The following is a 60,000-nucleotide window of genomic DNA, read 5'->3' on the forward strand; positions in this document are numbered from 1 at the left end:
GGGCTTTCATGCAGGAGCTCTTCCCGCCTACTCCCCCATTTACCAATCACAAGCCTGTTTTTGTGAACACACACACACAGGCACGCATGCACACGCGCACGCGCACACGCACACGCGCACACACACACACACACACACACACACACACACACACACACACACACACACACACACACACACACACACACACACACACACACACACACACACACACACACACACACACACACACACACATGGTAACCATGGTAACTGCATCCTCTCATATAGCAGGAGAGCAAGGTTGTTGCCTCTCTCTCCCCCACACACACACGCACTAACAAACACACACACACACACACACACACACACACACACACACACACACACACACACACACACACACACACACACACACACACACACACACACGCACACACGCACGCACGCACGCACACACACACACACACACACACACACACACACGCACGCATGCACGCGTGCGCGCAGACACACACACACACACACACACACACACACACACACACACACACACACACACACACACACACACACACACACACACGCACTAACAAACCCACACACACACACACACATACACACACACACACACACACACACACACACACACACACACACACACACACACACACACACACACACACACACACACACACACTGTAATATACTCTCTGAATATACTGTAAATCTGATAGAGAACCACATACCAAGAAATGTATTATCATATTAGTTCAATGATTTTAGGATTAGTAAGTATTTTTCAATAAGAAGGGAAGGCTAATTGCTGCCACTACTATGGTAACTGCTTCTAATTCTATTCCCATCTTTATTGTTGGTACCAGCAGAGCAACGAGGCCATCAAGGCAGGCTACTAGACCAGAGAGATGGATTGCTGAGGTGGAGTGGCACACCTGTCATCAGCTCCCAGTATAAACGCACATAGTTACCGGTTACTGTGCTGCTCATGCACTGAGTTGGCGGTGGCGGTGTTGGATTGAACCCGGTGGTAGACAATTACTCTATGACTGCGCTACCTGGAGTGGACACAAGCAAAGAGCTGATTGGCCAAAAGTTAATTCTTTGAGAGATGGAGCGTTTAATTCTCAAAAGGTTCCATAAAGAAATACTTGTGTTTTAAATACAACTTCAGGGTTGTTGGTGTTTGAGGAATACTGCCTTTTATATCATTTTGTATTACTTAAAAAAAAAATCCTCTCCTCTCCTCTCCTCTCCTCTCCTCTCCTCTCCTGTTCTCTTCTATTTTTTGTCATGGTCTATAGCCCTAGGGCTGGACATATGTGTGTGTGTGTGTGTGTGTGTGTGTGTGTGTGTGTGTGTGTGTGTGTGTGCACGTGCGTGCGTGCATGTGCGTGTGCGTGTGCCGCGCACTCGTGTGCATGCATGTGTGTGACACACGTGCGACACAGTGTGTGTGCTCCCTTCTCTCGGTCTTTCTCTCAAGCTCTATTTAGTTCAGAAGCCTATTGACACACAGGACTCGCTCTCTCTCTCACTCTCTCTCACACACACACACACACACACACACACACACACACACACACACACACACACACACACACACACACACACACACACACACTCTCTCTCTCTCTCTCTCTCTCTCTCTCTCTCTCTCTCTCTCTCTCTCTCTCTCCCTCTCTCTCGATATCTCTGTTCTTTGGTTTGTTTGTGCTCCAGGGAGGAACTTCTTTCTTCATCTCTGTTGCTTCTGTTTTCTGCTTGACTTCCTCTCCTTCAGACCATCCATCCATGACCCCCCCCCCCCCCCTCCTCTCAGTCACTCAACCTCTGCTGCTCTGTCCTCTCTTTCTCCAGGGAGTGAGAGAAGGAGACAGAGAGACAGAGAGAGAAATACTGTAGAAAGACAGAGGAGAGAGAGGGGAGGGGAGGGGAGCGAGAGAGAGTGAGAGAGAGAGAGAGAGAGAGAGAGAGAGAGAGAGAGAGAGAATGAAAGAGGGGAGAAGCTGTTTTATCTGTAAATCATGTTCAGATTTTATAGAATTTATGGTCCAATAATGGTCCAATCCAATATACATTCTTTTTGTAGGGAGTTATCATTTTATCTAAATATTATATTTACATTTTAATCATAAAAACACTCTTTCTCTCTTTCTTGCACTTCCGTGGTAGTTATTGGCAGACTGTTGGTTGGACGGTCTGCCCAGTATAACTGGAGAGTCATATAAGTTTGTTTTCAGCAAAAACCTAGTTTTGTCCATCATTAGCCATGTGTCCTGTTGACGCACCCTCGAGCAAGTAACTGAATCCCAAAGAATTCCTGTTCAGTCATTCTAAATTAACCTCAGTAAGAGTGAACAAATGCTTCAGTATCAATAGTACCTCAATGTTGAGGTAATACAAATGTAATATTGATGCATGGATAGACAAATCCACAGTATATAATACTATCGACCAGATAATGGTAGATGATAAATGGACAAAACATTGATTGAAACATACTGTCCTCTGCTGCCATCTGCTGGCCAGGACTCAGAAGTGCAGTCAAATGTAATGGGTGCTGAAACCATAGACAGTAAAAAAGTATGGACAAAGTTACGCCCATAGACTCTACAGACCGTAAATGAAGCCTATTTTTCAACGATTTCAAATCTGCCATATTTCTATATCCTATACACTCGGAAATGAATGCTATTGGTTGGGACCCGAGCGGGGGTGGGGAATGAATGCTATTGGTTGTGTAGCTTGTCAATCAAATCATCACAAGGTGGCCACGCCTGTCCTACAGCATACCCTACTTTATCATCAATTTTAAAATAAATGGGACCATAATTTACCAAACGTTTTTTTTTTGTTGTACAAGTAGCAATGCCACAATGTAGAAATACTGTTACAAGTAAAACTCCTGTATTTCTTGAGTAAAAGTACATTTGTAAATCTCATATGGAAGATGGCTGTTCGTGCAGGCTACAGTGAGTGGAGACAGAACTGCTGTAGGTGGCCGAGACATGGACGCTCATATATTTGATGTAACATGGGCGGACCACCACATCAGAAACGCTGATCTCGACGGAGGGCCTCCCACGGGTCACGGACAAGGTCAGAGAGAGAGAAGGATGAGGTTGGCAGGGCACTGTGTGAGGCACCCGTAACTGGGTGGGTGAGTCTATGGAGCCAACCAAAGACGTAGCTAGGTTAAGATTAATAAACTAAAATGTGCAAAGTAACTATAGTAAGTCAAGTTGTCAAATAATTGTAGTACAATATTTGCCCCAGTCTGAGATATAGCATAGATGTTCATTTTTATAGTTAATCGTAGTTTCTGCTTTGTGCAGAGTTAAGCTACGGTTACTAGGCCCAATGAAAGGGTAGGTCAGAGTGTGGAGGGTTTAAGCAAATTACTCAAACTGGTGTCTTTTAAGGTATTTTATTACTAATCACAATTACAAACATATAACTCTATTCTAATACTTAGGTTGTTAGTTAGTTAGACCTTTAGGTCAGTTAGTAGCCTTTAGATCAGTTAGGTAATTAAACCTTAGAGAGAAAACAAGCACAGAACATTTACAGTATTAAGGATATGACATTACACAATCATGAACCCATCAAACATACAATCATTACAATGTTCAATACTCACTATTAATCTCACACTCTTTCCAAATGATTCAGTGAGTCACTCCAGAACCCATATCCTAGAACGACCCACGGTTCAGTCACTTATCCGAATCTGAATGCTTGCCCCAAGGCAGCCTTATTTATCAGCTTCCAGCTTAAGGCCCTCCTCCAGAGTGTTCCAGCAAACCCGGAAGTTGTTATTACCCACAAAGCCCAGCGATTTCTCCCATTTCCTGCCACAGTAGGCCAGACTGCATCTTTGCTATCTGTCCAGTCAACCATTTGGCTTTGTTCTCACACAAAGCCCTTGTCCCTTATCTACAACCCTACCCCCGCCGGAATGTAGGGCTTCCTTTGAAGCACGTAGCTCAGCAGGGAGTCTACTGTGGGCTTTTGGTCAGCTATTGACTTTTACAGTTGCCTAGTGTCCCACTAGCTTAACTTAATTAGAATATTTTGGTATATCCTAAAGAATGATAAAAGCACATTACTATGAACAATAATAATTCACTTTTCTCTAGCCCTATGGCTTGGATAATTGAACACCTCCCACCTGAGATAACTGAACCATGTTCAGTTCTCTCACAACCAACCTCTACTCACCATTTTTCGGTGAGCTTTTTTGGCTTCTTAAATCATGGCTTTGGGAAGTTCGATTTCATCTATGTAAACTGCTCTGATCCCACACTCATACAGGTTACATTCTCAACACAGTTTTCACTCATTGTCATTAAGTGGCTCTAAACCCATATTTTGGAATAATTTACAGTTCAACTTAACTTTCTCAATTTGTAATTTTTAAACTTTTTTAATAATCCAAATTGATTTTGGAAACCTTTCCTCCTCCCACTGTTTCCCTAGTAAGTCAATGTCCTATTTAGGGCATGTTGCCATGGCAATTGACATAGTAACTTGGGTAAAGGGTTTAAAAGATTTTAAAATGGCTGATCTACAATCTTACCTTTAAGAAACTTCACTCTGCATTTAAACCCATATCCCAAAATGCTTTTTATACAATCAACAAATAATAATTCAAAAGGGCCTGATTGCTCAGATCATGAGTCCACATCAGTACTGAATAATTTTGTTGTTATGGAAGAACCTTCCAAATTATTGTTGCATTTTGACTTAGTGGCATATTGTCGGCAGTAAATTAATACATTTCATTATGCAAGTTATTTCTTCTGGTAATATCGTAAACACTACAAATGATACATTCATTTACACAATATCTCTCGAAATTCCTAAGTAAACAGTCGCTCAAATAAGACATTTCGATTTTTTAGACACCATGCTGGTATCTTTTTCGCTTATCATCCGCACTGCTCCCTTACTCTGAGGGTGGCAGTGCAAATGTCAGTTCGTTCGCCAGCGTCACTTTGCTGGCTCTTTCGGCCTCCACTGGGACTGCAATCCCACCACCAGCCCGCGCTGATGACTGTGGTTGGACAGTGACTTTCTGCTTCACCTTTTTCTTCTTCCCTTGCAATTTCCCTATGACCCACCGGACTGGTGCGAAGGGTTTACGTGGCTTGCAGGTTTCACATTTGCATTTTTTCAGGAGGTCAGGAGGCTTGCAGTTTTCACAATTGCATTTTTTCAGGAGGTCAGGAGGCTTGCAGTTTTCACAATTACATTTTTTCACCTCGACTGGTCTGGGTCTTGTCGCTACTGACCTCCCACCTTGGCCCAACAGGGCTTCAGGCTCGGGACGGCCACCTTTCTTAGGTGGTGCCACGACGCTCTGCACTGGTGTGATGTCGGTGTGTGAATTGGTGTCGGTCTTCCCCTCGGCTGTCTCTACTTCGACCGTCACGTCCCCCGCGGCGCCCTCTGGATGGATATCCCCTGCAGCTGTCTCCGCAGCAGCAGCAATACCGTCTGATGGCACTCTTCTGGCCGCCAGTGGGACTGCAATCCCACCAACCCCCTTCTGGGGGCTTCTCTCAGCCGCCGCCGAGAAAGAGCGTGGAGCTCTGCTCCACCCAGCCCCCCCCGCAGGGGGGTGGAGAAGGGATAGTTTATCTTTAATCTTCACCTTCTTTTTTCTAGTTACAGCCCCACCAGGACGACGCATTCTCTTTGCCTGGTTTCTGGTGGTAAGAACTGAAATGACCTGACGTAGCACCCCGCCCCTCTCTTTCCGAGCGGGCGCACGGATGCCAGTATTTACCCACTCAGACTTCTTTCTGAGGGGTTCTGGGGGAGCTGGTTTGGCGCCCAGTCCCCGTTTTCGGACAGACCCGACTGGTCTGTCTTCGGCGGCTCCCTTCTTGAACGCCACCGGTCCGCTGGTAGCTGGTCCCCTGCCACCTTTCTTAGACAGGCACTTGGAGCGAACGCCACCCTTGCCAGGCGACCCGGATCCCTTCTTTTTGAACGCCACCGGTCCGCTGGTAGCTGGTCCCCTGCCACCTTTCTTAGACAGGCGCTTGGATGGACCCCCCGGCTGGCTGGCCCTCCGCCCTGGTGTGGTAGCGTCGGCGTGCTTCTCCTCCGTGTTGAGTGGGCTGGCGGCGACGTCCGTCGCAGCAGCGGCGTCTACTGACGCCCTCGCCGGCTTCTCTCCTGGTTCAGCGACTGCGTCGAGTGGATTGGTGAAGACTTTCACCGCCGTGGCGACGTCCATTGAAGCTGCCTTCCTGGCAGTCTGCTCATCTGCGACGTTGGCTCCCTCTGGTCGATCCCCCTCGGCTTCCTCCGCAGGCGTCTCGTCCCCAGGTCCAGCTCCATCGATCACCAGTGGCACCTTTGCAGCTGCTCTCTCGATCGCAGCGTGGAATGGGGTCTCTCCTGGTTCAGTGACCTCCAGTCGCTGGCACCCCTCTGTGTTGAGTGGGCTGGCGGCGACGTCCGTCGCAGCAGTGGCGTCCTCTGACACCCTCGTGAAGAGTGGGTTGGTAGCGACGTCCTCTGGTCGACCCCCCTGGGCCACCGCGTCCCCCGCGGCCTCCGACGGCGTTTCGTCTCCCGGTCCAGCTCCATCGATCACAAGTGGCACCTTTGCAGCTTCTCTCTCGATTCCAGCTCGGTCTGCAGCATCAGCAAAGCCGTCTGATGGCACTCTCCTGGCCGCCAGTTCTGCGACCTTGGCTCCCTCTGGAACCTCCGCAGCGTGGTCTCCTCCCTCTGCAGCGTGGAATGGGGTCTCTCCGTTGGCCGTCACGACTTCCTCGGCGCTTTCCCAGCGTGTCGTGATGAGGAGATATCCCTCCGCCGCGTTGTCCATTGAAGCTGCTCTCCTGATCTCCAGTGACTGGCTCTCCGCAGTTACTACCTCTGGATGGACCTCCTTCTCCGCGTGGTCCCTCGGAGCAGCGTGGAAAGGGGTCTCTCCGTTGACCCCTCCCTCTGGATCAGTAGTGATGTCATCTAGGTTGACTCTGAGGTCTGCTGGCCCATCTGATCCATCTGTAGGTGTGACATTCCTGCCCCCCTCTGCAGCGTCCGGCTTATCTGTATCTCCTACAGCTGCTGGAGGATTGGTCTCTTCAACCCCCTCTCCAGTTACGATTGGCTCTGCTGCTATCTCTGTGGGGTTAGACAATGGCTCTTCCCTCACAGCAGGGGAATGTGGATTCACTGGGGGGTTTAACCATTTGGTCAACTGGGCTTCCTTTCTTTCCCTCAGCTGCTGATATTTATCGCACATCTCTGTTTCCTTAAGCCTAGAGACATGGCCTTCCCACCCCAGCATTGCTTCCTCAAGATAACCGAGTCTCCTAGATAACTCACGCCCTTTCTTATTTTGCGCCATGCTGGACGCGGCCTGTGAGCTGATCTTCTCAGCCTCCTCTAAAGCCTGCACTAATTCCTGGACTAGATTGTGCATTTGCACTTCCACATACCAGGACCAAAAGTAGGTCACAAATTTCTGGTCTGTCTCTACAAACCTCTGTTCACAAGCTTCTATCATCTTGTAAACCTCAGATGCGTCGCTGCCACTTTCTATCAGCTTGGTGATATAATCACCTGTAATCTCATAGAGTCTAGTAAAAACTGTCCTCAGATGCTCTTTCTTTGTGGCTAGCTCTTTGGGCTGCCACTGAAAAGACATATCATCTTCAGCCAACACTATTTCCCACTCAAAGACTCTCTTTGCTGCTCTCACTCTTTCAGCTAACTCTGCCATTTCCCCTGTTTGGGTATAAGGTCTCTTAGTTAGTCTTAATTCAATGGGCTGTGACAGCAATCGTCAGTTATTTTTAGCAAGGAGTAGTATTGTTCAGCCTTTAGCTATATAACAACAATAATTAATTAACACTGTGTTTAACCTGTAATAGCACCCACCCTGTTTAGCATTCCACGCAAGAAGCCTTTTAATGGTCTACTCACATTAGTTAATTTTGTTAATTAATACTGGATAGGATATATTTTGCTCTACCAATGTACATTCTAGTATTTAACCCACAATGATTACCATTGATCCCCTGTTCTTGTACACTAATCATCTAGTTACTCACAGTATCAGTCTATCATAAAGTCTGGTTAAACATTGAATTACTGGTAGCCAATTCCCACCCCCTCTCAGTGGCTGTTAGCTTAGCACTGTGCTAGACAATGGAAAGTTAGCTGGTAGCAACCCCCACCCCCTCTGGTACGCTAATCAAACTTTTAACGGTAGCCTAAAGCTACATAACCTGTGGTTAGCTTCTAGCTTCTCCCTCAGCTCCTTATCCTTAGCTCAGACAATAGAATCTGTTAGCACGCAGCATCCTCAAATCTACAGTCTTTTCTCCACAGTTTTCGCAAACTGTAGGGCTTTGTTCATAGCACCTGGTTGAGTCTCTCCCCGGTAGGCTTCTCGTAGGCCTGTACAGTATTCAATGCCTCGGTCCTTGCGTCACGCTGTAGGCCGCCGGCTCTGTGTCCTCTTCGCCTCCGTTCGACCCTCTGCAGGCTGTGTGAGTTCCTTTGTCCCCACACCGATTCTTCGGCGCTGATTGTTCACACTAGCACTGGTTCATTACTCCGGTGATAATTCTGTGAACCTATATTAAAAACCTGTCCCATAACCAGGCCTAATATTTTGTTACAACTCACTTCTCATCTTAAAGAGACAGTGTGTTTTCATTCCTATGGCTATAGGAGTTTTTATACTGTTATTTCTTTATATAACACGCATAATTCAATTACTTTTAGTGTGTCATATCTTTACAACAACACAAAAATCACACAATTATACCATCCGCTTCAAGGGCCTAATACCTATCTAGCTATTACATAGGCTACCACGGTTTTATAATTGTTTAATTACTCTGTCACACTTAAACTCGAAAGATAATCTAGTAGTTTAATTACTTGGTAATTTGACTTCAATTATTATGTGAACCTCTTCTAGGACCACCTAAAACTCATCTAGTTTCACATAGGCTCCCTCGGTTTTATAATTGTTTAATTACCCTGTAACACTTCAACTCGAAAGATAACCTAGTAGTTCAATGACTTGGTAATTTATACTTAAACTCTGAAGGCCTTATTAAAAGCCAGTAAAGTTTAATAACTGTTATACCACATATAACACGGTTAATCAATTTAAACTCCTAGATGTCTCTCTTAAGAGACACTACAGTTTAATTACTACGTAATTTAACGCTTAAACCCTAAAGAAATCCCCTCCGGGGATTACAGTAGTTTAATTACTGTTCATTTTTATAGTTAATCGTAGTTTCTGCTTTGTGCAGAGTTAAGCTACGGTTACTAGGCCCAATGAAAGGGTAGGTCAGAGTGTGGAGGGTTTAAGCAAATTACTCAAACTGGTGTCTTTTAAGGTATTTTATTACTAATCACAATTACAAACATATAACTCTATTCTAATACTTAGGCTACTAACTGACCTAAAGGTCTAACTAACTAACAACCTAAGTATTAGAATAGAGTTATATGTTTGTAATTGTGATTAGTAATAAAATACCTTAAAAGACACCAGTTTGAGTAATTTGCTTAAACCCTCCACACTCTGACCTACCCTTTCATTGGGCCTAGTAACCGTAGCTTAACTCTGCACAAAGCAGAAACTACGATTAACTATAAAAATGAACAATAGAATATTGAAACATGGAAATAGTAAAGTCAAGTAAAAGTACCACAAAATTGTACTTAAAGGGATAGTTCACCCCCAAAATGACTTTTTTTCCTATCGATTATTCACCCCATGGAGAGTTGATATCTTGGATTTTTTTATTCCTAAGCCAATAATTTGATGACGGCAGCGTTTCCGGTAGGAGACACAAAGAGTCTCCTTTGTGTCTCCTACCGGAACCGCTGCCTACCGGTCCGCTGGTCAAATTATTGGCTTAGGAATGCGACAAAAACAAAAAAATATCCATTAATTGAAGTCTCCATGGGGTGACTAATTGATAGAAAAAAAGAACTATCCCTTTAAGTACAGCACTTGAGTAAATATACTTGGTTACTTTCCACCACAAACATATGACTATTCAGCTCAGACTGGCTTAGATTACCACAATTTAAGATGAATAAAAACACCTAGTAAGATTTTTTTGACTCAGGTTATCATAATTCATGCAACATTTTCACAATGTAATCTGGTGAACTGGAGGAAGGTAGGATTTTGCTGCCATGTATCAAGTTCACAAGACAGATGAAGGGGATGCAAAAAAAAAAGTAAAATGTTCCATCTCTCCCATCTTACTCTCATCTTCTTTTCACAACAAAAATAAGAATAAGACATAGAGAAATAAAGGATGTTTTAGCTATTTATTATCAGCATTGTCATCCACAGCATAGGAGCTCTAAGTAGATTCAACTGGGTCAAAGAATCACAACAGATAAAAAAAAGACAGCATTGTTTATTTCTTCTCTATACATGACATCCAGTTTTTCGTTTGTGCTAAAGTATATACTTCAAATATAGATATAGATAAAAATGTACAGCAAACACTGATGTGTGTGTGTGCGTGCGTGCGTGCGTGCGTGCGTGCGTGCGTGTGTGTGTGTGTACAGGAAAAAGAGGGTTTATATAAAATAAAGAATAACAAGAATATATTTTGCTTTTTATCAAGGTGCTACATCTGGGAGTCTTGTTCGGGCCTGAGACTCAAATAGGTTGACTTCAATCTCTCCAAGCTTATTAAAGCATGCTAGTACACTATGGCCTTGGGGATACAAACCGGGGGTAAATTTCATCACCCAGGGTGCCAGGACCAATATAACTGTACCCATGTCCACCTGTGTGCCTGTGCTACATGATTGACCATTGACCCCACACGTGACATGACATGGCTCTACAGCAACAGTTCTCAAACTTTTTAAATTTCAAGGGCCCCCATAAACTCTGAGAGGGTACCATCTCAGAGTTAAAGACCTGTAAGGGTCCATTCAGAACCATGCTATACACATACATATGCTGCATCTGTGATCGTGAGAAAACTGAAGGACTCAAAAGATTTACTCATTTTAAGATTTAGAGCATCACTCAGGGACTGAGTAGCCTACGTTCCATGACTCAACAACCAATACTTTTTTCAAATTTCAAAGACTCAACTTCAACTTCTCTTAATTTTTAAGCTGTTGCTCAGTATGAGACCATTCCACTAGTGTTTTGTCTGGCCATTGGTGTAGCAAAGGTTCTTAAACTTTTTCTAAACTGAGTAACACTCTCTTTAAAATGTGAGGACCCATGAGAAGAAAGTTGTTAGTTAGCCAGTTTGGGTCCTGAAATTTCGAAAGGATTAGTGTGCCTATATAGTCAGGGTGGTGATGGTGGTCGGGGTAGGGTGGCCTCCATCCCGTACGACACATGCTTGCATGCATTCACCTCGTTTAAATAGGAATTGCATAGGGTTAATGTCAGAATTAAGGTCACAGTAAAAGTTAGATAATGTGACAAATGTCGGACAAGGAAACCCCCCCCAAAGGTACCCCTTAATAGATAATCCCAAGGGCCGATTGTGCAATCACCCAGTTAATTCAGAGAGTCTTAGCATGCATTAAAATCCTGGTTATTTTCATTCAGCCAGTCTTGTTTGGTTACACGCTTGCTAGTGTAATATTAATCCATTGCTTTGTTAGGATTCATTCAGTGTAGCAGTGCAAACAAACTTGTTTAGTAAGTCTGTGCAACCATATGTCACCATGCTACAGGGCGGATTTCAGCCCGCCGCCTGCTAGCTCCTTTAGCACCAAAGTTGTGGCAGCAATAGATGGACCAATAATTGATTTCCTTACCAACAAGCAAGATATTAGTTGTCCAACATTTCACTGGTTGAAGAAAATGTGTGGACTTCTAGTGAATAAAATGTATACTATGTAACTTTTTTTAATCAGCTAGCGGCATCGCCATGCAACTTTAAATAAATTAGGCTATCATTTCTGAGTTGCTGTGGTGTGAGCACACTTACTAAAAACAACCAGTAAGTACAGTAGGTTACCAGTAGGTTTCTTAATACAACTTCACCAGTTGATCATTAGGTCAGGAGTCAGGACCAACAAGAAGTATTCTGTACCCAGCTTGCAAAAGGTCCACATTATTTTCTTGTGAATAAGATAGTATTCCCATTGTTTTTGAGACCTGAATAATGTCTGGGGAGAGTTTGGAGTACAGGGATTGTTCAAAAACATTATATGGCAATTATTCTTTTATATTTTTGTATGAGCATGCCAGGTAAGTGTTTACATTATTAATCTATTCCCTTTATAGCATATTAGCATGACAATTACTTTGTCATCCTACACGTTTTATTTATTCTGAGAGGCTATTCAGCATCTTCCAAGAGTACCTGGTTGCAGACAAGATGGCGGACCTCCACAAAAGGCACCTCTGCAGTTGACAGTAAATCCAGAGATGACCTCAGCAGCTGAGGTTGGCCACATGCTACTTTGTTGTAGGTTTAAGTTGTCTTTAGGGAGCAACTTGGAGGCTAGTCAGCCTGCCAGCAATAGTAACCCAATCAGGGTGTCTCTGAGGCAGATGTCAGCCCAAAACATGCCATCAGCTCTATGTTCCCTCAGCTTAGAGTTGGGGGCTTGGGGATAGGGTTGGGGTTAACTTGGGGTTGGGGTTGGGACTGGTGTTATGGTTGGGGGAACATAGGGCTGAGGGAACGTACTGTAGGTAGTGGTACATACTCATTTGAGCCTGGTGGCCTTAGTTAGTACACAGACCATTATGCTCCTTTGTGAGCTGCATGGACCCGAGGGGCACCGGCCTACTCGGGAATAACGCAAATAGGGAATGCATGCCATTTTGAATGCTTTCTTCATTCATGTCCATTGCAATTATAAATTATGGGGACTTCTGGGGCTTGTTTGATGGACAACACTCAAATTATATGACTCTGGATATGTTGGAGTTGGAGTTGGAGTAGATGAAACGCATTTCTTTCCACTCTTGGACTTTTTGTATGCTAGATTAAGAGTAAAAGATAGATACTATTATGAAGGCCTTTCCTTTAAGTTTAGATATAATGTTAAAATTAGTTGTGTTAGTCATTAGGATAGATGGTTAAGTTCAATTAGCTAATGTTAAGAATAGTTAGGAATTAGGTTAGAGATGGTTAATTTAAAGGACAACTTCACCCATTTTCAACCTATCTTCATATAATAGGTCCTCACTAATGCTCATGATATAATGATACAATTTTTTTCTAATCAGTCTGTGTCTCAGAGGAGCGCTGTAGACAGTTCAGAAACCGGTCTACCAGTGACATCATCGATGGGGAATCCAAGCTAATAGAAACTGCAGGCTTTGTATTCCTGGAAAGTTGCAATGCAATGATAGATCCCATTGTTCTCGCCTTAATAAAAATCTGAATCAAAAAATGATAATATTTTTGGAGAAAAAAAATCCTGCCTAACGATGATGTCACTGGTAGACAGGTTTCTGGACTGTCCACAGCCCTCCTATGAGACACAGACCAAGTACATTTTAAAAAAAATCATTTGATCATGAGCATTAGTGAGGACCTATTATATGAAGATAGGATGAAAATGGGTGAAGTCGTCCTTTAAGGTATTAGGTTAAAAATGGTTAAAGGCATTAGGCTAGAGACAGTTACGTTTATACGTGGGTTTGTGGTTAAGATCAGGGGAAGGATCTGGGTTATTGGTTATGGGAATGTGTTGGAACTTGGGAGGATGAATGCGTTTGTTGTTTATTTTATATAATTTATTGTGTATGTGTAGATTGATTGGCCACCATGGAGGATGGGTGCAACTACAGGGAGCACCCCTCTCCCTGCTGTGCTGTGAGGTGATTTGGTTTGGTTTGGTGTTTGGTGTGCAGCGTCACAAAACATTGTTCCTATAAAAAGTAACTGTCATCGCTACTCCTTCCAATTTGAAACAAAGCTGTCATTACAATATTCATTGTTTTTATTTCAGTATTTATGCTTAATTTACAGGAAGGGTAGGAGGAGACAGAGAGAGAGATGGGGTGACTTGCAGCAAGGAGGCTGGGAAAGGAACCCCGAGCCAGCTGCGGGAAGGACTATAGCCTTATTTATATGGGGTATGCACTCTTACCAGGTGAGCCACCAGGGAACCCTTCATCTTGTTATTTTGACCCATTTTGTAATATTTACCACCACCCTATCTCCACCCTTTTCTCTCATATTCTAGCCTAGGCTATAAGTATTAGTTATATAGCACCAGAATACCTTGTGAAGCAATCAGATAAAGCTTGCCTTAGTAACTGCATCCATTGAAATGATCGGGAAATTGCGGTAGTCAAAATGTACTTTATTGTTCATGCATATCCATATTTCTGTTTGGACATAATTTGTCATCATTATCAATCTGGTGTTGACTAATTTCTCATTTAACAATTAATAAAATGAAATGGGGATGAGTTAAAGACCAGCTGAAATGAAAAATATGTTTTTCACACTTTTAGTCAATCCATGACCATAACGGAGACACAATAGATGCCAAAAGAATGTAAAGAAATATTTTTTTTGTGTATTTTTTATATCAAATGTCCCTAAAAGTCCAATCTTAATTACTTCCTGTCAAACAAAAACGTAATGCGTGATTACATCAGCAGGTCCAGACCAATTTCAACCAGTAATATTGATGGCTATAGCCCATGTCAATTCCTCTTCCACACTAAGCTGATGGTAGACACTAGAGGGCAGTGCAACTCTGTGTAGAATGTCAAACAAAGATGAAGGACCAACACAACCAACACCCTTTGCAAACATAAACATAGAAGTAGTGCAACCCAGAGTAACATAAACTTGATTCAGCACTGCCTGGTTGCAGTGCACAACCTACCATACAACGCAGCATGTAGGAGTTTAAATCCCATAGCCCGAGGGGACGATATAGACCCTTCCCCAGCCATCGCTGTGATTGGCGAGGGAGCACCCAGCCCGTTTCACTATAGGAAATAAATCACAAAATGGTTGCGAAAAGCCATTCCAGCTGGTCTTTAATGCTTATAATGAGGATGATCTATCTAAGTCTGAATGGGTTTATTATGGGGAGTCTGAGGGCTCTAGCTAGCGTTCCATCTTTGAACTGACTTTGAACAGCACACAAAGTAAAAGCTTAGTAGGCAGTGATGTTACACCCATGTCACATGCTATAAGCATAGGCCAATATTCTGACCGTCCACTGTGATCTTGACCTTTGACTGGTTTGAAAAAAAACCAATCAAATTAAATCAAATCAATAGCACAGGTCCTATACTCTACCCCATCTCCTCTGCCAGGTTTGATCCAAATCGGGTTAAACCTGTCCTAGCAATGGCTATGCTGTGACAGGCCAACAGACAGACGCCAGTAATTAAAATGTAGCCGCTCCATTGGGCATGGGTGTTGAAACCCTAGTCAGTATCAGTGAATATCACAAAAGGATGCATTCTGTTATCTCTGCTCCTGTTTAACAGGATGTTTCACACAGGTACAACAGAGGAGGAAACCTGAGCCACTGGCTGTCTCTTTATTGTATCTCTCTCTCTCCGGCTCTCTCCTCTCTCTCTCCCCCCCCAACACGGCCAAGGCAGATGGCTGCCCACCCTAGAGCCCGGTTATGGTTGGGGGGGGGGGTTATTTAATTGAATTACGTCATTTACTGCTATGAGTATGATAGTGAACATAGTGAATCGATACCACAGTATTGACTATTCTTATGATTCTTGGGGAATTGTAAGGATGCGTGAAGGAGCTTCGAGCTTGTGATGGAAATTGCCTTGAGGGAGTGCTACAGTAAAAGTGAACATTAGAGGCCTGTTCCATATATATTAGATTCTATGAGTGTAGCTGCTGGTTCAGACAACTAAAGAGGGATCTTCTTTTCCGGATGTACTTTAGTCTGTCATCAGTAAAGACACAGTTAGATTTGTCTGCCTTAATTTATATCATTTAAAGGTGAAGTAATGGGACAGCAAACTAAAGTTGGCCTTTTTGAAGCCCAAACATACAGTAAGTCAAATCTGTCTTTTTTTTTTCAACTAATAATAACTTAAGTGTTAAGACAGTGAAGAACTCATGTTAAGCCTAACATTAGCTAGCCTAAACATTTGCTGTTAATGTACCTCATCTGTTATACCAAAGTGAAATACCACTTTCACAGCAGATATAAATCTATATCATCATTATTGCACCATGGTACAGGAGTTACTCTAAGCTGATCTAGAGCAGAGTAACCTAGTCTCTAACATCACAGAATACTGCCACAGAACGACAAGCTCACTGCTATTACTGACTACCTCTTAAATACTTGTCTATAAAGGATGCTCGGGACAACAAATACTTCACATCGTTGTGTTTGTGATTTTTAAACCCATTCTCTTTGGTAACTTTAGGGACCACAGAGAATTTAGGGACCTTTCAGTCATTTATGGACTTGTTGGTTAAGGTCAAGGAGCTGCTAAAGATTACAGTATAAGGTTTGTTAAGATTAAGGAGTTTGAGTATGAAAGTTTGAAAAGAAATGTAATGCTATGTTATACATATGTACAATATTTTAAAAAGTAAAATGTACCATATTGGCTAATGGATAATCCTCTCACTTTTTATTATCTGTAATGGTGAAAATTGACATTATTCGTTTGATGCATTTTCATAGTTGTCCTACTCTGGTATACATTCATTTCTGGAGTCTGCATCTATAGGAAGCTTATTTATGTTTACAGATCTTTAACTGCCTTGATAGGCATGCGTACTATCAAAGACATGCTGTTTTTTTAGCAGGGCTAGCCACAGACTGATATGTTTAGAAGCCCATTTCCATGATAACGTTTAAAATGCCAGTATTGTTTTTTTCCCTTGTTATTGTGACTTTATATCTTATATATATATTATGTGTTTTATTTATTTCCCTGCTATGTCGACTATATGACCTATAATCTCTTTCTCACAAATGTGATGTCAGCAATTGTGAGAAAAACAGGCCTGGAAATGGGCTACCTTCCATAGTTATGCTTTGTCACCACACTTTTGCTGTTTCACCATTTCAGATTGATAGAAATCATGCTCGCTGGAACACGAATGGTGTTGTAGTGATAGGCAGGATTGCATGATAGCATATAATGTCCTGCGAATGCAGAGGAAATTACCAAAGACAGGCATAACTAGCATACCAGCCTGCTCCCATACAGCTTAGCCTATAGGTTAGCCCCCATAACGGTACTTCTGAGTAACCAAACATGCATTTATCTTGACACGGCTGTGCCGCTCCTACCTGTCCAGCAGATGTCACTCTCCCTGAGAGTGACATCCGATCCCCCCCCATCATCTTTGCCTTATGGTTACACCTGTGTTGATTGTCCAATGAGTTCACCTGTATCCGGTTAGCTTAGTAAGCCCTGTCCTGTCTGATCTGTTAATTATACTGTTACTAAGCCTATTGAACTCTAGTGGCTGTTATTCAATGGTTCCTATCTTCCCGGTGTATCCTGCCTGTAGGCTATTATTGTTTCCATAGGAGGCGTAAGGGAGCGCTTATCTTTGGTGGAGGCGACGGAGGTGCGCCGTCTGAAGAGGACTTGAGCCACGAGAGGCACCACCGAGCGAGCTTAGGCGAGTGAGTCGCCATGCTGAAAGTTGCGAAGTCCGTTTCGGCCGATTCAGCGCCGTCCGAGTTATGCCAGAATCGTAAATCATCGTTTCGGTACCTCCGACACGTCTACACCGCCTCGCGCGCGGTCCAAGTGAACACAGCCGAGCGCTCCCTACCCCCGTTTCAGCCATGCAATCACAAGCCGCGTCTCGCATCCTACGAAAACAATACTCGCTGCCTGTACCCATGTCTGAATGTCCTGTTCCTGAATTCAGACGGAATTCTGCTGCTAGTGAGTGTAGAGACCATCACATTGCACAGGTGATGCTGGGCACACAAACGCCAAAGCAGTGATGGATAATATCGCTTGTTTCGGCTGTAAACAGAGATGGGCTTTCTATGTTGTGTGGATTATAAAGGTCTCTGATCATGTTTAAAGACCTCCATTTCTTATAGCGTGAATTGTTTTTGCAAGAAAAATGCATGTGCAGACACAGGACTGGGAAGGAGAGCAGATGTGGTCACTCGGAGGTACTATTACAGGGCTTAGACATAGATAGTTTGGTCATGGACATGCCATGGACGTACTGTCATGGCTAAAATGGTGACTCTGTGCCAGCAGATCTTTTAAATGTTGGGCATCTCATCTTGATGTTAGGGAGGACATTATTACATAATTTATTGCCAGTGCATTCTAGAGTTAAAACCTGTACTCACTCACTCAATCTATTTATGGCTCTGGCTGTTTGTCATACTGTAAGTCATCACCATAATTATTGCTATCATTCATCTCCACCATCACCATAAGCGTTAATTACCCCGCCTCCACCCACACAATCATTAAGAACTGGCTGCCTGCTTATTCCGGAAGGTTTCGAAGAACGCCAGCATTCCTTTTCTGTTGTTGCTGCTGCCGCCGCCACCACCGTTGCCCTTTGAAACTCTAGTCGTTGCCGTGGCAGCCCCATTGCCATGGTAATGGCTGGTGGACGGGAAGGCATCCATGGAATTAGCCCGTTTGACCTTAGACGGGGCCACGCGCCACGTCTTGGACCTCGGAGGAGGGGTCTGAGCCACTAAACACTTCTGGTATTGGACCTGAAGGAAATTTAATAAATTTTCGTATAATAATAATAATAATAATAATACTAACTTTTTCAGCATTTCCCCCCATTTCCAGGCCTATAGCACTCATATTGTGCAATAATGAGGCTCTTACTCTTACGAAGGTGACACGTGAAAAAACATTTTTTTTTTTTTATAATACAAACTCACAACATATCACAGTGCAACTTGTTGTTAGCTTGTTTTTATCACGTGACGTCCTGGATACATTAGGCCGCTCAGAAAATGAATAGCCAAAACTATGTAAATCCAAAAGAATTCCAAAACATTTGATTAATTCCAAACCTTTTCCAGGCCTGGAAAACAGTTTTTCCAGGAATTGACCGTGGGAATCCTGTTATAATTATGTAAAACCAAGTGACAGTGAGAACACTCACCATGCATGCAGCCTGGACTGCCTCTGAAATCAGCCCAGCGTTGGGCTCACACCAGAACACATGGCTCTCAAAGCGCTGAGTTCCTCCATCTACAATCACTGCAAAGGTGCGACAATCATGGCCGACACCCAGGAAGGTCAAATAACGAACCTGACACTCCCAAAATGGCTCCTCTCTTTCCTGAGAAAGACAAACGGATACATATTCAGAAAGAGACACACATGACTCCGGTCAACAAAGCACTGTATTTAGGGTTCAAGTGGTTAACCATTAATGCAGTGGTTTTCAAACTTTCTGTGCCCAAGGCTCACCAAAGTTCTTATCACTTGCTTATTTTTGTTGTTTTGTACTAGCGCCAAATAATGCTATGTGAGCTTGTAGATCTGTTGTCTAAAAATAAAAACTTCTAACTTCTAATGACATGCCCAAAACAGCAACAGGTAGAAAGTAGTTCCAATATAGTTTTTTGGGTATAGAATTTGCCTCTATATTTACTGTATCAGTTCATTCTGTCTTCTCACAATGTACTGATAGGCCTATAGTAAATTAAAGTTACTTTTTGTATTGTTGTATATATTTCTATAATGTGTGGTTGTCACAAAATCCCAAGGCAAACCTGGTCTCATGGCACAGCAGTGTGCCTCGGCACGCCGTTTGACAGCCACTGCTTTAACGTATGTTACATTTAACAATACATTGATATCTAAAAACGCTTGAGGTATAGCAATAAGGCAGGAATGTACATGACGTACATAGAAGATATAGAAAATATTAAAACAGAATGAAACTTGAACGTCCATTGTGACAACAGTGATTACTACATCTATAGTATTACCAAGAATCAAGAAGCCACTACCGCTAGTGAGGTTAACCACTTGAACCCCAACATCCTTATTCTGGGAAAACCTTCGCAGAAAATAGCAGATCAACAAGCTCACAGCAACTATATCTAATGTAGAGAAAAAACTGAAAAGACACTAGTATAAGCGCCCTGAGGGACTCCTCTCAATAATGTATGGGGTTTAAGTGGTTAATGACAATACCTCTCCTTTCCAAAGTGACAAGATCTTGTCAGAGACTTGAATGACGATTGGTTCCCAGTCATCTTTGTCTGTGGCATTCATGATGCTTTCAATGGCTCTGTTCAGTACTTCCATGCCTACAGTATACAATCATGCACACACCACAAACAATACAAAGACAGTGGACATTCAAGAGATTCAAGAGTGGTCTGAGTCTGACCATCTCTCCATAAGAAAAACATTACACAAAGTAGCACCCTTCTCTAGGTTTCTTGCTTTGTGTGTAAAGATTTGCAGGCCTGACCTCACCAGGACGTAAATTCCTGACTAGACCTGTAAGAAGTCCTCCGATTTTACTAATCAATTAGCCACTGATTAGGTGATGATGTAATACTTAGGCTACCATGGGATTAAGATGTATGATATCCCTTTAAATCTCCTTTCTAATTCAGATTTTCCGTTTCTCTCCTAAAAATACACTTTTCCCTTAAGTTTTGAACCAGTTCAAAACCAGTATTTTTACTGAGTAGGGCCCAAAAGTATTTTAACCACACAAACCCTATTGATCGGAGTCGTCCAGGAGTCTATACTAGCCCCCCCCCCCCCCCCCCCCCCAGAAACAGATGCTTTATCAGCAGATGACTAATCATGGTGAGAATACACTGGACTCATTGAACTTCATGAGAATTAATGGCATGGAAATATTGTTTGCAGTCAGATTGCTTATTTGAAGCATCATTCAGTACAGTATGTGGAGGTTAGGTGTCTTACCCATTGCCCTGGACACTGGCAGGTTACCAATGTACTGGACCTCAAACTTCTGAACTCTCTGCCTGACAGCTTCCAGGAAATCCACTGCCATGGAGAAAAACACAACACAGCATGTGAATTGTGAAAAGCAAAATATGTCTGAAAGCAGATGTCTGTGATGTCTGTTCATCGCATTTCCAAAAGAGTCATCCATGAAGGCAACACAGTATTCAATCATCGCTATCACATAATAATAATAATAATAATAATAATAATAATAATAATAATAATAATAATAATAATAATAATAATAATAATACACTATAATAAATCATACTTTTCTTTATTTATTTGTAACGCACTTTACATTTGAAACAAATCTCAAAGAACTAGATTACTTCTAACTAGAGAAGAAGACTTAGTAAATTGAAATAAAAATAAACTTATATTCCATTACCTTGCATTGGGAGATCTTCAGGTGAAATACTTTCCATTGTCAGAGACCGTGCTAGTGATCGATTCGTGGATGCTTTTTCTGACAGTATCTGGAAGGCAGGCAGACAGGCGTGCACACACACACACACACACACACACACACACACACACACACACACACACACACACACACACACACACACACACACACACACACACACACACACACACACACACACACACACACACACGTAGTCAGTTGGAGAACACAGTCAGACTAACAAACAAACACAGTCCATGTATTTGTAAAATATACCCAATATCCTTCAGGATGTGATGTTTGGGGTGGAAAAAGACAAGACATGAATTAAAAAGTATAAAGGCCAATACATGCTCCTTCCGACGTCAGAAAATCTTCTGGTTCGGACAGGCTTTCCGAACTATAGTTCGGAGAATATGGGTTCTGAGAAACAAATCTGAAAAAGCCCCCAAAATCATAAGTTCGGAATTAAGTCAATTTGTAGTTACAGTATATCACCTTTCCAAAGAATAGTTCCCCCATCCCCCCTAGTAAATCAAACCCTGGTCACAGAGCAGCTTCACCTTCCAGGGCTATAGAGGGTCATGTGATGTGATTTGACTTATGGGCAACTCAACCATAATTGTTGTGTCATTGCCTTTGGAAATTACCCAGCTGGTCTGGGATGTCAAGTTGCCGACCTTCTGTTCCTGCATCTCTGCGTTTTAACCTCTAGGCAACTGCCAGTCCTGTGACGGCTGTGTAGCTTAAACAAGCTTCAAACATGACATACAAACCTTGGAGCACATTTCATGTAGCGCCGTGGCGATAGCTTTGGCCGGGGCGTCGCACCGAAATACATGACACTTTAGCATTAAGGTGTCTTTATCACTGGCCACAAACGCAAAGTCCCTGGATAAAACACAAAACACATGGTTGGCATCAGGGACAACACGATGAGAACATAATATGTTCAGCAGCTCTTGAATGAATAGTTTTGGATGTGGTCTCATCAAAGAATAGAATAATATTCTATTCTTTGATGAGACCACAACCAAAACTATTCATTCAAGAGCTGCTTTTAACTACATACCAGCTTGCTGCAAAATTATCTTGTTTGCACTATGGTGCTGCAGCATCCTAAAATGGATATCATTATTTTCACCTCTATATCTTTGTTGCAGAATTAAACACTAATTGACTGCCTCAGGGGTCTATACCAGGCCCCCTCCCTTTTCTACACCAAATCTTTTTGCATAAAATAGTCATCTACAAATCATCTACAATTGATGTGTTGTGACATGTTGTGAGCTTTCAGATGATATTTTCACCAAATCTTTGCCCCAGAATAGGGGCACACAGGTTCATGTGGTTGAAGGAAATGGCTTATTGTTGCCAAATCAAAGTCCATATTATGCACATATGGTATTAGATGCACATTCCTGATAAAACTCAGAAAGACTCAGACTTTTTAGCCATTATGCAAACTTTCTCTAAGTCTGCATTGCTGCAGACTTGCTGCATTGCTGCAAACTTTGCTTGAGGCAATAGCACTCAATTCAGTGTGATTTTACAGTAAAATCGGGGGATCTGGCAAGAAGTAGTTTACATGCAAGTAATGTAGCTCACATGGTGATTGATAGCACTGTGTCTGTGTTTGTAGTTGTTTGTCCTACTGTATAACTGCATGATGCCAATTTCCATAAATGTTTGATCTAATCTTATCCAACATTACTAATTTGCTTACAGACAGGGAGTGAACTATGGACTGGATTATAATGACTTTATATATGGTCGATAGCAACAGCTGCTGTGAGTTAGTGTGATGTCACAAAGTGCAGGCTTGTTCCTCATATTCATTATATTTCGAGCCCTTGGACCCTCTTCACTCATGCATTTACGCTGAACAAGAACGTTCATAAAGGTCTCTAAGGGTTCAGTGCTCAGGGTGTAGCGTAGACATTGATTGGGCTTGTAAGTACCTGAAGGTAGTTCCCCCACTTAATGCCATCCCTTAAAAGGCAGCACACACACACACACACACACGCATGCACGCGCACACACACGCACGTGCACACACGCATTATCTCTCTTTGCTGCGTTGCAACCTAAACTGCTGATGAACTAGAACAGGAACCCCCTGCTGCATTATTCACACTAAAAAGAGAACGACAGACCGACCGACAGACCGACCGACAGACCGACAGACCGACAGACAGACAGACAGACAGACAGACAGACAGACAGACAGACAGACAGACAGACAGACAGACAGAGAATGTGTGTGTGTGTGTGTGTGTGTGTGTGTGTGTGTGTGTGTGTGTGTGTGTGTGTGTGTGTGTGTGTGTGTGTGTGTGTGTGTGTGTGTGTGTGTGTGTGTATTGCAGTCAAAGAGAGCGTATGAATGACTGCGACATTTGCCAGTTAATCAGTTCTGATAAAAGAGATCCATATCACACAATGTTTTCTGATCAATTGGTTTTAATGTGGTGGATGCAGAGAAAATATTCTCTCCCAGGTGTGTGGAGAAATGGGGAATTAGCCATGCTACGTAATATTGGGCAGCACATCAAAAAGTACAATTTTATTTTAAATAGCCAGACCAAAACAACTGAGTGTTCAAATATATTTTCTTTTTTCATTTCTTTTTTTGGAGATGGCACGCCGCAGAACCCCAAACATATGAAAAAGTGAAATTTGATGTTATGGCTCCAAGGCTGATATGAAAGAATTACCTCCAATTTCCTTGGAGGAATAACATGAGGTTACTGTGGTTAATGGATGCCTCCAAGGCTAATGTACGTACAACTTGCAATGGGCCTGGTCTTCTGATGTTTGCTGTACATATTTGCCAGACCCAAGGGGTCGGGCTTACATGAGGCTGACATCATTATTATGTCACAAGTATGTAATTAAGTAAAGCTCATCATACTAGAACTTCATTCTGGGTCTGGCAGAACCAGGTCTCCTGGTCTTGTTTTATTTCCGTTTATATGATGTTTTTGCAAAGTAGTGTATAATTTGTCGATGCATTTTCACATTGTTTATTCCAGTGATTCTCAACCCTCTCTGGACCCCCTTGAAAATCTCAAAAGCGGCCCACCCATCTGTGAGCTGCATGCATTTTCAGAGCATGTTTATTTTCACTTAGCGCCTCCATATCGGTTGCAGGAAATACCACGACACAATTTTATCTGATCGATTATGAAAACTTGGACAACATCATACAGCATCTGAAATCCTATTCCTGCTGCCTTGATATTCTGCCAACAGGCCTTAGAAAAATGTTTCAAATTGCATGGCCTCAGATCTTCTACAAATTGAACATATTCCTTATCTCAGGTTTCTTCCCACAGGCACTGAAAACAGCAGTCATCACCACTGAGACTGCTCTTGTTAAAGTCAATGACATCCACCTTAAGCACAGACAGTGGCAAAATGTCAGTATTAGTATTACAAGACCTCAGTGCTGCATTTGACGACCACAACATATTACTAGACAGCTAGACATATTCAAAAATTGGGTGGGACTTTCCGGCATAGTACTAAACTGGTCTGACTACTTTGTGTATATACGTAGCTTGTAGCTACTGTAATTTCACATCTTAGCGGACAGAAATGACATGCAGAGTTCCGCAAGGATCCATTCTGGGGCCTCTACTATTATCTACATGCTCTCTCTGGCTCAGATTAAGGAAAACAACTAAATATGTTACCATAGTTATGTAGATGACACACACATTTACATAACCGTATCACCAGAGTACTATGGTCCAATTCACTGACTAAATGCATTGAACAAATCAACAATAGGATGTGCCATCATTTTCTTCAATTAAACAAAGACCAAACTGAAGCAATCATATTTTGAGGTAATGAAGACTAAAAAATTAAAATGCAGTGCCCAGCTTCAATCGGTAATGTTAAAAACCGCAAGCCAATCCAAAATCCTTGGTGCAATCTGGGAACCCAGATCCAACTGAAAATGAAAAACAGCGACCTCTGCTGTTTGTTCTATGTCTGTTGGCTCTGGGCGGAAGAAAACGTAACACCAGTGCGCAAGGAAACCGGGGTTTAGGTCTGCCTTCAGCTTTCACTTCCGGTGGGTGCCACTATGTTTTCATTCCCACTAACAATATTTCTACACGGAACACTAACACCACTTCTCCCAGAGAACATGGATCGTTTTGGTTATAAGCCCACTTGTTTCTATGATGAAAGAGTAAGTTAAAATGTGAATATCTTTCCGTGGTTTTGTCTGCTCCGCGGACGCTATTGTTAAATTAGTTTGGTTTTTTTTCGAGGGGGAAAGATCGACGGACATGTGAATCCCGCCCACTACATTTGATTGGGTAAAGCGCGGCCTGCTTCCTGATCTGAAGGCACGCCCACTTGTAGCCAATGCGCACACGTTATGACGAACCTCCCCGACAGATTCCAACGCAGTGCAGAATCTGTTCTTGAGAGATTATCCTTGGTGTAATCATGGACTCCGATCAGAATTTTAACACCTTAACACAATGACAAAATCAGCCTTATATCACCCTAAGAATATATAACGGAGTTAAGGACTTATGTCTCAACAGGATTTAGAAAAACGTGTTCATACATTCATCTTCAGACTTAACTACTGTAATGGTGTCTTTACAGGTCTCCTTAAAATATTGATCTCACGACCGACTGCAGTTGATTTAGAATGCTGCTGCCCGAGTCCTTAATAATCCAAGAAAGTGGAGCATATCAATCTCGATCTTTACACTTGCTCCCTGTATGTCAAAGAATTTATTTCAAAATACTATTGCTCATTTATAAAACATTGCATGGTTTAGCGCCAAAATACATTTCTGATTTATGTGATATCATGAATCATCCAGACCTCTCAGGTCAGCTGGGCCAGGTCTTCTTTATGTCCATAGAATCAGAAGTAAACGTGGAGAAGCAGCGTTCAGTTTTTATACACCACATATCTGTAACAAACTCCCAGAAAACTGCAGGTCTGCTGCAACTCTTTTAGATCACAGATAAAAAAAAATCTGTTTGCCGCTGACTTTTATTGAGATTGTTTTATTATTATTCTGAACTGTAATTTTGTACACTACAACATTAAATGTTGCTGTATGGTTCAGAACCATGGACAGAGCTCACCTGTCCAGCACTACTCAGCACCATGGACAGCTCCACTCTGCTCAAACCTAGCACCAAACCCACAGCTTATTGTATTATTGTGAAAAAAGCTCCTTCCTCTGCCAAGTGTCAAGTCACAAGTCCGGATTTTCATGACTTAAGTCTGACTTGTCTCAAGGTGAATCCAAATATTTAAAGAAAAACTTTCCACCTTTCCTTGACTTTGATGGAAATGAAGTCAATGAAAGAAATAAAGAATTCACAAGGACAACTTGTGTAAGGTTGGCTAATAGGATGGGTACTGTAAATACTACAGTAATAGGATTTTATGATAGGATGGGTAAATGCAGAGGACGAATTTCACATTATGTGCAAATGTACTGTGACAAATACCACAACAACAACAACAACAACTACATAATCTACATAATCATGTGATGTTGTCAGTAACTGACGTGGGTCTTATAGTGAAACCATAATTTCACTCTAATGCATTGCACTGCGGGCATGGGCATTATACAATGTCTGTCCCTCATACTCCATATCCACAACTGAAATGAAAGTTAATGCAAAAATACATGCGTGAGTGGGGAAAATGAAACATTTGGCTTGACGGCGTCAGTGAGAATGAATATGAAGTGAACTACAAGGTATGTTGCCGATCTTTTTGTGTGGCGCATCACACATGGTGACTTGTCAGACATCAAACAGCATGTCTCAGCAGAGCAACATTGCCGTAACGTCAGAACACAGGATATCCAAGCATATAATACCCCAAAAAGTAAAGTGTATATGTGTGTGTAAAATATGTCAGTGTGTAGTTATGGTTTATGGTGAAAAAATGTGAACAGAGCCATGTACAGTATAGCCAGAATTTGGCTGCCATGTTAGTTCCACAACCCTGCATCATGGTCATTTCTTAACAAATAGCCATTATATCCCAGCTCTTTAGTATGATGGTCATTTCACAACAATACAAGTGAATCTTTACAATCAACTGTTCTAGTTCTAGAGAGGTGAAAGCAAGGTGGTGACCATAGTGCAACCTGGACAGATTCTGTATAAGGCTCTGGGTGTGAAAGTAAGTAAATAAGAGTTTACCTGTCCCTGTGGTGTGGGGAGGGGCATTTCAAAACAAAAGAGAAAGTGATACATGTTACTATCATGCAGCATAGGGTCAAACACAAACAGTGGTGTCTTTTGATTCAGGAAAATGAAAATCGTCATGCAATACCAATATAAGATATCAAACACCCACCCTCACCCCTTTTCTGTTTTGTTGAGTAACAATGTTGTTCGAAGCACTTAGCTTTGACAGCAAACCTGTGTTAGTGTAAAGCTTGAGTTATACTTGGTTGCGCGCCGTGTCCTTCAGCGAAAATAGCACATCTACAAGCTAACAACACGTGTCGTGAGCTTGTAGACTGGCTATTTGCGGCGAGCGACAACTAAGTACAAATCACCCTTAAAAGCAAGCAGGCCTTTTTAGTATAACAGACAGCCATCAGTTGTGACTATGGATGAGAGGTCGAAGTGTAACCTGTTACATTGTATTATGGGATGGTACTGAGGATATTAGTATTTAGTCATATGGTGTCATCCAGTAAGCTCCCGCTGATTGTTCTCTCTGCTGATTGGCTCACCTGCCATTGTTGCAGCCAACCCCCCAGACTCGGATGTTGATGATTGGCTGACTGTGGAGAAGGGAGTGGTCTAGTGGATCCATCAGACTGAGAGTGTCCTTCTTCAGAACCAACATCATATCCTGACCCTGGATCACAGAGCGACAGAACCAGCATTGTAAATGCCGAGAGAGAGAGAGAGAGAGAGAGAGAGAGAGAGAGAGAGAGAGAGAGAGAGAGAGAGAGAGAGAGGGGGGACGGACGGACGGACGGACGGACGGACGGACGGATAGACGGGACGGATGGAAGGACTGACTGACTGACTGACTGACTGCTGACTATGAGATTCAATTCAAAGAGGCCTCACAGGTAGTTTGTGGTACTATCTGTGTAGGCCCTATAAAGAGAAGGTGCATTCGCCATCTGTTTTGAATAAGGGGTGTCATGTTTTGCAATTAATTAAACTTACATAAACTATTTAGTTTATTAAGGCTTTGTGAGTTCTATTTAAAATAAAGTATAGTTTTGGACCATGACCGAGGCGCGCCGACTCAGCAGACCTTGAGGCCAAGGAGTCGCGCCCGAGCGCCTCCAGGCGCGAGTGCCCGCGGCGACTGGCCGATGGTCTGCTAGTCGACTCAGCGCCGTCCGAGTTATGTACCGATAGGCACAGAATCGTAAATAATATTGGTGGGGACTGCGTTTGCCCCACTGACTGTGTAATTAACCTACATAGACTATTTCTGTTTTAAAGGTTTGTGATTTCTATTTGACTGTGCAGGGCAGAGGCGTCAATTCTCTGAGTCATGTTAACCGCATACCCTCGGATTTAAAATTATTTCCACTATTTCTTAATTCCATTTAAAGATGTGTTTACATTATATTTTATAACTAAGGGATAGGTACTATAAGGTTACAGGCTTGGAACCCAGTTAGCATATCTACAGTTCTGCTGTTCACACCTCCATTTTGGAAGACAATGAGCTCCCTGTTGATGGCCCAATTGCTGATGGCTCTTGGTATCAATGTGTCTTCATTAATCTTCTCACTAACTCAACAATGAGATCTCCCACTCAACTCTGTGGTTTGATGTAGGTGATCAACTCCATTGTTTAGTTTAGTGAGAATGTGTGAAGGGTTTCAGTTCTGTTGGGCAGTTTAAAAGTTTAAACCTCCTGGATATTTTGTGCTAAGTCTTGTGATCCATTCTTTTTCATGGAATCTTCTCTGTCCAATTGTCCAGCGGTCATTGTATTCCAAGCCACATACCTTTATAGCCTCAATTCCATGTGTCATAAAGTGTTGAACAATTAACAAATGGGTATCCTTTTCATTATTAATGGTATATTTATGTTGGCTTATTCTAATTGCTATGGAGTTGCTCGTCTCTCCTACATATTGTAATCCACATACTTGGCAAGTAATCAGATAAACACAATTTCTGGTGTTGTATGTGATGTTCTGTCTTAGGTTGATTATATTTTTGTTTGTCCTGTTTTTAACAGTTTGTTTTGGGCTAAAGTAGTTAGGCCTTGTCCTAATTATCTGGTTCCGTGGTTTCAATTTGCTGTGGACCAAGTGGTCTTTTAAGTTTTTGTTTCTCCTGTAGGCCGAGATTATGTTGAAGTTCTGTAAGAGGTCCCCTCCCCTGTTTTCAAAATTTCTTTTGAAAACTGACTGACTGACTGACTGACTGACTGACTGACTGACTGACTGACGGACTGACTGACTGACAGACAGACAGACAGAAACTTGGACAGATAGTGAAGGCCATACAGGTAGATGGTCTTACCTCTCCCCAGGCCCCCTGTGAGTCTCTCTCCTCTGTGTTCTTACAGTGAGACAGCTGCTGGATAACGTTGTTGACGGCCAGGCTGCTCTTCCCAGGGGTCAGTTCTTCCTCTGGGACCTCCAGCCAGCCCAGGGACCGCACTGCAAAACACTGACATTGATAGAGAGAGAAAGAGAGAAGTTTGGGGAGGACAAGTGTGTATAATGTCATTTATATGTGTTGCCACGTCCTGCCCTTGACATCTCTGGTCTGCACCTGTGCTTACCTGTCCTCCAAGTGTACCCATGTGTGAACGTGCTCTGGCTCCATTTGTCCGCATTTGGCTCCAACTCTCCACACACATTGTAACATTTGTAAAATCGTTGCGGGCAGAAACCATCTCCATATTTTTTTGTTTGTTTTTTTGTGCCCTACCTCATTCTCATCGTACAAGAGTGTCGTGCAAAAGTAGCAAAAATTGTGCTTTGCATCGCAAACACTGAAACATTTTGAAAGTGGAAGCGAGAGTCTTTGGGTTTTATAAATACTTAACCAATGACTAGTCTTAAAAAGATCTTCCTGAACTCATTCCTGAACATTGGGTCCACTCCAATGGAACACAGGTTTCATGAACAGTAACAGTTACCTAGCACCTGACAGCAACGATATGAAAATGAACAGTCGAACTGTCAGTATAGTGTTTTGTAACTGACCTAATCCTAACAGCTAACTATTCTCTCTCTGGCTCGCTCTGTTCCCCGTTGAGAACAGAGGGGTTGATAATAGAGCACCGAAGTCTGACGTAATTTACGCATCCTACGTGGGTCGCGCTTTTTTCCCCCAATCAGAATTCCCATAGACGTGTTCAATATCGTGTCAAATAAGACGACGATCAACTGACGGCGAGAAAACGCTAATGTTACCGACACCGAATTAGTTACATTTTCGCCAGAAACAGACTGTATCAAATATGAGTGACTGACTATCGTAAACGATACAGAGCCACCACCTTGACAATAGCGCCGGGACAGTTTGTTTATTTTTGGACCACAATGCTTATATGAAATGATTCTAAGATGACCCAATGTTATTCTCCATAGAGAAATTACTTCCGCGACCCAGGGGATGAACGAGTGACATCAGGACTTCGGTGCTCTATAGATCAATGAATAATAGTAGTAGCAGTGGTTGGGTTGGTACCTTGGAATCAGGGTCAAGGCCGCTGGTGAAGTAATCGTCATGCCAGGAGGACCTGTAATGAGCAGGAAGAGGAGATGACATGTACACAGTCAAGGATAATTCATGTGGTGTCATTCATGCATTGCGGGTATCAGAGCTCCATTAAATCCTAGGCTCCAATGCTCCGATCCCGACGACCTTTGATGCGTGTCACTCCTCGTCTCTCTCTCCCCATTTTCTGTCTTATCTACTGTATAATATCAATAAAGGCCACACACAAAAAAATATTTGGACACCTTATTTGAAAAGTAATCATGTAGATCCCAAGAGTCAAGATCCACATGGGAATGGGGTGGCTTCATGGCGATCTCAGACTTCATGTGGTCAACCTGTGATGTCAGTCTTCTATGATGTATCTATGATGTACAGTATGACTCCATATTTGGGCACGTTTTCAGCCAGATGCGAGCCACATTGTCTTGTTTAAATATAACAAGACCAGGAGACCTGGTTCTGCCAGACCCAGACTTCACATGACGTGTCAGCCTGTGTCTATGCCCATGTATGGACGAAAGGGGGACAGACTTTTATGGCTGGGGCCTAAGGACAAAGTGACCAAAACCTGTTTTTTGCCCATGTATGGAGAAAACAGGTACAAAACATGCCCATGTATGGACGAAAGGGGGACAAACTTTTATGGCTGGGGCCTAAGGACAAAGTGACCAAAACCTGTTTTTTGCCCATGTATGGGGAAAAGAGGTACAAAACATGCCCGTGTATGGACGAAAGGGGGACAGACTTTTATGGCTGGGGCCTAAGGACAAAGTGACCATGCCCATATATGGACGAAACAGGTACAAAGCCTCATGTAAGCCGACCCCTTGGGTCTGGCAAAAATATATAAAACATTTGTGAAGGGACAACATGTGGAGGTGCGTACTACTATACTACTGACCAGTTCAGCAGTTTGTATTAGCTCCGGACACACCCTATACAAAGACACACACGTTCACAGACCATCCCTCAGTGGTGTAAAGTAACTAAGTACATGTACTCAAGTACTGTACTTAACCCTAGAACACTAACGTTGGGTGGGGTGGGCTTGTTTCCCTGGCCCCATCTCTGGTTTTTGGGTGATTGGGTGATTTTCACCCGACGTTAGTGATAGAGAGTAAAATAAATCGTGTGGGCTCTCCCACAGTTGTCAGTCATGCAGAGAGACTGTGCCTTTGCTGGACAAGGCTCACATGTCCCAGAAATGAATGGGTGGACCAAAGAAAAAGTTCCCAGCTCCATTATTTATTTATTTTAGGAATTCTGTGTTAACAATTCCCACATTTTTCACAGATTTTGCCTACATGAGGTCTTATTATGGTATTACTTTTTTATAGGGCCCCCCCATGATGTTTTTCATTTTTTGTGATATTTTATATTGAAAGAGTACCTCAATTTGCCATGTATTGTTGCACTTTAATATATTTTGATGAGAAGTATTTTTTATGGAATATATTATATTGGGTAAAATATACCCAAGGTTAGTGATGGTGTGATAATATTCAACGTTAGTGTTCTAGGGTAGTAAAACATGTGAGTACTTTTTCCACCACTGCCATCCCTCTTATAGACCGGATGACGTTAGAAAGAAAAACACTGCATTGCATGGATGAGTGCCAGGCGCCTCCTATACTCTTCTTAATTGGAACAACACTGATGCCATTTCAGCAGAACTGTGTCCTAAAACATACTTAAATGCTAATGTTAGGAAAAAGTGGGGTGATGTGAAACGGGAGGGTATTAAAATAAAGCATGCGTTTTCGATAAACCTAAATGCCAGCTTTTTTTAATCCCATAATGCTCTAGACCAGGAAGAGCTGTGCGTGCGCGTGTGTGTGCGTGCGTGCGTGTGTGTGTGTGTGTGCGCGCGTGTTAGACACCTGTCTTCTACAGATGACACTGACCTCTCAGTTTGTCTTTCGGTCAGTCCGTTGGAGCCAGCCTCCTCCTGGCTCTGACCGCACAAGGGAAACACAGGAAAACATACATGCTGTAAACCAGGGATCTTCAACGTTTTTCAGGCCAAGGACCCCTTAACTGAGAGATAGATGAAGCCGGGACCCACCACTACATTGTTGTCTCCGCCAGGCCGAAAGGCATGGCGAGAGAGTATGTTTTGCCCCCTGTCCGTCCGTCCGTGTGTGTGTGTGTGTGTGTGTGTGTCCGTCCGTGTGTCCGTCATTCTGTCATTTTGTGTACAGCTAATCTCCGGCACCGTTGGCTTGATCGCAACGAAACTGTGCACACACACTCCCTGGATGCCAGAGCAGAACCTCTGCCCCAAATTTTTCAAATTAACCTTTTATAGCGCCACCAGGAGGCCGCTTTTTGCAAAACACACTTCTTGACAGTACTCCTACAGATTTTATCCAAACATCACGCAAATCAGTACACAGTATCTCTATAGTCATGTGATCAACACGGATCTGTCCAATTTTCCATATTTCATCCTGATTGGCTAAGGTTGGCTTCCAAAGTTTGCAGGATTGCTCCGTTTTCAACAAAATGCCTCAAATCATGAACGCAGCTTGCGATTTCCGTGAGATTTCACACGCACATTCCCACTAGGCCGAGGAAGAAATGCCACTTGAAAATGTTCAAATCAGCCTCATGGTGGCGCTATAAATGGACGATTTATGTTTTTAACTATAACTGCACCGATCTGCATGAAACTTTGCACGCACACTCCCTAGAGGCCAAGGAAAAACAACTGACCTGCATTTTTCACATTTGCCACATCGGTACACTTGATCTCTATAGTCATGTGATCACGATGATGTGATCACGATGGATCTTTTAAAATTTTCATATTCCATCCTGATTGGCTAACATTGACATCTAAAGTTTGCAGGAGTGGCCCGTTTTGAACAAAATGCCACAAATCATGAATGCAGCGTCCGATTGCGACACTTTGCACGCACATCGGCACTACATTGAAGAACAAATGCCACCCTTTTAACATTGCCCTATTATAGCGCCACCATGAGGCCAATTTTGCAACACTTTTCTTTTTTATATTACTCCTACAAATTCAAACATCATGCAAATCGGTAGTCAAGTGATCAAGATGGTTCCATCCAATTTTTCATATTCCATCCTGATTGGCAAATTCCGAACATTGCTGCCCCACAATAACCTACCTGACCTGGCGGAGACCTGTGCTCCAAGGAGCACTTTTTCTAGTTTACAATTGTGTTGCAGACTAAACGTTTTCATAGATTTCATAGATAGCTTCCTTGACTATCATCAGTGTTAACATTCGTGTAAATCCAGGTATTTTGTTCATTTCAGACATTTAACCATTTAAAACCTTCAATATTTAGTGCTTGATTTTACTCTTTTTCCCCTCTACACCAAACCTCCTTGCCGAAAATAGCCGATCTACAAGCTTGTAGATCTGTAGATCGACTAATGTTCCCCACAGAATAGGGATGCTAGGGTTCAAGTGGTTAATGTAAAACAAAACATCCTATCACACAAAGATTTGGCAGACCCCCTATAGCTCTGAAGACCCCCTCGAGGTCCGGGACCCCCTGTTGAAGACCCCTGATGTAAACGTTTAAATGAAATGACGCGTGTCAACTCTCTCCAGGAAGTACAGTGTCCCGGAATCTAACCTGTGCAATGCATTGTGCGTTGCTGAAATATTTACATTCATGAGCTTGTAGATCTGCAATTTTTGCTGTTATGAAAAATATAGCAATAATAAATTAAAGATAAAGCTGTTAACCCACAGAGGTTTTAGGATCCACAGGTTTTGTTTTTGGTTTTTTTCCTGAAAAGTCACAGTTTTGGACATACAAGGTTTCCACCCGACAGTGACAATATATCATATTGTCTGAGTTGCGTTTTGAGTGTCACTGACACTGTATGATGATCTCACCTCTGCATTGTGTTGTGTGTCCTGCTGTATAGCCTGGATGTTGGGGTGCTGCCACTGGGTGGCGCCAGTGGGGATGTGCCAGTAGTAGGTACCAGTAGCATCTCTGATGGTCCGCCAGCCTGACGGCAGGTCAGGGTCAACTGCTAGGTTCTGGTCGGCCCAAATATTATCTGGAAAGATAGGGAGACATGCAGACAATTATGGGGTGAGATTTAACCACTTAAACCCCAGCCTCGGTATTAGCATTTACACTAGCATTGAGCCCTGAGGGACTCCGGTTACCCATATGGGGTTTAAGTGGTTAAACAAAAGAAACAGGGGGACGGAAAGAGATGGGGCACAAAAGTGCTTCGCAACAACGAAACAAAAATAAGGCAAAAGCAGGGAAGAAGCAAGCACATGTGCCTTGCAGCCTTTTGGGTTTGAGCTGGAGACAATTGGGGGACATGAGTGTTTGTTTGTTTGTTATTTTATAACGAACACAGTAACATTAGCTTGACATTAGTCATTGACCAGGAGGTAGCTAAGTGAGTATCATCAGTTTAAAGCCACGCCTCGTGTATCATGGATCTGGCGGTTGCGTTGTGAACTTATGCATTGGGGGAAAATGATAAAACATTTTAGAAAAAAAATTATTGAAAATATTTTGAAAATTCTTAGACATTCTTTGAAATGTTTTTATGTTTTTGAACATTTTGGCCTGACATGCCCAAAACAGGGACACTATGTTTAAAGTGGTTAAACTATCAAGGCCTGTATCCCTTTGTCCTTGCCTCTACATCCATATATCTTGTGTGACGTCATCTTCTGCCCCATCCACTCCTCTCATGCCCTTGTTTTGCCTCCTCTCCTATTTCAGTCACGTGCGGGACAAACATACGTATATGAAGGTCAATGTGTGGGTGTGTGTGTGGGGGTGTGCGTGTGTGCGTGTGTGCGTGGGTGTGTGGGTGCGTGCGTGCGACAACCATTTTAACATTCCACTGACCCGGGCGGATGTAGACAGATGGAGAAAGAGGAAGGGGGGAGGGAGGAAGCAAGCGGTGTGACGAGGCAGGGATCAAGGGATAGAGAGAGGGAGAGAGAGAGAAACAGAAACAGGTCAATAGTGACGCGGGATGCAGATGATGCACGTGTTTGTGTAGAGAGAGAGAAGGAGAGGAGAGAGGGAGATGTTCTATTCTACACAACTGTAGAACATTTCTATGTCTATGTCTATTCTATTCTCTTCTATTCTATTCTATTCTATTCTATTCTATTCTATTCTATTCCTCCTCTCCTCTCCTCTCCTCTCCTCTCCTCTCCTCTCCTCTCCTCTCCTCTCCTCTCCTCTCCTCTCCTCTCCTCTCCTCTATACAGTCATAATTGCTGATCAGGTTTTAGATGTGTGTGTGTGTGTGTGTGTGTGTGTGTGTGCACGCCGCACACACACACACACACACACACACACACACACACACACACACACACACACACACACACACACACACACACACACACATCTAAGTGTGTGTGTGTGTGTGTGCGTGTGCGTGTGCGTGTGCGTGTGCGTGTGCGTGTGCGTGTGCGTGTGCGTGTGCGTGTGCGTGTGCGTGTGCATGTGCGTGTGCATGCTCTGTGGTTTCATATGATTCCATTCAATAATCCCTGTGTGGTCATTATGGCTCACTAACTGGCTGGTTGACTGAATAATGTTCTTATCTCTTCAAGCTTTGCATCTTTCCATCTCTTTGTCTTTCCTTCTCTTTCTCTCTGCTGCACCTTATCTTTGTCCATCTCTCTCTGTCTCTCATTGTCTTTGCCTTTTCAACCGTCTCTGACTCTCATTGTCTTTGTCTTTTCATCTGTCTCTGTCTTTCCATGTCTCTGTCTCTCATTGTCTTTGTCTTTTCATCTGTCTCTGTCTCTCATTGTCTTTGTCTTTCCATGTCTCTCTGTTTAAGTTTATTAAAGGATCCCCATTAGAGACCCATGAATGAGCCTATACTCTCTTCCTGGGGCCCTGAACAAAGCAAATACATTACAGACAAGCAATAAACGATGCACATTAAAGTATAAAAACAATTAAAAAAAATTATACAGAAAGACCAATTAACATTAAAATAAAAATAAAAAGTCCAGTTAAATTAAACAAATACACAAATAACAGTTACTTGGGAAGATATCTCTTGATGTATTTAAAAAAAAAGTAATTTTGCTATGTATTGTGCAGGGGTAGAGTGGCCGGTAGAGCGGCCGGATGGGAACCGCGAGGTTCCAAGTTCGATCCCGGGCTCCCCCAGAGTTAGTGTCGAAGGGTCCTTGAGCAAGACGCTGAACCCCTAATTGCTCCCGATGAGCAGGTTGGTGCCTTGCATGGTTTCCTCCCGCCATCGGTGTATGAATGTATATAAATGCACCATTTACCATTTATTGTAGATAAGATGTTTTGGGGCAGAGAAATCCAGAGTGCTATTGACCTATATAGTAAGTTTGAGAAAATGTGTTCTTGACGATGGGAGTAGCAGCTCCTCTAGTGCTGTAACCATGGTGAGCCAAGCTGGATGGGTTATTGGTGCTAAGGATGTTCCGCAGTAGCATTAGAAGACACAAAGACCATTTCTGTTCAACCATCAGCCATGCCAGATGTTCATAGCTAATGCATGTTTTGTATGAACAGCCATAGTGCCAGACGGGCCGTTTATTTTGATCAACCTCAAACTTTTTCAAATCATATTTTGCAGCTGGTGACCAGATTACAGGGCTGTATTGTAAATTTCATCTCCATATCTTTGTCTCTTTATCTCTCTCTGTCTCTCCATCTCTGTCTTTTGCTCTCTGTTACTTTCTGTGTACTTTGTTACTTAGGGCCGGGCAGTTAACCGAAAATATATCGAAACTGACTGACTTAATCTTGCTCATGTAGGTTAATCGAATAATCGAGAATCAGTTTTTTTTATATATACATACATACGAAAATAGATGGTCTACAAGCTCACAACGCGTCGCTTCCTGACACATAGAGAGCTTGTAGATCTGCTATTTTCAACATTAAAAAACAAAATTGTTCATTAATCGTAAATTAATTGAGGCAAAGTTTGAATGATAATCGTGATATTGATTTGAGGTCATATTACCCAGCCCTAACGTTGTCTCTCTAGATGTGTCCGTCTTTGTGGAGGACAGTGTTATTTATAGACCAGTGATATCTGTACATGTCAGCCCAATGCTCAGGAGAGGTTAAGGTTACATTTACACTATTTCTATTCCGTTCTAGCTCGTATAATCCACGCTACTAGGCCTACTACTAGAAAAGTAGAGACAGACCTCTGCGAACAATGCAGCACCAATGAGCTCTGAAATCACAAAAATGGCTTTGCCTATAGCGTTCAAAACTACAGAACTGCAACCACATTAATAGATTAATCAAACTATCAATAATATTAGCTAATTGCAAGAAACTGCCAAAGTTTTTGCCATTTTCTCTGGGAGCAAGAATACTGTGCAAGAATACTGTGCTCATTTTGATGACAAATCCATCCAGGTTGGCTGCGTATATTTGGCTGTATTTTTTACATTTTACATTTGTATCATGACTTTTTAGAGATGTATAGACACATTTATTTGAAATCTGAGATGAAGTCTCTGTGGGAAAAAGTCTGAATTCTGAGATTAAAGTGTGTGGGAAAGATATTCCCTATCATCATTATAGTATTTCCATGCCTGAACTCCACGTGTTTAAACGGTGGCCAGAAAGGACAAACATGATTAATGTTGAAGCATTAAAACCCTTTAAATTAATTAATCTGTTAACATGATGAAGCTGAAATTCTGTTTGCTCTTCTATTCCATTTCCAGGTCTGCCTGTCTGCTGTTGTCCCCACTGAAGAAAAACAAACGCAACTGCTGCCATGACAACAGCATGTTCTATGGCAATCCCCCACGTCAACAAAAACATCACTTCCTGCACAAGAACACGTTATGTCAGGTCAGCATGGGCCTTGAGATGCTGAAGGACAAAATGCTTTGATGGCTCCCTTTTCCTCATATTGTCTGTCATTCATTGTGTCATTGCTACTGCTGTTATACTGTATACTGTAGGAAGAGTTGCAGCCTCTAATACTTCTATGGCACAACATTATATCATCTTTATCACTACGTACTTCTGTGTTGTCAGAATCAGAATCAATGTTATCTGGAAGCAAGAGTATATAACTGGTGGAATTTTGTACTTTATTGCAAAACGTGTATATCCCTCGCTTCTTTTGTTTTTATGTATTTATTGCTTAATAAAGTTGTTTGTTTTGTTTATGTAAATCCTCGTACATTGAGTATCTAGAAAAGAGCTCCATATGTTTGATGTATTATTATTATTATTACAATAGTTGATAGTAATTTTATGTGTTGTGAGCTCATAGATCTGCTATTTTTGGCGAACAACAATGTCATATGATCAAGTATAAATTAGGCTTAAAGAGATAGTAAAACCTTTGCTTTGCTCAGAAAGTCAGCCCACTTGTCAGTTTGTCAGTCAGTCAGCTGGGTTAGATCTGTGTCAGTCAGTAAATCAGTCATTGGATCAGTAGGTCAAGGACAAAGACCTCTCCATTGTCCTTCATTCTCAGTCTAACCACCTAACCATGCTTTCTGTCATTTTACAAAACTCTGCCATAGCTCTCTCTGTCTCTCTCCCTTTCTCTCTCTTTATCCGGTCGACCTTAGACCTTCAGATAGTTTAGTTACGATAGAGTAGTTTTCACAATAACAAAGGCGGCAGACACCAAAATTGTTTCATTTTCTTTGCTGGTCTCTCACTCAGTTTGTCTCTGTTCCTCCGTCATCATCATACGTGACATTATGTTTAGTGTTAAGTCTTATATCTATGCACAATCATAGTTAATCATAGTTCCGGCCACTCCCACATTCCCTCCACCTCACTCTGTTCCATCTACACACCTCACCTGTTCCCACTCCCTTATCAGCCATGCTGTTCCCTGGTCATCTACACACCTGTTCCCACTCCCTTATCAGCCCTGCTGTTTCCTGATCATCTACACACCTGTTCCCTGCTCATCTCCATAGCCTGGTTCCAGACCATAGACCCCGCCCACTCTCTGAGTGGACTGCCTCTTGGTCTGGTGTTGTAAATGTGAACCTAGGATTTATTCAGTACACAATGTATTGTCCAATGAGAGTCGGAGGTGGGGGTGGGGATCCCTTAGGATAGGTTTAGTCTAATCTCCCCCCTTGTAATTGCCTACACTGGAGCCAATGTCAGACTGAAGCTCCACCCAGCTTCAGTCTGATAATCAGGCTACATGTACACACCTGTTCCCACTCCCTTATCATCACCTTTTCCCTGCTCATCTACACACCTGTTCCCACTCCCTCATTATCACCTGTTCCCACTCCCTCATTATCACCTGTTCCCACTCCCTCATCAGCCCTGCTGTTCGCTACTCATCTACACACCTGTTCCCCTTCCCTCATCAGACCTGCTGTTCCTTGCTCATCTACACACCTGTTCCCACTCCCTCATCTACACACCTGTTCCCCTTCCCTCATCAGCCCTGCTGTTCCCTGCTCATCTACACACCTGTTCCCGCTCCCTCATCTACACACCTGTTCCCCTTCCCTCATCAGCCCTGCTGTTCCCTGCTCATCTACACACCTGTTCCCACTCCCTTATCAGCCCTGCTGTTCCCTGCTCATCTACACACCTGTTCTCGCTCCCTCATCTACACACCTGTTCCCACTCCCTCATCTACACACCTGTTCCTCCTCCCTCATCAGCCCTACTGTTCGCTACTCATCTACACACCTGTTCCCCTTCCCTCATCAGCCCTGTGGTCCCTGCTCATCTACACACCTGTTCCCCTTCCCTCATCTACACACCTGTTCCCGTTCCCTCATCAGCACTGCTGTTCCCTGCTCATCTACTCCCTACAGGTTCAGTTTTTTGTCCCTGTGTGGAGTTCCGTCTCCAGATCTTGACTTATGTTTTTGACCTTCTGCCTGTCTCTGGATTTCTGGATTATTGCCTGCTCCCTTTGGTATTGTTTGCCTGTAGGGACCACCTACATGTGTTTGACCCCTGCCTGAGTCACCACATCATAAGCCTTGTCCGCTTCGGTTGTTGGTTTAATAAATTCAAATTGTTTGAACTTGCTCTGCCTCCGGTGTTGTTCTGCTCTTGGGTCCTATACTCTCCTACTGACACACACACACATCGTAACACATTATACAGTTTGTACTGTATAGTTTTATAGTGTAAGTTCTCATGTATAGTGTTAGAAGTTGTATATCTACTCACCATCATAGTTGACTATGATAATGGCCAGCATATAATCCTTCCCCAGCATGACTCCGTCCAGCAGTGCGTGTGCACGTGCGTGCGTGCGTGTGTTCCAATCCGCTGTCCTCTGCTAGCTCTTTACACATCACACTCACACTGTCTCCCCACACTACACTCTCTCTCTCTCTCTCTCTCTCTCTCTCTCTCTCTCTCTCTCTCTCTTTTTTCTTCTCTTCTTTCTCTCACAAACTCTGTCACAGCAGCAAATGGCTAGAGGCCTGTTCGCATGCCGATGTTCTTAATTCCACTCTGTCTATATTAATCTACTGGGATGGGAGTGTGTCTCTATCTTGCAACCTGTCCCTCATACCTCCATCAGTTCTCTTCTTTCTCTCTGTCTCTCTGTTACAGGATAAACAATGAAACAGAAACCAGCAAACCTCTGCTGCCTACCGGTGCTTTCTTTCTTTTCCCCTGTTCCCCTCCTCTTTCTCTCTCTCTCTCTCGCTCCCCCTCACCGTCCCGTTCTCTCTGTATTGCGTGGAGCACCACTCCCTCCCTCCCTCCCTCTCGCCTTCTCTTCTCTCCTCCTCCCTGTGACGTAGTCCCCCCCCCCATCTCTGTGATACACAGCATCACTGACTACAATCTTTAACCACTTAAAGCCCATATGGGTAACAGGAGTCCTCAGGGCTCAATGTTGGTGTCTTTTCTGTTTTCTGTTATTGTGGGGAAGAGCTTTGGCTGAAAATAGCCGATTGACAAGCTCACAACGCGACGCAGCGCGTCCGATGCTGGGGTTCAAGTGGTTATCCTTTAATTCTCAGGTATTCCTAATTAGTTTTCAAGCTCATTTTATTGTGATGAAAGACCAATGTTGCCAGAGATCTATAGTAGGCTAAATTGTTTGATAAGACGCATAATAATTTTAGTAGTTGATTTACTGAAGGAATGTTATGGTTATTAGCAAGCAAAAAGAGTTTATCTATCTTAAAGAGATATGTACATGTCATGATTTGTACCCCCCCAACTGTGGAGGGTTATTATCATTATTATTGTTGTTGTTGTATCATCATCATTCATCATGTATTAATTACAGTATAATACTGAGGATTAATAAGAGGATAGATATAATATATATTTCAGTGCTTCGCTGGGCCAGTGAGGGGCACTGTGTACCGGTTGCCATGGGCAACAGAGTGGAGGAGGAGAGAAGAGAGTAGAGGTGATGAGGAGTGACGATGCATGCATCGTCATGGTAACCTGTGAATTAAAGGGAAGGTTGTGGAATTGTAGAAACCTGTCACACTGGTCACAAACTGATCCCCTCTCTTACATGGTGTGTTCACATTTTTATCACACAATACATTTGTAATTCGTAACTAATATTTCCATGTTTGATTGCTGACTTATACAATACAATACCATACAAGAACCAGTTACTGTATGGTAGTAGATCTATATTATGTAGCCTAAATGTAATTTAGATAGCATGTTATTTAGACAGATACCAGGTTAATTTGTTGACCTGGCATCCTACAGTTTAGTTTCAATGTACAGAGATTATTTGTATTTATTTATATTATACTGTTTAGACTGATGCTATAGGTTCTTGGTTTACCTATGATGATATGATTGAGGCACTACACTGTCTCTATGCGTTGCTCTTTGCCTTCTTGTCATATTTTTCTGTGTTTTGAAAGAAATGCCATCCATGGAAAAGAAAAAGAAAAAAAAGGAAAATTCTTTCCCCTATCAAATATTAATTTAGTTTGCTGCTCCAAAAAAAGGAGCTATCAGATTAGGGTAAGCACTTTATATTTGACATCTGAACGTTTAAGTAGATGTACGGACCAAAAAGGGAGAAAGTTGAAACACTATGTTGAAGTTTATCCATGACTGACAGCAGTGGTGTAACATAGCTAAGTACATTTACTCAAGTACTGTACTTAAGTACACTTTTTAGGAATTTTTACTTTACTGGAGTATTTCCAATTTGCAATACTTTTACTTCTACTCCACTACATCTCAGAGGCCTTTTTTTTTACTTTTACTCCACTACAATTATTTGAAATCTTTAGTTACTTTGTAGATTTTGATTATTATTACAAAACATGCAAAACATGCATAATTAAGCTATTTGAAAATAGCCGATCTACAATCTCACAACGCGTCGCAAAGCGACGCGTTGTGAGCTTGTAGATCTGCTATTTTCAAAGCATTATTATACATTTGGAAACTTGTGAAATGGGACCTTCTGCTAAATGAGTAATTTGACTTTCAGTTCTTAAGTATATTTTAATGTGAATACTTTTCTACTTTTATTCAAGTACATTTTTTATACCGGACTTTTACTTGTAATTATGTATTTCTACATTGTGGTATTGGTACTTTTACTTAAGTACAACATGTGAGTACTTCTTCCACCACTGACCACAGTCATGTATCAGGGCTAACATCATAGAGTTAAAAATAATAATAACATCCATCCATCCAATGATTTGCATGTTGTCACTAGAGGGCGACATCGTCATTATCAACTACCTGACTACGTCACAGGAAACACGACACAATATCCACGTGTCCCGGAAAAACAGTCGGTTGTTTGTTTTTTCAGTCGGATGAAACTTAAGTAAAGGCTGTTTTAACAGTTGACTTTAAGTTTACACCTAGAACGATTGGACCGTGTAAACAATGGAAGACAACATGTTCATCAAACCAGGTATGAATCTATTCCACACGGTAACATTTGAACATAATGGGTTGATTCATGAGATTAAAGACATTTGTTACCTTGGCCAGTGACTGAACAGGCTCTGTTCTACACAGTGTAGTGGAGAAGAGACGTTCATATCAGCGTGTTTTTACTGCTTGGCCTTGGCTCTTCGTAGACGAGACGAATAGAAGAGGGTCTGTCTGTCTGTCTGTCTGTCTGTCTGTCTGTCTGTCTGTCTGTGTTTCTGTGTTTCTGTGTGTCTGACTGTCTGACTGTCTGACTGTCTGACTGTCTGACTGTCTGTCTGTCTGTCTGTCTGTCTGTCTGTCTGTCTGTCTGTCTGTCTGTCTGTGTTTCTGTCTGTCTGTGTGTGTGTCTGACTGTCTGTGTTTCTGTCTGTCTGTCTGTCTGTGTTTCTGTCTGTCTGTGTGTCTGTCTATCTGTCTGTGTTTCTGTCTGTCTGTCTGACTGTCTGTGTTTCTGTCTGTCTGTCTGACTCTGTGTTTCTGTCTGTCTGTCTGTCTGTCTGTCTGTCTGTCTGTCTGTCTGTCTGTGTTTCTGTCTGTCTGTGTGTCTGACTGTCTGTGTTTCTGTCTGTCTGTCTGTCTGTGTTTCTGTCTGTCTGTGTGTCTGTCTATCTGTCTGTGTTTCTGTCTGTCTGTCTGACTGTCTGTGTTTCTGTCTGTCTGTCTGGCTCTGTGTTTCTGTCTGTCTGTCTGTGTTTCTGTCTGTCTGTGTGTCTGACTGTCTGTGTTTCTGTCTGTCTGTGTTTCTGTCTGTCTGTGTGTCTGTCTATCTGTCTGTGTTTCTGTCTGTCTGTCTGACTGTCTGTGTTTCTGTCTGTCTGTCTGGCTCTGTGTTTCTGTCTGTCTTTCTGTCTGTCTGACTGTCTGTCTGTCTGTCTGTCTGTCTGACTGTCTGTGTTTCTGTCTGTGTTTCTGTCTGTCTGTCTGTCTGTCCGGGGCTAGTCCCACTGACCACTGGACTGATCAGTGCCAGTAGGCCCAAGGAAGCATTTTCTTTTCACAGAGAATATTCTATCACTTTTATAACTTTAATTTCACACTGGAAGACTTCAGTCAATGGAGGTCGGAATGGGGCTGAAACTTTGCCCATACAGTATCATGGAGATGACTGACAACATGGTACTGATAATACTTAGGTCATAGACTGGTCACATGTGTCCGAGGTCCACACGCTGTTGTTAGACCCCCTCTTGTTCCTAAACTACTGTTTAGACTAGAGCAACGTTTTTCAGGCCAACCACACCTGAGCTGAGCTTTTGTTTTGTTGAAAGCCTTCCATGCGAGTGATGCAACATTTGATGCTTTCAAAGCTAGCTCAGCATATTTAGCAGATTCTCTCTTTAGCTTTAGCTTTAGCTAAATAGAGCTTTGATTCCCCATTGATGTTGCAAGCTATATATTTTTTAGGTCATCACACTAGAACACTACAGGAACCTCTTGTTCAATAAAATACAATAAATCAACACTTTATTCTTAATTTTTTTACTCTTGTTTTTCCAAGGCAACCAGGAGCGGGGATGGAATGACCCTCCACAATTCTCTTACGGCCTCCAGACACAGACAGCCCAAGGACCCAAGAGGAACCTCCTAAACAAGAGAGTCCCACCTCCACAGCTCACTGGGCAAAGTACAAACACCTTCTGATTGCTTTATGAGTTCCTACAGTAGGGCAATATATCAATATTGTGATGAGACTGTATATCACAGCAATAAAGAACGTAAGACAGCATGTTAAATAGTAACAAATATTATACGTATTATTAGTTTAAATTAAAGCTGCCGTAAGTGATTTTGTTGTTAAATAGGTATATATTCTGATAGTCATCATTGTTATAGTGTTTATTCAGTAACAGGCGTCTCCCTGTCTCTCCAGCTCTTTAGTACACAGAAAATGCAATTTAAGGTCAAGATACCAATTTTATCCAATCAGTAGAGAGAACTCATACAGTATACAGGATAAATAAGTGAAATTAGAAGTGCTGACAAAGAAATGAGCATACAAAATTGAAACAGGAACACTATAAGATTAAAGCTGATATAAATAAGTACGGTACTCTTTCCTGATTGGATGAAATTGGGGCACATTAACGGAGGGTGATTGCATCAAAGACAAGCACACAAGTTCTCTTGTGTTGAATTGATCAAATAAACCTCCATTTAATCCCTGGTCAACATTTAAGGACAATGGACACTACAACTGTTTCTATAATTCTTTCTCTCTCTCTCTCTCACTCACTCACTCACTCACTCACTCATTATACTCCTTTCTACAATAATTGATATTTCTGCCACTAATAGTATACTGCAGTGAGTAGTAGTGTCCCCAGCTGATAGGCGTAGTCGTGGTACTACCAGATGGAATGGTGGTATCCATGTTAGTTTCTTCAATAAAACCCCACCACATACTGTCATTACTTTTACCTTATACTGTACCATAATTCACAATTTAGAAACGCTCACTTAGAAGTGATTTCTTTTTATTGTGAATTGTCAGTCCAGCAGTGTCACCGAGACAGATTCCTCTGTAGCCACTAAGCCTGAATACTGTGTGATGATGTCATGTTAATTCTGGTGCCCAGGTCCAGGAACATCACCTCCTGCCCCTCCCACCTCAAACCCACTGGCCCCTCCTCCATGTGGAACAACCCCGCCTCGTCCGCTTCAAGGTAAGAAATACAAGGCACTGTCCGTGACTCTTATGTGTCCTATACACTCATTTCTGTTGATGTGTAGGTCATGTGTACAGGATCAACGTTAATGGGTGCAAATGTGGGTGACAGTCACAGCATGAACTCTAGTCAATAAACAACGAGGTAAATAGCTGCATAAGTAGAGCGCACAGAGAACCATGTATTGCCTCAAAGAAACTAGGATACCAGGTAAATAATTAACCTGGCATCTGTCCAAACAACATGACATTTAAATAACCTTAACATTTATGGTCAAGAAAAACAAAACCTAAGTAAGAAAAATACAAGAACAAGTGACCAAGATATATCTGCACAGTAAACTAGCGTCTATTTAAAAAAAAAGGCGTGCTAGGGGGTGATGTCGACTGAAGAGGTGAGTTTTCAGTGGAAAAGTGGGTATGAGTCTGCAATTCTGACTGCAATGGGGAGTTCATTCACGTTTGGGAGCCAGGAGGAGTCTAGGTCGGAATGTGTATGAGTATTGTCCAGGGTGTTTTAGGCCTGGGAGGCTCAAACAGCATTCCTGTGTTGGCTGATCTAAGTGAGCGGGTTTGGATCATGTCCTGGAGGTATATTTATGTACCACACAACTTGTTACCCAACTTGTTACCTGCTCTTATCAGTCTGACCCCCCTTGTTTGAACAGTTTGGCCCATCCTACACAGTAAAACCATACACCTTTGTAACTCTTTTTTTTTTATTCTTTTTTCTTTTGTAGAACAGGTAGGTCATGTTGGGCATCACATTACATTAAATGAGTACATTTCAGGTATATTTAACACTCTTATGTTGCGGGCTATTCAGTCCAGAGGAGAGGGATCCTAAGCTAAAGTAACTTCAGTCCTTTTGTTGAGAGATCTCAGTTTGATTGTCTTTGTTGTTAAAGTCCATGATAATTTGCCAGTAGATATTCCAATGATACACTTCTGAGTCTTGGAGCAGGTTTCCAAATATTGCAGAAAGAAATGTGTATAGGAAAGAAAATATATAAGCATATACGTATAGAAATAAAAAACAAGAAGTAAAAAGTACAGGAAAAAAGTATAACATAAAAAATATAATTCAAGCAGTGTACCTCCATACATAGCACAGATTCACATATTTGTACATACATACAGATATATAATCCCCTACATCTTTAAAGGTCTTTCACAGAATATCCATTCTCATATGTAATATCCATTTTAACCAGTATTTATAAAATGTATCCATACAGAGTCTTACAGAATATGTTAGTTTCTCCATTTCGTATATGTTCTGCACAATGGCTATCCACTCCCCCTTTACATTTGTAACTCTTGAGAGTGTACAAATGGAAACGAATGGACCCATAATGGATTGATTGATTGAATACTTTATTAACAAATTGCAAACAGTACATCAAGTACAATTACAACGCTAAAAGGATAGCACAAAAAGCCCTGAGGGGGCATTGTATTCAATTCATAATCAGGACATACAATACAGACGGTACTTTTTGCTCTTTTAGGGTGGTTTTCAATGAGGATAGTGAGTCGCTAAGTTTGATGGCTGGTGGTCCATCTGGTTCCATTTGTACTCTCAAGAGTTGAATTGACATTGAGGATTTTACAGCAGTGTGACTAGACTACTCTGTATTCTCTGCTCCTAGCTCATCCACCCTGTTCGATGATGACACTCTCTCCCTGTGCGGGCGGGTCCTCTCCTCCGATGGGTCAGGTGAAGCCACAGGGGGACGATAGCCAATCAGAGACTGAACCTGATGTTGAGGAGGTGGTCTCTGTGTTGAACTGGGCAGTCGGTGCCTGTCGACACTCCGTCAAAGTAAGTCATGCTTTTGCTTTGTTTTAGTTTAATTAAGACTAGATTTGAGCTATTTAACCATTATTTTATACTTTGGGCTATTCAAAAATTATAGCCCAAAATCTGCTATTTTTGAAAAATCGTGAAAATGTGTGAAAATCTTTGAATACATATATATTTTTTAAACAACATTTTTAACTCAAATCTTTGCTTCTGGGGGAGGGGGGGAGGGGTCCCTGGAACAACATATTTTGTTGGGGGTCGGCGGCCAAATACATTTTGGGTGGTCCTTGACACAAAAAGGTTTGAGAACCACTGATATAGCAACATAAGTTTTTTCAGAAAACTGTAAAGATTTGCACACATTTTCAAGATTTTTCAAAAATAGCTGATCTACAAGCTCGTAGCGCGGCACTCGGTGCCGCGCTATAAGCTTGTAGATCTGCTATTTTTGAATAGCTAAAGTATAAAATAATGGTTATAGCTCAGATCTGAAATGAAACAGATCGCGTTCCCGGTCTAAATGGGTTAAACAAAGTCGGGGCGAAGGGTCGTTGGTTGGTTGGTGATTTGACCAGACCTGTGTGTGGCTCCTCTGTCAGGGTCACGTGTGTGATGAGGTGGTGAAGAGAGTCCGCGTCCTAGAAGATAGCTGGAGGTCAGGACGACTGTCTCTGCCAGTCAGAAGACGGATGAGCACTCTGGCCCAGGGTAAGCTGTCTCACCCTCAGCCTGTCTCACTGCTATTCTGTCTCTTTCTACCCTCCTGTCTCTCTGTTCCCTGCCTGTCAGGTAATGCATCAAATTGGGGTGCAACAGTTAATCGTACGTATCGATTTAATTGATTATAAAAAACAAACTTGGGACCGAAGGTCCCGACGCAAGGTACATGCAACCAACACAGACCCCAGTGCTGCTCTACCAGTGTCAGCTCTTACAAAACAGGACCAGCAAGTAAAAGAACAAATTCAGTAAAATCAAGTATTTTGTGGTATTCACAGTCAAACCTCAGAGGCTAGGACTGTAACTACTAGGTAGTTACAGTCAACAGACTGTCTTGTCTGTAGGCAACATTCCACTGCATAGTCCCGGCTCGGATCGCCATGTCTCTACCCTCTTTCTGTTAGTACATGGTACTAGGTCCTAGGAGGTACTTTTTTTGTGTGTCCATCGGGGCCAAGTTCCAAGCAGGCTGAACAAGGCTCAGGCGATATCAAATGATGACTTGTAACTAGGCTCGTACATCACAGTTGTTATGGCCTCACCTATTTGTTTTATATTTAGTACTGTACGTCTCACGTATGTAGCCTAATTTGCTGGTGTTAGAAATCAGAGCATTAGACTGCATTGTGTTTACCTGTGATTGGGAGTGAACAAATTAGCTGTCATCTTTCCTTTCTGTATATAATCCTTGCACAGAACAGAAGGGGTGAATCGTTTTTCTATTGTTGTGCATATATAAATGTCAACAATAAAAAAGAAAAATTAAGAAAAACTTTCAACCAGATATTGTAAATGAGAAATTAATCAATGTTGAGCGACTGCATGTCCTATTTCTTGCCTGAATTATGGGAGAAGGAAGGCTGCATTGGTTAAAATGGAGTTTGTTTCCAGGTAGCGTTAGCACTGCTATGGTAACAGGGATCAGACCGGTGGGCAGTTTTCATAATGATAATGATAATGAATTTATTTATATAGCACATTTCCAGACAAAGTCACAAAGTGCTTTACAGAGCAGGATAAAAGGAACAACATGATAAAACTTTGGATAAAAACTACTACAGAAGATCAGAGAATAAAACAAGTGGCACAAAAATGTACATTAAACCCATACAGATTTACTCAAATAAAACAAAACAAAATAAAGAAAAAGCCTTAGCATAGAGATGGGTTTTCAGAAGGGTTTTAAAAGATGACACTGATTTTGCACGTCTTAGGTCAACAGGTAGGGCGTTCCAAAGCTTAGGGGCCCGGACTGCAAAAGCCCTGCCACCCTTTTTGATAAGATGGGGTGTGGGGGTCTCTAGGAGGGCCTTATCTGCGGATCTGAGGCTGCGTACAGGCTTGTAGGGTTCCAGCATGTCAGAAATATAACGGGGGGCCTGTCCATTCACAGCTTTGAAGGTCATAAGTAAAATCTTAAAATCAATTCTAAAATTAACGGGCAACCAGTAAGCAGCTAAAATGGGGGTGATATGGTCACGTTTTTTGGAGTTGGTTAAAAGTCTAGCAGCTGAGTTCTGTACCGTACTGTGGAAAATAGAATAGTCCAACTATGTCCATCTACTTTTCTTGTCTGTCCAGAGTTGCGGTCGGGTCACTGGGACGCGGCTGATGAGATCCACCGCTCTCTGATGGTGGATCACGTGACAGAGGTCAGCCAATGGCTAGTGGGCATCAAACGACTCATCGCCGAGACCCGGAACCTCAGTCCCGAGCTGCTAGAACTAGGCCAGAAAGCTGAAGAACCGGAGCAGAACCCCGGAGAACTGAACCAGGGCCCAGAGCAAGCCTCTGAAGGGTCCCCTCATGAGATCACCCCTGCCCACTGACTGCCTCTGCCCTTTAAAAGGGACACTTGTTCTCATTGACAAGCCTATATGGTTTACAGTGACCGGACCAGCCTGTTAAGTCTACACAATCTCAGTTTCCTCTTCCAAAAGCAACAGTTCTGAAAAGCAGCAGTTGTAAGAACAGAGCAGTGAACTGAAACCTCTTTAAAATATTAGTTTGAGTACATACCAGGGCTTCAAAGCGGTTCGGGGAATGGAAACGAAAATGGATACATTATCAGCTTTAATTGTTCCGAACAGAAATGTAAATTTGAAATCTCCACTACCGGTTAAATAATGATAACTATGATATTTAACAATAAGTGTCCAAACTTCCAAATATCTTTAGATCTACATGCGTGCCTTCATTCTATCAATGCACACTACTGCTAGAGGACAGACTTGCAGTTGTCTTGTATTTTGCCCTACCTTTAAAAGGTTAATGTTAAAAGTATTAACCATTTTTTTATTTAGTATGGAGAAAAAAAAGGAAATATTGTTTCTGCTCGGAACAAACCAAATGAAAAGGAATTTTGCTTTTAAGCCCTGGTCCATACATTTGCACATACTGTAAATACAGTATACTGTATGTACTAGGGTTGTGCCGAAGGATGATGTCATTGCACATCAACGATGTACTGTACCGATATTACCTTAATTTCCTGGTGATTCCTTCACAACCACCCACTCCATACATGCGTAACATGTTACATCATTCACGTCTTATCAGCTACGGTACTCCTTTTCGTTGACTTTAAAACCAAAACGTCGGCAAACTGCCAAAGTTGTCTTCTTTTTATGAACATCAATGCTGCTGCCTTTCATCAATGGCTCTGGCATGTGACGAAACACACCGTTAAACACATGTTAACTGAAGTGCGACTGTGTGAGTGAACCTTTTCTTTAAACATCCCTGGAGTGAACACACCAAGTGTTCGCAAAGTGTCCTCGCTTGAGTTTCAGAGAAAAATGCATACAGTATGCAAGGAAAATATACTGTAGATGTTGATATTAATTTAGAACAGAAGTGGAATATTTCCAGTTGTATGTCTGCACTATCGCATGCCTCTGGTCTCTTTGTGATTGCGCACGCTACCCGGTGTCATTGGCCATGTGAAATTTCACACAAAATGTATACACATGTCACATACAGCCATGTAAGTGCTTTTCCACAAACTGAAATGCACACTGTTAAATATCATGTGCCATATTAGAGAAAACAACAGAATATATAATCACAATAGAATATATTTGAGTGGACATGTTTCCCCTCCAGGGTTCATTCAGCAATAATAATGAAGACAAACTAAATAAATAATAGTAATTTATTTTATTTGTATATCACCTTTCATACAAAGCAAGGAAAAAAAGTGCTTTACATAAAAAGAAGAAAACGAGAAAGACTTAAAAAGAAAACAGCTGAAATTCTTAAAGCACAAGAAAGTTAAATAGAAAATAAAATGGCATAGAAAATATGAAACGGGAAAAGGTTGACTTTCATTGTACATTTAGATTTATTTTATATATTTTTTGTGACTGCAGTGAATGGCCAAACTTTTTTATTCTTATGTTGTTTCCTGAAATCTTAAAAACTGCATCTTTTGTTTTGGCTCTGGGACTTCTAGCCAATAAAGGCCTTCTTTTTTTGTAAATGTTAAGTTTGGATGCAGTTCAATGTCTTGACCACTTGAACCCTAGTGCCGCCTAGTCTAGGGGAACCTTCACTAGAAATAGCCGATCTACAAGCTCACAACGTTCACAACGTGGCGCAATGCAACGCGTTGTGAGCTTGTGGATCTACTATTTCTGACAAAGAGACTTGATGACAGGAAATGAGTAGACCAAGTACAGAGCCAACTCAGGTCTATTTAGAGGGTTAGTATAGAGGGTTCAAGTGGTTAAATGTTCCTCAATGTCTGCTCAGAGTTTGAATGTTGCAATGCTGTTCTGACTATACTATGAGGGCACTATGCATCAACAGTTAACCTCATTATAATGATGATTCTTTTTGTTTTGTTATCAGACTGCCCTGTGGGATGTAATGCAAACTATCAAACTACCTACAATACATATTAATTCACTCTGTGAAAGTCGCTTGGTCTTACTGTTCAACACAACTCAACAGCACTGTATGTTAATTTCTCGTGAACATTCCATGATGAGCCAGCATTTCAAAGAGAGATGATCTTATTCTCTGAACTTATAATGTCTTAGTTCCATATTGAGTGGGATACCATAGCAGAAATCACTTGGAACATCTGTCTTTGTGTGCCCAAAAAAGGTTAAAGTGCAAAGAGTTCAAGTTTTCTGAAGCAATTTTTAAGCTAGTCTCACGTAGCCAGATGATCAGAGATCTCTGCCTAGTAGGCAGTGCCTACTACGTCTGGGGAAATCTTATGTCAATGTACAGTATGGGCCAGAACTAACGCGTCTATGCCCACTGCTTTGAAAGCAAATCACAACACCCTCCCAATATGAAGGTCCACCCTAAAGTCTGCATTGATTCTGCAGTAGAGTTTTTTTTATTTTACTTTACTTACACCGCATATTAATGAACATTACATAGCAATGAAAGTAAATACACCGGATTTAGCTAAATTTATATTTTCCCCGAATTGTTTGCACCCTGTTTTAGCCCTCACATGAATGTAGACGTCAGCAGACATTTCCGATCGTCTATGCAAGACAATTTTGAACCCATTAGCAGATAAAGAGCTGAAAAGTTGCACTATGTGTACAGGTCCCAAGCTACACTAACCATTGTATTGAAAATGACTCCTCTCGCTGTTAAAGGGGGAGTTCACAAAGGACCATAAGGAGCTGCTTTATGGTTAAAGGGCCAGTTCACAACTTCTCTGAAGAAAGATATTGGTGATTGGCCATGTGATCAATAGAGTTTCTGTGAAAGAAATCCAGCATCATACAATGTTAAAATGTACACCATCAAATTATGCTTTCTAATTCCAGGGATCATTTTCCTCTGTTTTAAAACAAAGTAAAAAACATTTGCACCAAGAGCAACATTTCGCCACTTGCAGACAAACAACCTGCCCCTGCGTCACCAGCGGTATCAATGCAAAAAAAGACTGTAAAGCTAGAATAAACCGGCAGCATTCAGGAGGTGTCGAGAACAATTGAACAATGTGCTGCAGTTTGAGGCTCTTCGAAAACATTGCAACCAAAGTAGCAAACTGTCACTTTATACAAAATCCAAAATGCCGCCCCCTTGTGGCTCTTCATACACAGAAAAATGCTGCTCTCGTTTCCTTCCTGGTTCTGTGAGGCACTTTTAACCACTTAAACCCTAGCATCCCAATTTTGTGCATGTCTTAATAGGTGAACATTCACAGAAAATACATCTGCAAGCTTACAATGTGTCCCGTTACAATGTGTGAGCTAGTAGACAATATTTGGTGTAGAGGGGGAAAAAGAGAGACCATTGAATTACGGTTTAAGTGGTTATGGGTTCTTTATAGAACCATTACAAAATGGTTCTTTAAAAATAAATAACCTTGATCCGAAAGGTTCTTTCTGGAACCAAAAGTGCCTTTTCTATTGCAATCGCTCTGAAGAACCACTTTTGCTTCCAGTTGGCACCAATCTGTGTGTAGAAGTTACAGTATCTGCTGCAGGAAATGAGAGCTTTGTTGGGGCGTGAATCATGAGGTTCTCTTGAGGATGCTCCCATCCCCATTTAACTACTCGAAACCTGCTGTAGTTGACAGGAGTCCCCCAAGGGTCCAACTAGGCCCCCTCCTTTTTTCCTTCTACTGTACATCAAATATCCGATCAAGCCGATCTACAAGCTCACAATGCGTCGCAACAATGCGACCGTTCACCCCAGAATAGGGAAGCTAGGACTTTAGATGCTGGTTGCTATGAATACCAGGGACTGAGCTGAAAATTACTTTGCTGAGCTATTGATCATTTGGGGGCGGTGCACTGGTAGGTTCTTCTTGTGGAGTGAGCCGCCTTCTGTTTTCATGGGTACACCAAGATTAGTGGCAATGTCACCTCTCTGGCGACTCTGGCAGTTATGCCTACTTAATTCATGCCTAATTCATGCCTACCTAATTCATGAAAATAGCAGATCTACAAGCTCATAACGCATTGTGAATGCGACACATTTTGAGCATTAGACAGCAGGTGGCAGGCATAGCTGCACCTGTGGTGTGTGGTTAGTGTGAATGCCTGCATAATGCTCGATACACCATGACACGGTTAAAGGGGAATACCACTAATTTTCAACATTGAACCATGTCATAATATACATTAGAGCCTTCTATGTTGCCTAGAACTGGAGAATCGATTGTTGGGGTCATGTGATCAGTGACATATGGAAGGTGTACTCTTGGGCCCGCCCTCTAGGCTGCCTCATTCACTAGAATGGGTAATCTCACTTCCAGCTGAAACAGTGCAAGTTGTAGTAGTTTATAATGGCATATGTTTATATATCACACTACACAAGACATTGTACTTGTACATTAGATAATAGAAATCAATTGGCTGAAAATGCTTTAACAAGTCTTAACTTTATATTCAAGTCGCACTGTTTCAGCTGCAGTGAAATTCACCATTCTACTGAATGAGGCAGCCTAGAGGGCGGGCCAAAGAGTACACCTTCCGTATGTCACTGATCACATGACCCCAACAATCAATTCTCCAGTTCTAGGCGACATAGAAGGGGGGGCACTTTTTTCTTATTTCTACACAACAGCTCCAAGGTATATAGACCAATTATTTGTTTACTAACATTGAGACTGGACGCACAGGTGATTGTTTCACGCAATCAATTCCCAACCTGTTGCTTTTCGGAGTGTGTTGGCTAGTGAGGCGCGTCCTAGCGAGACCTGATAGAATGGGTTTCATTGCGCGCATACTGGTTGCACGCATACTGGTTCTTATCAGTGTGACGTCGTCTGTTAAAGGCCCGTTCATAGTCCCTAGATGGGTCTAAAACGTGCGTCAGGGGGTGAGGGATTCCGTCCGTTCTTTACGGACGCATGCATAGTCGCTCACGTTATTTAGGGGTTATTTTATTTATTTTAAAGTGTACAGGCGTAATACACCTATCATCCACTAGATGGCCACTAGTATGTACCGCCGGACCCATAATGTTGCCATGTCTACTTATTATAAGCGACTTTGGGCTTATTTTTCTGTAAAGTTGCTTGTAAACAAACAAGCAATTTTGTATTGGTGGTTGCGGTTTTATTTGGGCTTGTTTCTAAAGTGTAGTTGCTTATTTGGGCCAATTATTATTTAAACCAGTGATTCTCAAACATATATTGTAGATCTGCTATATCCTAGTCGATTCTTTTGGGCTTGTTTTCATAGACCTGGTTGCTTATTTCTCTCACAAAACCTGGCAACACAGCCAGCTGCTGGCATCAGCGCAGCTAACAACATGAAGCATTGTAGCATCTAGCCAAAACAACGCAATAAAAGACACAAACTAGTCCACAAACTAGACGAAAACAATGGTTGTCTACAAAACGTGAGTTTCGACCCCTACTGCACTGTGCTATATATGCTATATATTGTCACAGACCGTGGATCGACGGGTCTATACTTAAGTACATTTACTCAAGTACTTCCACCAACCAACGTGGGTCTTTTTTTTGGAGAAAGAGGGCCCGAGGAAAACTTTTTTTCCTTATACTGCCAACGGGTTGCACTGGTACTACAGCCAACGTACAAACGAACGTACGTCGGCCTGACGGTGAATGTTGACTGCACGGACGGAAATCCTGGAGCCGTAAGTGACGGAGGGGGAGACAAAAACGACGACGCAAGGAGCGCTGGCGCTAGTTACGTATCCTTACGTCCGACTATGAATGATACTGTAAGGGGGTCTATATGACATGTTCAATGTTGAAAATTAGTGGTATTCCCCTTTAACAAAAGAAGGTGAAGAGTTCACACAACCCGCTGATACTGTTAGAGCTCATCTCTACAAGATTATGTCAAGCTGAATAAGTGACTGAATTTTACTGTTGTGAAGAACTTCTTAATCCGTTCATGTAATAAGGCATTAACATAACACTGACAATGCAAGTTATTTAAGAACACACACAATGGTAAGTGCGTGAGCCACATTTTTGTCAAACAAGAAGCAGCCATACACAGACTATGGTACAGGCTGATAAGCAGTTCCAGGTTCTCTTCAGCTGAACATCCCGTTGAATTAAACCAAATGTATTGTGTTTACAATTGTAAAGACTTTTGAGGTTTGTTACAGAGGTGGCATAAGGTGGTGAGCTGGCTTAAATCCCACACACATTTGCAGGTTGTGGAAGCAGCAGTGAAATGTCTATACTTCAGTGGATAATAGTCAAATTAAATTAAATTAAAAAAGCTTTAAATAAAATAAACAAAATAAAATCAATAAATACGTTAATTCATTTCCCAGTGTAAAAGATAACAAAAAAAACAACAACATGCGTATATGGAACCTGCTTGAAGATAACAATAGAGCTAATTGACTAAGGCGTGTACAGTAGTACGCCCATTGACAATGGTGCCCACATAACATAGGCTACAAACCCGGGGAAACAGTCGCTTGCTGTGTCCGCTACAGACCTGTTATTATGAATGACCTGTTATTATGAACGCGGCCTGAGTAGTCCATGATTCATCTCCTTTGTTCCAATGATGTTAACCACTTAAACCCTCTAAATGTGTCTCTGTACCTGGGCCGCTTCTTTCTGTCTACACCAAAAATAGTCTTTGCCCAAAAACAGCCGATCTGTTTGCTCACAACGCTACTTGTAGATCTGCTATTTTGGAATAATGTCACCCCCAGAATATGGATGGTGGGGTTCAAGTGGTTAAGACGATATACTGACATCACAATGTCAGGGCTCTCAATTCTTCACTATAGGCCTTCTATTTAGGCCAAATAGAGGGCCGAAAGTTTTGTCTGCAAACTTTATAATGGCGTTTGAGCTGTGCATTATTACATAGTCATGAGAGAACAGGGAGTGGGGGGGGGGGGGGGCTGTACTAAGTGAGAGTGGAGCTGGTGCCAATCAGCACTACTTGGGGGTATGTCTGTTAGGAAATCTAGGATCCAGTTGGCGTTGAATCCTAGGTCTCTGAGCTTGGTGACCAGCTTGGAGGGCACGCGTAGCTGTAGTCAATGAGCAGAATTCTCAGTTCCAGGTGGTAGAGAGCAGTGTAGAGGTTAAGGTCCATAACGTTGTCTGTTGACCTGTTTTGTCTGTAGTATTTTGAGACAAGGAATCCACTACTGTCTATCCTGAAGAAAGGAGCAAGGTGTCTAAATATTTAAAGATTAATATTTAAGTAATGACTTGTAAGACCACATGAGGGAGCTGTGATGTTATGAATCCTTCATCCCATCATAATTCAGGCTGGACTTTCATATTGACACCAGTTGGTTGTCTGTCTCAGTTTTAAACAATGGAAAGTACACAATATGGTGAGATTGATTGAAGTCATTGAGCCATTCATTTTTTACACTGAATGGTTTAAGGGGCTTTGCAGTTGTTTTCATAAAAAAGTTTTTCATAAATATGGGTTTAAGCAATTGATTGTGTGTAAAAAAAAAGGGTATAGTAATCCATGAGAAGATAAAACATAATGCTCCTCAAACACCGCAGAGTCGGTGTAAGTGCACATCGCACCGCTCTGCGAAAGCAGTTTCGATTGAATGTGTTTTCAGTGTACCGGTATTTCATGTTTTCTTAAATGTTGAGTCTACATGGTCAGTATTGTGGCTAGTACGTAAAGCCAGATTTGAGATCCAGAAAATAAGAGGTGCCCTGGTGTATTGTAGGTTTGCTCCAATTCACCAGCTTTTCTGCCAGGGTCCATTCAGCTACTGGACAAAATACAAAAATAACGTAGCAGCTGCTGAACCGGCAGTATCACACCCATGATGCATTGCGTGAACAGCCAGAGGCAAGTGGTGCCAATCAAAATTCAGGTATGAATTTATAATGGTTATGTTTAAGCACAGCGTTACATATGGTTAAGTATGGCCCGTAAAACGGTTGTGATTAGGCATTAGGTTGGACTGCAAGCAAAGACATACAGAATGAATGCAGCAGATGGATGACCATAGTAAGTGCAAACAGTAAAAAGTATGTGGTAAACTAGTAATTCTGAGCAAGATATATCAAATTTAGTAGATTATTATTGTCTCAAAAGATGACTTGCAACTTCATCTCAGACCCTCACCCTAATTATAGTTGTCCACTCAAGCAGAGATGCCGCCCTTGAATGATGCATATTCTATGTGCAGATGTTACACTTATAGACAACATCAAAGCAGCAAAAGAGAGAATAGGGAAGTGGAAATAGGCCTTGGAACAGCTGTTGACTAGACCCTAATGACAGCAACAGGGGCCTGAGGCTGACACCCTGCTGTGAAGTTAAACACTCCACAGTCAGATACAACATAAATGATTTTGAACAGATTGGCATTCTATAAATTCCATAACATTCCCCACAGAGGGGTGTGGCCCTCAAAACATGCATAGGCCTAGAACATATTCACGTACTGTGTGTGTGTGTGTGTGTGTGTGAGAGAGACTTAAGAAGCAAATGTGACATCATTGGCTTAATCAACCAAAATGGGGGTGCTGGCAAGTTCATTCGCAGCCACTGAACAAAATACTATACTATCCAACAAGTGTAAATGTAATCTTGACAATTATATAATGATGGTGCTTAGCAAAACTACAAGTTCACGTGTGGGGCACGTTGTGAGTCAAGTAGATCATCTATTTTCGGTGCGTGACCCCAGCGCACAACTAATGTTAAATAACGCTTTACCCAGACCTTATGCAACCATGTCTAACCTAATGCCTAAACATCTTGCCACATGCCACCATTGTAACGACGTTAATGTTAGCTTTTTAGTGAGTGTAGCCTACATATTCTGTCATGTTATAGTAGATTACATTCTATTTCGACACCGCAGATTATCTTTTCCACATTATCACAGAAAAAACTCTGGTGCTGGAAACAAGCTTTATAAAGTGAAGTG

General features: G+C 42.1%; 2 protein-coding genes across 2 annotated transcripts; one reads left to right on the forward strand and one right to left on the reverse strand.

Annotated features, from left to right (window-relative positions):
- Positions 1-18,423: 18,423 nt before the first annotated feature.
- On the reverse strand, positions 18,424-41,344 carry apbb3 (amyloid beta (A4) precursor protein-binding, family B, member 3; the record flags this gene model as incomplete). The annotated part of the gene is made up of 12 exons (XM_080435218.1): positions 41,237-41,344; positions 34,945-35,114; positions 32,966-33,015; positions 31,029-31,080; positions 29,850-29,999; positions 28,079-28,206; positions 22,109-22,223; positions 21,315-21,402; positions 20,879-20,962; positions 20,129-20,244; positions 19,086-19,265; positions 18,424-18,681 (listed from the first exon to the last, which is right to left on the reverse strand). The coding sequence occupies exons 1-12, from the start codon at positions 41,283-41,285 to the stop codon at positions 18,424-18,426; spliced, it is 1,440 nt and encodes a 479-aa protein (XP_080291344.1). The 5' UTR covers positions 41,286-41,344.
- Positions 41,345-43,802: 2,458 nt separating this feature from the next.
- sra1 (steroid receptor RNA activator 1) lies at positions 43,803-53,074 on the forward strand. Its single transcript, XM_080435705.1, has 6 exons — positions 43,803-43,940; positions 45,462-45,587; positions 46,540-46,626; positions 48,281-48,453; positions 49,035-49,143; positions 50,737-53,074. The coding sequence occupies exons 1-6, from the start codon at positions 43,913-43,915 to the stop codon at positions 50,982-50,984; spliced, it is 771 nt and encodes a 256-aa protein (XP_080291831.1). The 5' UTR covers positions 43,803-43,912; the 3' UTR covers positions 50,985-53,074.
- The last annotated feature ends 6,926 nt before the right edge of the window (positions 53,075-60,000 follow it).

Source organism: Gymnoscopelus braueri (assembly GCF_963280865.1).
Source record: "Gymnoscopelus braueri genome assembly, chromosome: 8".
Taxonomy (NCBI): domain Eukaryota; kingdom Metazoa; phylum Chordata; class Actinopteri; order Myctophiformes; family Myctophidae; genus Gymnoscopelus; species Gymnoscopelus braueri.

Coding starts and splice junctions, on each gene's coding strand:
- sra1 (XM_080435705.1), top strand. CDS start 43,913: ATGGAAGACAACATGTTCATCAAACCAG. Junction 46,627..48,280: donor CCCGCCTCGTCCGCTTCAAG/GTAAGAAATACA, acceptor CTCTGCTCCTAG/CTCATCCACCCTGTTCGATG. Junction 48,454..49,034: donor CCTGTCGACACTCCGTCAAA/GTAAGTCATGCT, acceptor CTCCTCTGTCAG/GGTCACGTGTGTGATGAGGT.